Source organism: Equus quagga, chromosome 2 (assembly GCF_021613505.1).
Source record: "Equus quagga isolate Etosha38 chromosome 2, UCLA_HA_Equagga_1.0, whole genome shotgun sequence".
NCBI lineage: Eukaryota > Metazoa > Chordata > Mammalia > Perissodactyla > Equidae > Equus > Equus quagga.
The window spans coordinates 163,250,218-163,322,306 of record NC_060268.1 but is presented as its reverse complement, the minus strand read 5'-3'; positions in this window follow the sequence as shown (position 1 = coordinate 163,322,306).

The window sequence follows — 72,089 nt, the reverse complement described above, 5'->3', positions numbered from 1 at the left end:
ATACAGAGTTAGAGATGAGGCTGCACAGGGCTTTGTGCAGGAGACAAAAATGAATACGATGTGGCATCTGATTTCAAGAAACTTAAACTACAAGTAGGTATTCTATCAGGTATTCGGATAAGTATTCTCACATGAATCACTATTTCGAAAGGTAATGAGCACAGGATGGTAACGCTTCCACATGTTAATCTTTAGATTCATAGTTCAACATGGAGCAATTTGTAAACCCATTCAAGATGATTAACTTTTGTATCCCTGGCTCCGCAGTTTACCAGCCCTGTGATAGTAGGTAATTTCATGTCTTTTAACGTTGATTTCCTCATCTGTAAAATGAAAATAATAGTATACCCTCATAAGGTTATTATGAGGTGAGGAGATTAAGTATGTCAAGTGCTTATCATAGTGTCTAGTCTTATAGGTATTCAATGAATTATAGCTATTATTTTTAGAGGAAATCAACTTATAACCTATGGTAAATATGGCAGGGCTTTTAAAAGGATTCCTTCCAAAATTGTGAGGGAAGAGATTAAAGAGTAAACACAAAAACTCTCCAAAGATTTATGGGCTGAATCTCAGTTTTCAGGTTTGTCTGATGACTCTTAATTTTGCAGGCTGGAGAGTATTTGTTTCTGTTGATCATATGGCCATTTTACCCAGTATCTTTCACTGTGGTGCTTTGAAATTAAAGCTGATCTCATGCATAAAAGCTACTTGCTTTTAAATATGTTCCCTTATAACTTTATTTCTGTAATCCCCAGTGATCTCTTAAAATAAATAGTTATAAATTGTTAAAAATTATGGGAGGTTGAATAGTGGGAGGCCATTAAATTCTCCATGCTTTATGTTACCATTAACTATGTAGTAAAGAAAAACAATAATATAATATAGTTAACTAATAAAGAGGCCAATATCTTTCATGATTATATAAGCCTATGACTATCTGCCTCTCCAAGAACAAGACTGTTTCTTGTTCTTGCTCCTCACTCCAACCGGAAAAAAAAAAAAAAGAAAGTGAGATCCATTAGGAAACTTCTCTTCCTCAATAGAAACTCTGCTTCAGTTGTTAAAGTGATAAACACTGTCACCCCTTTTGAAGGTGACTGCTATGTGATTAGAGCCTAGGCGAACAGCAGGCTAATTATGCTGTTGGTTTTAGTTCAAAAAATGACTTATTCTTGCAACGTATTAGTAAATTTATTGGATTACTAAATCAAGAGTATATTAAAACAAACTTTGATTTTCCTCAGCTTTGCTAATGCATTTCGGTTATAGAATAAGGTGCTTAAGGTCATTAGACGTTAAAAAATTTGTAGGCTTGATGCTTATTAAGCAAAGCTAATTTGGTTTAAAAGCAGCAAAGCATTTGCTTCACACTTGGAACCCTTAGCAAATTAACTCTCACTCTGTGTGAAAAGGAGTCCTGGGTTTAAAAGGAAATTCAGGTCTTGAGTTTGAGTAAGAAGATGGGAAATGTGAAGAAATAATTTTGTGTCTAAATGACATGGAAGGGCATAGGTTCTCACTTCATAGACCCTGGCCCTTAAAGGCAATTATCTTCAGCAACATCTGTCATGGGGGAGCTTTTCCTCCTTGTTTCCTGTGGGTTTACAATGACTTAAATGCTTTCTGAAAGTTATCGTTACTAATGAGAAACAAACATCAGAATCTGAATCAATATGTGTTTTTAAATGTGAACGTGGCTTTTCCCTCACTTTTGAAGACCCATCGCTCCTCTTACCTATGCAAATTCTGTGTCCCTGAAGACCCTGCTCAGGTCTCTTGGCCTCTATACCGTCTTTCATGACTACCCCAAATCTCAGTCATTTCCCAAAGCAATACCCAACTGAGCACTTGATTCTGTGCTGTCCCATGGTGTTTTCTTCTTCTTTCATGAGTGAAAATTTGTCCTCCCAAAGGAATTTCAAACTCTTCAAAGGTAGAGACAGTGGTGCCTCCAGATGGCTTGACTAGGTCTCCGTGAAAAGACCAAGTATCCTTGGAACTGTCCAAGAAATCCTTCTCTTTTCTGGTCTCCCTTTTCACCCCTGGACACATGGTAATACAGTGGCTGGATTAGTGTTATTACCTAGGCCTAGGAGCCATGGCCAGAGTGGGCTGAACCATTTGACAATTGAATTCAAGACTTGAAACTCACTAGTGTCCCATGCTGATTAAGTGTGCTAATTAGCCCCAGATGTAAGATAGGAAAGATAGAATTAATGGGATGAAATAACAGCTAGGAAAATATTTTTTCTTATTTAAAAATTTTTTTTTGGTGACGAAGATTCGTCCTGAGATAACATCTGTTGGCCATCTTCCTCTCTCCTTTTTTTTTGGCTTGAGAAAGTTTAGCCCTGAGCTGACATCTGTGCCAGTGTTCCTCCACAGCATGACTGATGAGTGGAGTAGGTCCGCACCAGGGATCTGAACTGGTGAATCCAGGCCACCAAAGCAGAGTGTGCAGAACTTTAACCACTTAGCCAAGGGGCTGGCCTAAGGAAAATATTTTTAAAATGTTTCATTTTATAGTTGGGAGTGGATGCTGAAAGGGAGTAGAGAGCAGGAGGATGTTACTTGTGAGTGGGACTCATGCATGCCTTGCTCGTGGTGGCATGACCTGCCAAGAATTTATCTGCTTGGGGCCTGAAGCAGCTCCTGAGAGAGAGCCCAGTCTAAGGGAAGAATGGTCTGATGATGAAGAAAGCTTCCATTGTTGGAGGCGAGTGACAATTCTGTATAGAACATGGAGCCCATTACTTAGCTTTGTCTCTTAAGCCAGCCCTCAAAGGAGTTATTTATAAGATCAGTGTAGCACAGAGGTGCAGAACAGAAAGAAACTCTGCGAGGGCTTTGTGCAATGGAACATTCTTTGGGTGTCCCTATAACAGAGCTTGACTGAAGGCGAGACAGGAATCCTTCCATTTATCACAGTAATAGCTTACCACTTAGTACTTTGAGGTTCTAGTGCCTCTGCTGTAGTAGGAAACAGAAGACTTGGTAGTTCCGAGTGGACACTTGACTGGAAACAGAAACATCTGAAGGGCCTAGAGAAAAATAAGGACTGCTTCAGAATTTCTGTTCACAATTATCCTCTGAAATCCATCTGTAATTTCTAGGTTAGGCAAGATCCCTCCCTTTTATGTTTTTGTTGGATCACTCAAGAAGCCTGTAAAATCCAAGCGCGTTATCATTCACTCTTCTTTCCAATTGCCATGAAAACCAAAGGCTTAAGTTTCAGACAAACAGCTGAAGAGTTAGCAAGGGAAATATAAATAGATTATGGATAATAAATATGTTTTTTGTTCCTCTCAATTTCTTCCCTGTTTGTTCACCCTAACGTCTTTTCTTTAAAGATATTTATGAAGTGACAGGCAATTCAGTCCCTTTGCTCAGGAATATACATTTTACAATCAAAATGGAGGATTGAGTTTTCCTGGGGGTGTCCTCAGTTCACTCTAGTGGGGCTTATCAAGCTCTAAGAGAAGTGGGGATCTTAAAATATCGTGAGCTGGTGTATTGAGATGAATCATGCTGTGTCAATGTGATGTTCACGGAGTTGGATTCTTAAGAAGCAAAGTAAGTTGTTCCCTTAGAGGAAGCTGCCTTGGATGGGAGGCAGGGGTTTCTTTTGTTATAAACAAAATGCAAGAAAAATGAGAGTGCAAAGAGAGAGCTGATAATTGAAATGTTTGAATGAGAGCTGAACATTGTTTCTGAATCGTGATTTATCCATCGTGAGGTTGAGAATTAAAAAAAGTCAACTGGGAAAATAATTAAGGGATAAAAATGAAGACCTCACATGTTAGTTAAAAAGCAAGGAGACTAGTGCTTTCTCAAAATATAGTATTTTCTCCTTCTTTAGTAAAAGAAAGCCAGACTTGAGACTCGGTGATATGAAGATAATTTGTGACATGAGGACATTTGATAGATTTAAGTGAAGTGGGAAAATCGCTAGGCAGTAAAGACATGAATATGCTGGTTGGGCTGAATTCTGAGCAGTGTGAGTTGTGTGGGTGTGGGTGGGTGCAAGGAGCTCAGTAAAGAGCAAAAAATGAGATTCCTTAAGCACTCAACAGTTTCTAGTGACCCTGAGGGAAAGCTGTCAAAGAACAAGCAAAGCTGGACAGTAGTTAAAGTGGCAAAAACAGATTTTATTCAGGACAACTGCAGTAAGGGAAATGGGACCTCAATAGACAACTTGGCTCAAGTCCAAAGATAGCCTGGGCGGATGGGGATTTATAGCAAAGAGCAGGGTGAGGGTCAGCGGATGGGAAATTACTAGAAGGAGACGTCAGGTGTGAGGAGAATTATGGCTAAACTGATCTGACAGAATTCTTGCTGGAGACAGACCAGGGTGATCAGATATCATCTGGGGGTTGGTGGAGGATGGGGGATGGAGGTGGGGGATGGTGGGGGATGAGGAACCTGATTAGATATGGGGGATGGGGGATGGGGGATTCTTACCTAACCTAGCAGGTTTCCTTAAAAGTGGATTTTACAAAGAAGTGCACAGAGGGGCCCTGGAAGAGGTTCAGGAGCCTGACTAAAGTTTTGTTAAGCAAAGAATCTTTGTCAAAGCTTTGTCTAAGTGAGCACATGTGTGTGAGTGGCTGGGCAGAGAAAGAAATACTCTGGCACAGGCTGTCACCAACTCCATTGTTGGAATTGAAAGACTGAGTTAAAAGGGCAGCGGAGAACTCAAGTGTTGGTTTATCACGGCCAAAATTTGTCATTGCTGATATTCAACCAGGAGGAGGGTTGAGGGATTTCTTCAGCTGAATACATCTTAGAGAATTTCTACTTCCCTCTACACACACCTCCCCAGGAGCTGCCACCCCCTGAAATATTTCTTATATGTTTTGAGGATCTCTTAGAACACAGGCAGGGCTAGTGTTGGACACTGAGGTCGGAGTTGCCCTGGCGGCAGAGTTTGATTGCTCGCTCTCATAAAAGTTGTGTTTGACAACCATGCCTGCTTCAATATGCTGCTTCCAAACTGGTTCACAAAATCTAGTTCCTAAATATGCCTCATCTGATGCTATGGTTTAAAACTTTCCCACAATCTATCAGTAGGTGTACTCAACACAGCACGTTCGCTGTGTTCCCTGAACGACCATGTGCAAGTTGTATCATATTTTAAAGTTTTCTAATGACTCTATTTAAAGGACTATGATCATTCTACTTGAATAAATCTGGATATTGGGTAACTTTAGATAAAGTAAGAAGTACAATATTATAGGAAATAATCATAATCGTAATTATCATACTGTCAATATAATATATTAAAAAGTTAACATATTAAGCATCTGCAAGTCATGCTAAATAAAGTCACATGCGTTTTCTCATTGTTTGGGGTTCCAGGATTATGCACTTTTGTGAGTCCTGCATCAAACAATGCCTCCTTGTAAAGAGATTTTCTTTATTTGGTCACTGGACTGTCCTCTAAATTAGTTGAAAATTGCAGGTCCTAAGACATAAATAGGCTCATGACAGCTTGTTATGATGCAGAAATTTGAATTCTGGTGCAGGCGATATGTTTGTTTAGCTTCTTGCAATATAATTTGGAAGAATTGCTGAATTAGTTGCGTGTTGGTAAACAGACCTGGAAATTATACATGCTGGCCATAATTTGGAATCAAGATTATGTCAAACTACACCCACAGGAGAGAAAGCGCCTTGGTTCTTTTTACAGGGCAGTCTGAGGCATGAAGACTGACTCTGTGATCTCTTTTGATGCCAGAACCTTATAGTGAAATTGTTGTCCTTCCTTGATCACAAGAGGCTGACCAAGCCTCCTTTGATCCCCAGGATCTTCCAGAAATTCTTTCTTTGCCATCCCTCATGCTCAGTAACTTGTCAATTTATCTTTCTTTGAGAGCCATTGCATTTCCAAGTACATTTCAGAATTAGCTTGCCAATTAAAAAAACAACAACAAAAAACTGCCTAGATTTTGATTGCAAATGCATTCCTTCTATAGATCAATTTTCAATTTGGGAAGACTTGATAAATTAATGATATTGTATCTTGAAATTCATGAACTTGGAATATCACTGTCTTTATTTGGATGTTTTTAAATTTCTCTAAGCAATAATTCAAAGTGTTTTTTCTGTGCTGAGTTCTTTCACATCTTTTGTTAGATTTATTACTAGACATATAACAGTTTTTGATGTTGTTGTAAATCATATTGCTTTTCTAATTTAGTTTTTGATTGTTCATTGCAAAGTGACTTCAGAGACAACACAGTGCTAATAGCTGTTAAACTCTGAGACCAGTAAGAGTGAAGAGACCTTGTTGAACACCCCAAACATTTATTTGAGACCCAAGAAAAAACCCTAAGAGTAAGAAAACTGATTATGGAATATTGATCTTGTATCTAGCACCTTGCTAAATTAACTTATTAATTTTAGATTTTCTATATCCAAGATCCTGTCATTTGTAGTAATGACAGTGTTACTTCTTTCCCTCCAATTGTAATGCTTTTAATTTCTTTATCTTACTTTATTGCACAGGCTAGCAGTTCCAGTAAAATGTTGAACAGCAGTGATTATAGTGAACATCTTTGTCTTATTCTAGAAATTAGGGAAAAATTATACCATAGTTTACCTTTGAGTATGATGTTAATTGTAGATCTATTAAAGATACCCTTTATCTGGTTAAATATGCTTCTTTTTCTAGTGTGCTGAAAGCTTTTATCATAAATGTGAGATGATAGTTATCAAATTCTCTTTCACCAGTAAGAGTTTCTGTTCATCTCTTGTAATATTTCTTACCTTAAAGTTTACTTTGCTGATATTACTGGAGCCACAACGTTTTATGCAGTGTTTATATGATATATCTTATTCTATCATTTTGCTTTCAACCTGTGTCTTTATATTAAGCTGTGTTCCTTATAAATAGTATAGAGTTGGATCTGATTTTTCCTAGTCTGACAACATTTTTCTTTAAATTGGCATGTTTATTCCACTTATGCTTTACATACTTAGGATCAATTACACAATCGCCATTTGTTTTCTATTTGTCTCACTAGTTATTTGATCTTCCTTTCCTACTTTCATTTGTATTGTATTAATCCATTTTTTCTCTTTTATAAGATTTTTTCTCATTTATTTAGCATTATTATCTTATTCTTTACCCTAGAAGTAAAAAAAAAAAAATGCATCCTAAACTTTTACAATGTAACATTAAATAGTACTGTTGAGTTATTAGGCTCTGTGGTACTTAGACCTTTCTTTCTTTCTTTCTTTCTTCATTCCTCACTAAAATAAATTAGGTCTCTTTGGATAGCTTATTCCGGGTTTGGGGCAGGAAGTAGAAAATGAGCCTAGAACATCTTGCTGAAACAGAAAGCAAGGAAGTACTCAAAGATTAATGGGGGGTCATATCAAATGGGTTGAGTTGGTTTGAAGGGGCCCATACTGGTCAAACTTGAAATAATTTGAACCAAAATAATAAAAAGATGATGATATTAGGAGCAGTGAATTGACATGGGAGATATATAGGCTTTCATTGTACTATTCTTCTAAGTTTGTTGTGAGCTTGAGCAATTCCAGTGCTAATTTATCATCTGTATCACTAATCAGGCCATATGGTTCTACACATCTTATCTTCTACATCTCATTTTTTTCCCCTGTATTCTTTAGGGCACCAATACAATTCTTGTTCAATGGCATTTGAATCATAAAGAAAATGTGGCTGCAGACAACAGGAAGAATCTGTGCTATGACAGAAGCTGTTCTTTCAGATTACATCCAATTGTGGAAGCAGAAGTTTCCTAAGAAGTCTGAAATTCAAAATGAGAGAAACCATATGCTTTTAAAGATCTTTCTGATTTCATTGCAAAATGCATAGTATAGGTTTTCCTTGTTGTCTCAGGATAGGAACATTTCCTGCTATATTTACTAGGAGAAAAAATTTTTTTTTAAATGAAAATTGGCCCCTAAATGGGACTAATGCTGGTGAGTTACTACCCTAAAGCAATACCAATAATAATCCCTAAATTTTAACTCTTCAGTTATCCAGGATTTTCAAAGAAAAAATTAATTTTACCAAAAGACAAATGTGTTACTATTTAATAAAGCCAGATTACTGTGACAGTGAAAAAATAAGGAATTTACGTAGAGCTCTTCGCTACTTGAACAGGACCACTGAATTAAATAGTGGTAACTCCCAGACCTCAAAGGCGATGTGGATAAGAGAAAAAATTATTGGCCAAAGACATATTTGGCTACTGAACTATAAAATATACAGTGAATCTGTGTTAGCAGCATAGACCAAACTCTTGTTCTTAGAATGGTTATCTTTGTGGCTGTTAGTGGACTGTGGGTATGTGTTACAGCAAATGGTCCAGGAATTTGGCAGTGCTAGTAATTTATCTACCAAAAGTCACGAATGACCATAGAACACTAAATGCAACCATTGGCTTTTCCTAACTTGGTCTTCTTAGAGAATGGTTCTAGGCTAGGCTCATGATTCAAACCAGTAGTTTTAGGACTGGGCCTTGGATTTGTGCTAAAATAAAAAACAAAGAAATGAGAAGGCAATGTTTTTAGTAACCAGAATAGGCTAGACTCTGCTGCAGGAACAAATAATCCCTGACAGCTTAACTTCTTGCTCACATCAAATCCAATTCAGGTTGGGCAGCCCTCTGTTATGTTGTAGATCCTCCATCTGAAACGTGGGGCCTCTACTAGGTTGCGGGTCTTTTTGTATTTTATGAACACCCTTCAAACAAGATGATTCACTGCAAAGTTTTGCAGGAATTTGTCAGTTACCAACACCCCTGCCAGCTGCAGCATCTTTTTTGACAAGTTCAGGCTCTTCTCCCTCATTGTAGCAAACTCTGAGTCCTGGTATTTTCGTGCACATTAGTCTTGTCATCTCAACGAGATTGCACATTATCTGAAAATAGAGTCCTGTATCCCCATAGTCATAAGTACAGTTTAGGGGATATAATAGTTTCTCAAACAAGGTTTCTTGTTTTTTTATTCATCGGGTCTCAGAGGTATCTGACATTGCAGCTTTTTTCCCTTTCTGTCTTCAGACATTTTATACAAAAACAACAGCAGAACTCCTGAATTGTGTCTATAAATCTTCCTATTCTTTTCTTCTTGGTTACTAGCAGTAAAGGAGCTAGGGACTAAGTTGTAATGTTTTGACTCATGAACCTTCTCTGACCCCACAATCCATCTCTCCCTAAATCTCTCACTATCTTACAGAGTTGAGTATTGATAACTGATGCTTCTTCTCCTGCCTATTTACATTACCGCTGGTAATGCAAGTTGTGCTGAATATTTGATACTCTGCTACATTTCCACTCACTGCATTGCCACCTTTGCTTGTTGAGTGCTCGTGTGCCTAACTGGGTGTCTGAGATTGGTTTATTGTTCTAATGTCATCTCTTGTTCTAGCGCCATCATCTGAGGTCTAAGGCTTTTGGGAGACAGTGTAACTGCCACCTGGGACGTAATCTGCTAATTGAAGAACATCAATAACCAAAGAACTATCATGTAAAAAGCAATTTTGGTCTACTTGGCATGCCTCCTAGAACCATCTTTCAGCAATGAATTTCTAATCTATATTAAGTTTGCTTCTTAAAATAAATGAAAGCAGAGACCTATGGATCAATATAAATAAGAGAAAAATTGACTCAAAATCATTTTTACTCTTTAACCTAGAACATACTCTCAGATTTACTAAAGTTTATTGGTATTTCCCTCATTTTCAAGGAATTTTATTATTAGATATCTTGACAGCAAGAAAAAAGAGTCGAAGAGCAATATGTCTCCTGCTGAGTCATCAAGCTACCCCACTGGAGGCCTTTGTCTTGAATTCTGGTGGAGAAAAACCTAGTTCTGAGAAGCAGTTATGTGGAGCTGGGGTGTTTTTTGCCTGGTGTAAATGAAGTCCCAAAGTGGGCATCAATAAAGTGGTCAAATGGCACCCTTGCCTTTCCAAAGAAAAATAAATGAGAAGCAGACTAGCAGGTAGGGCTGGTGAGAAGCAGGGGTTCTTCATAAGGTCAAGATCCCCTGGTAAGAATAAAGGTTGTCTGCTGAAAGGGCTCAGAGTAACACTTCCCTTCAAACTTGCCCTAGATTTTGTCTCCTTTTCTCACTCAAATGAAAAATGAGTTTACCCAGCGAAGATATGTGGAATCACTTCCTAAAGTTCCTGGGACTTCCCAAGTCCTTTCTCCTTTGCCTGAGCTGAGCAGTCCTGTTCTCTGTCAGTCCATTGCTGTCCTTCCCAAGGCCCTATTGCTGCAGCATGGTTGCTGCCAGGAGTCCTTGTCACCACTGCTTGTTGGCAGGTCTTCCTGGGAGCTAGTAGTGCTCCCATTAATTTCAGATTGCAGAGACCTGACACAATCCATTAGTTTTGGAGTCACACACTTTCCTGGCTTGGCCTGAAACTGTTTGAATTGTCTGCCTCCAAAGTCAAGGTCAGGAAGACAATAGGTATAAAAGTCAGAAAATGAGGAAAGAAGAAAAGGGGAAGGTGAAGAAGAGGAGAAGGACTTCCCCTAACATTGAAAAACAGAGTCGAGAGTTGAGTGCTTTAAGACCACAGGAGTTTGGAATTTAGACGTAAAGAAGTGTCAAGAAATCTAGACTTACCAAAAAACTAATTTAATCCAAAGAACTATTCTGGCCCAGGAAAGAATGATGTGATGATGACAATGATGATGATGATGATAACAATAACATTTATTGAATGGTTCTTATAGTCAAGGCACAGTTTTAAATTGTTTTGTATATATTACCTAATCTGCTCTTTATTTATTTATTTTTTTAGGAAGATTAGCCCTGAGCAAACTACTGCCAATCCTCCTCTTTTTGCCGAGGAAGACCGGCCCTGAGCTAACATCTGTGCCCACCTTCCTCTACTTTATACGTGGGATGCCTACCACAGTGTGGCTTGCCAGGCAGTGCCATGTCTGCACCCAGGATCCAAACCAGTGCACCCTGGGCCACCGAGAAGCAGAACATGCGAACTTAACCACTGCACCACCGGGCTGGCCCCTAATCTGCTCTTTTTAACAAATTTATGAAGTATATGCTATTAACCTATGATGAAACTAAAGCTCAGGAATGAGAAGTTGCTTGCCTAGGGTCACACAGATAATTAGCCCAGAACTGAGATTCAAACTTAATCCTAATTGATCCATGGTAAATGTCTAATTTTTTTCTCAATTGTTTTAAATATTGTGGTGGAAGCTATAGGTACTCTGATCAGATCCCCTCTGATCACCTTTACCAGTTCTGGATGCATAGCTACTAACTTCCGTGTGCTTCTCCTAAGAACTCACAACTGCAACTTTCTTGAGAGGACTACCCTTGGGCTACTGGAGCCTCTTTGACTACAGCAGGAAGTGCTTAGTAATTTACAACTGAGGGGGTTCATCACCACAAGATCCCCCTTACAAGAAATGATCAAGAAAGCTCTCATACCTGAAAAAAAAAAAAAGAAAGTATTTACAAAGCCTTGAGCAAGGAGATAAATAGGTAAACAAAATCAGAAAATTTCAACTCTCTCTCAGACCAGGTTAGCAAACACTTAATCATAACATTAAAGATAAGGAAGGAAAATATCAAGAATAAATATCATCACTTCATTTTAACCAGAAATTCACAATACAAAATGGATTGAATTGGGACAACAATATCTTAGACAAGGAAGAGGAAAGGAATGAAATCTGCTTAGACTAAGGAAATAAGAGGCTATCAGAAAATGGACTCTTATCTATGAGATCTTTTATGCAAAACTCATGGGAATCACTAAACAAAAAATCAGAACAGAGACACAAACAATAAATCAGGAGAAAACTGAGAAACCATCATAGAGAGCCACCAAACTGAATTGGTAGTCTGAAATACATGGGACAAGAAACAAGGAAAATACAGAACAACCAGAAAACAAGTGATAAAATGGCAGCATTAAGCCCTCATATATCAATAATCACTCTAAATGTAAATGGATTGAATTCACCAATAAAAAGACACAGAGTGGCTGAATGGATTAAAAAACTAGACCCAAAATATGCTGCCTCCATGAAACACATCTCACTTCTAATGACAAAAATAGGCTTAGAGTGAAGAGATGGAAGATGATACTCCAAGCTAATGGGAAAAAAAAAGAAGGCGTTGCTATACTTATACCAGACAAAGTAGACTTCAAGATAAAACAGGCAATGAGAGACAATGAGGGGCAGAACATAATGATAAAAGGGGCACTCCACCAAGAGGACACAACACTTATAAATATATATGCACCTAATACAAAGGCAGCAAAGTCCATAAACCAACTATTAACTGACCTAAAAGGAGATATCAATAGCAACACAATAATAGCAGGGGACTTTAACACCCCACTTACATCAATGGATAGATCATCCAGATGGAAAGTCAACAAGGAAATAGTGGAACTAAATGAAAAACTAGACCGGATGGATGTAATAGATATATACAGGACATTCCATTCTAAAACAGCAGAATACACATTCTTCTCAGGTGCACATGGAACATTCTCAAAGATAGATCAAATGTTGGGAAACAAAGCAAGCCTCAATATATTTAAGAAGATTGAAATTATACCAAGCGTCTTTTCCAACCATAATGCTATGAAACTACGAATCAAGTACAAGAAAAAAAAGCTGGGAAAATGACAAAAATGTGGAGGCTAAAAAATACACTACTGGACAACCAATGGATCATTGAAGAAATTAAAGGAGGAATCAAAAAACATCTGGAGACAAATGAAAATGAAAATACACCATACCAACTCACATGGGATGCAGCAAAAGCAGTCTTGAGAAGGAAATTCATAGCAATACATTTCACCTTAACAAACAAGAAAAACCTCAAATAAGCAATCTTAAACTACACTTAACAGAATTAGAAAAAGAAGAACAAACAAAGCCCAAAGTCTGTAGGCGGGAAATAATAAAAATTAGAGCAGAAATAAATGAAATTGAAACAAAAAAAACAGTAGAAAGGATCAGTGAAACTAAGAGCTGGTTCTTTGAGAGGATAAACAAAATTGACAAACCCTTAGCCAGATTCACTAAGAAAAAAGGAGAGAAGCCTCAAATAAATAAAATCAAAAATGAAAGAGTAGAAATTACAAAGGATATCACAGAAATACAAAGGATTATAAGAGAATACCATGAAAAACTATATGCCAACAAATTAGACAATCTAGAGGAAATGGATACATTCTTAGGCTCATACAACCTCCCAAAACTGAATCAAGAAGAAACAAAGAATCTGAATAGACTAATCACAAGTAAAGAGATTGAAGCAGTAATCAAAAACCTCCTCAAAAATAAAAGTCAAGGACCAGATGGCTTCTCTGGAGAATTACACCAAAATTCAAAGAAGATCTAATGCCTATCTTTCTCAAACAATGCCAAAAAATTGAAGAAGACAGAGCACTTCCTAACACATTTTATGAGACCTATATTGCCCTGATCCTAAAGCCAGACCAGGACAACACAAAGAAGAAAAATTATGGGCCAATATCGCTGATGAGCATAGACACAAAAATCCTCAATAAAATATTGATAAACTGAATACAGCAATACATTATAAAGATCATACACCATGATTAAGTGGGATTTAACCAGGGATGCAAGGATGGTTCAACATCTGCAAATCAATCAATGTGATACACCACATTAACAAAATGAGGAATAATACCCACATGATCATCTCTATAGACACAGAGAAAGCATTTGACAAGATCCAACATCCATTTGTGATAAAAACACTCAATAAAATGGGTATAGAAGGAAAGTACCTCAACATGATAAAGGCCATATATGACAAACACAGCCAACATAATACTCAATGGGGAAAACCTGAAAGCCATCCCTCTGAGAACAGGAACAACACAAGGGTGCCTACTCTTGCCATTCTTATTCACCACAGTACTGGAGGTTTTGGCCACAGCAATTAGGCAAGAGAAATAAATAAAAAGTATCCAAATTGGCAAGGAAGAACTGAAACTCTCTCTGTTTGAAGATGACATGATTTTACATAGAGAGAACCCCAAAGAATCCATTGGAAAACTATTAGAAATAATCAACAACTACTCAAAGTTGCAGGGTTACAAAATCAAGTTACAAAAATCAGGTGCATTTCTATGCTCTCATAATGAACAAACAGAAAGAGAACTCAAGGATACAATCCCATTTACAATTGCAGCAAAAAGAATAAAACATCTAGGAATAAATTTAACCAAGGAGGTGAAAGATCTATACAATGAAAACTATAAGATGTTATAGAAAGAAATTCATGATGACATACAGAAATGGAAAGATGTTCCATGCACATGGATTGGAAGAATAAACATAGTTAAAATGCCCATAATACCTAAAGCAATCTGCAGATTCAATGCAATCCAAATCAGAATCCCAATGACATTCTTCACAGAAATAGAACAAAGAATCCTAAAATTCATGTGGGGCAACAGAAGACCCCAAATAGCTAAAGCAATCCTGAGAAAAAAGAACAAAGCTGGAGGCATCTCAATCCGTGACTTCAAAACATAGTACAAAGCTATGGTAATCAAAGCAGCATGGTACTGCTACAAAAACAGACACACAGATCAATGGAACAAAATCGAAAGCCCAGAAATAAAACCACACATCTGCAGACAGCTAATCTTTGACAAAGAAGCTAAGAACGTACAATGGGGAAAGGAAATTCTCTTTAATCAATAGCATTGGGAAAACTGGACAGGCACATGCAAAAGAATGAAAGTAGACCATTATCCTTCACCATACACAAAAATTAACTCAAAATGTATTAAAGACTTGAAGGTAAGACGTGAAACTATAAAACTCCTAGAAGAAAGTTTAGGCAGTACACTCTTTGACATTGGTCTTAGAAGGATCTTTTCAAATACAATGTCTACTTGGTCAAGGGAAACAAAAGAAAAAATAAACAAGTGGGACTTCAAAAGACTAAAGAACTTCTGCAAGGCAAAACAAACCAGGAACAAAATTAAAAGACAACCCACCAAAGGGGAGAAAATATTTGCAAATCATATATCTGGTAAGGGGTTAATCTCCAAAATATATAAAGAACTTATACAACTCAACATCAACAAAAAACAAACAACCTGATCAAAAAATGGGCAGAGCATATGAACAGACTTCTTTCCAAGAAAGACATACAGATGGCCAACAGGCACAGGAAAAGATGTTCAACATTGCTAATCATCAGGGAAATGCAAATCAAAACTACAATGAGATATCACCTTATACCTGTTAGAGTGGCTATAATCACCAAAACAAGAAACAACAAATGTTGGAGAGGATGTGGAGAAAAGGGAACCCTCATACACTGCTGGTGGGAATGCAAACTGGTGCAGCCACTATGGAAAACAGTATAGAGACTTCTCAAAAAATTAACAATAGAAATACCATATGACCCAGCTATCCTACAAATGGGTATTTATCCAAACAACTTGAAGTCAACAATTCAAAGAGACTTATGCACCCCTATGTTCATTGCAGCTTTTTTCACAATAGCCAAGATGTGGAAACAACCCAAGTGCCCATCAACCAATGATTGGATAAAGAGTATGTAGTATATATATATACACACACACAAAGGAATGCTACTCAGCCATAAAAAGGACAAAATCGTCCCATTTGCCACAACAGATACGAACATTGAGGGTATTACGTTAAGTGAAATAAGGCAGATAGAGAAAGACAAACTGCATATTATTTCACTCATGTGTGAAAGATAAACAGATACTTGGACAAAGAACAGATCAGTGATTAGTGGTTACCAGAGGGGAGGGGGGTTGGGGAATGGAAATAAGGGGTAAAGGGACACATATATATGATGATCGACAAACAATAATGTAAAACTGAAGTTTCACAATATTATAAACTATTATAACCTCAATAAAATTTTTTTAAAAAGTGAGCTCTCCAACTGCATTTCAATTTCCTGGTATAGAGATCTCATTGCTGGCTCTCCAGATATGCTCTTCATCAAATTTATTCAGCTTTCTATCTGATCTGCTATTTCAGTTTAGAGGTCTATTTTTTCCCCCTTCCTTCCCAGGTTTGGCTTGGTATTTATTTCCTGTTTTGGCTTTCATCTTCTCTCCTTCTGTAATGGACATTTCTCAGATGTACAACAATCATTTGAGATCTGAGCCTAGCACCCAGTGATCCAGCGTTCCGCCCCCAACGGCAGCTCCGTGGGAGTCATTTTAAAAGAGGGTCAGTGAGGCTGAGAAGGTAGGTGTGTGCGAGTTTGGGAGGAGTGGGGAAAAGAGTACACTGGACTTTTCTGCAAGACTTAAAATACTTGTTTCTTTTGTTTTCAAATTGCATCCTTTAGAGAACTAGGGCTCCTTGGCGGTAAATCAGGGCTCACTACCTGGGAAACGGGGAAGCCGAGTGTGTGCAGTTTTGCTGCCCCCCATCACCTTCTTCTTCCCTTTCTTTCTACATTGTTTTATGCTTTGAGACTTGCATAATATTTCAGTTTTATACATTGAGAGCCTACATAATATTTGATTTAAAAAAATTAAAAAGACCATGCTGGAGAAAGGAAAAGATAAGATTATAACCTTCAGCAACGAAGAACTCTATGTGTTTTTGAGGGAGATATATGACGTCCTTAGTTTGGGTTTTAGAACACAGCACTGGTGCCAGGATGGAGGATAGCCCGGAGGAGGAAGAAGGAACTAGAGGTGGGGGTGTTGCTCAGAGTCCAGGCAAGGAGTGACACAAACCTGGACTGACGCTGTGGAAGGTAGAATGCAGAGCAAGGCAACAGAGTCAAGGGACATTTCAGAGGTAGTACAAACATGATTTAGATTGAGAAATTGATTAGATTTAGAGCCGACAGCAGAAGGCTGCCATTTTTAGCTTTGGCTCTCGTAACTGGGAGTTCCAACAGGTGGATAAGTCTTCAGGCACAGCTGATTTGGATAATGTTTTCTTTTTTCATCTCTTGACTTTTCTTTCCTTCTTGAGAAGCTTCCCCATTAAGCAGTGAGATGAATATGTAGGCTTCAAAATTCATTATTTCAGTGGAAAACTGCAACTCTTTTGCCACCAGCGTCCATGTCAGTTCAACTAAGGGACTCTTATTAGCCCTGCTTGGGTCATGTGCCCACTTGGACCAATTACTGAATCAGAAGGATTTATCTTCTCGGTTAACTTTGGATGTTAAAAGAATCAAATGGTAGGATTATCAGAGTGAAAATTATGCATCTTCCAGAGAAAGAAACTGTGCTTCTTTCAGATGTGAGCTAAGTTCTACTACAGCCCCAGAGCTGTTGCTCATTTTTCAGATGTCAGTGACAATTCAAGTTAGGAAAAAAGAAAGAATTAGATTTATTCTTTATATTGGTAAGGAGCACAAAAGGGAAGCAAGAGAGAAGAGGTTAATAGGGGTTTTAATGCTTGAAGGCCTGTGGGTCTCTTTCCAGGACAAACCTGTCAGACCATGGCCAAGTGCGCAGATACCAAATTCGTGTAACTTTGTTCTTTGGAGAGCTAGCAGACAGATCATAAGGAGTACATAGGACACAGCATGAACTTTTGACTTCATTCCAAGTCGAGGAAGCTGGTGTGACGTGATCTATGTTTTAAAGTTTACTCTGGATGTTGTATAGAGAGCTGGGAGGCCAGAATACTCATTGTTGTGAGAGTTGATTGTGGTCAGGAAGAGAGGATGGAGGACTGTGTGACGTTATCACTCTCCTCAGCACTCACATGCCTTCCTCCTTTCCTCCATCAGCCTCTGATTTAGAAATATGCCTTGTTTACCCATGAGGGCTTCGGATAGCACTGATGACAGTTTCCTTGGGAAGCTTTGACTTCTAAAGATCAGCACAGATACTCATATTCATTTCCTTGTATTTACTGTAGCCAAAATAGCATTTCAGGGGAAATGGGACATGTAGTAACAGAGTTATTTGAGTGACAGATAGCATCAGGGCTTCCTTTAGAGTAATGTAGCCAGAGCTCCAACCTCTTCTCCAACCCATGAAAGAGGAGCCACATTTGAATTTTTGGCCTATTATGTACTAGCTCATCATTGGAGAGATAGCAAGATGTAAAGTAGAAATGTAGGGCTACATCTTTTGGAATGAGGAAACCCTCCAGGGAAAGCACATTATTTAAAAGAGAACCAACATTGAAAAAATCACAAAATCACCCTAGGGCTGGAAATTTATGGATTTAGGAGAAGACAGCAATGAATCTGTGAGTGATTTTATATTTTGAACTCTTCGAGATGCATATATACTAAATTTCCAGACCTCTTTTTGGTGTCATGGAAATCCCAGGGCTTCTTCTTGGACAGACAAAAAAGTGATATAGAGTGTCTTTAGGGAACAAACAGAGAAAAGGAGCGTAAGTGATGCTGGGCACATTTTTATGCATAAGAGGATGAATTTTCATGTGGAATGTTGATTAGCATGGAGAAGACTAGATGTCAGAATCAAGTCACAGAAGCACAGAAATTAATAGCTGTGGAATATCCTGATGCTGGTGATTGAAGTCTGGTAAGTTGTGTTTTCCATTCCCTTTCAAGACACAACTTATCTGAAGCCACATGGACATATTCATAAGGGACATTGTTATTGGAATAGTTCGTGGACTGTCATTTGTGGAGAGAGAGGGCTGGTTCAACACTCATCTCAAAGCCCTTCGCAATGACTTTTGTAATTAGACATTAATATGGTACAATATTTTAAAAATATGGCATTTACTCAATATTATAATTAACATATACGATCCTCTTCAAATGAAATCAGAGGAGTTTTTACGTAGAGACACTGTTTCATAGGTCCTGTAAGGCACACCATCATACAGGTAGTAAATGTTTATGTTTTTACAGAAATATTGATCGATGTGCTGCCATTATTTTTATATTCACAACCCTTTCTCATTTCTTCAGCCCCCAAACACATTTCTTACATCTTTCCCTCAATGTTATGATTTTTTGTCCTTTGGCCATTTGAAAAGACTTTAATTTTTCTTCAGGGTTATCAAACACGTCAATACTCCTAAATCAGTGACTCCAAAGTTTCTTTGTATCGTGCAGTATTATATTTTCTATGTGGTAAGGAATTTTTAAACACTGTTATTTTCTGAATGGACTTTTATCATGGGGATCACAGAGCAACAGAAATAAAGAAAGATGAGTTAGAAAGCAAACACAGTGTCCATTGGATGGAGGTGTGAGATGAAGGGGTCCCAGGAGTGTCCGGAGGCTGATTATGGGCCAGAGGGAGAGTCTCAGTGGATACTGCATCTGTCAAACAGCAGGATTCCTCCTGCCTTTGGTTTGATTCACCTGAGGAGTCAAGTGCGTTTCTTTGCTTACACAGTGACAAGAGGCAGGGGTGAGGAGGAGAATAAGGACAGCTATTCACATGTCTGTAACCACTGTTTACAGAGCACATGGTACATGCCAGGCCCCTGCTAAGCCTTGCACAAGTCCAATGTTATTTAATATTTGCCGCAACCCTATGAGGTGGGCCCTGTTGTCACTTACATCATACAGATGAAGAAAGTAAAGTAAGTGCCCCACATTTCACATATCCAGAATGGCAGGGGTGGGATTTGGTTTTATGTGACTAGGAATATCTTAATTCTTATGGTATATATCTAAGAGATTATAATTATTAAACTAAATTCTTAGAGAGTTGGATCCAACCAGTGACTCTTGCATTTCTAGGCTGAAGTCTTTCTACAGGAAGCAGGGACCAACATTCCAGTCTTTGAGAGCCTCTGCTTGCCCTCAGCTGTGAGTGCCCATACTGTGAACCAAGCATCCTCCAGGTGGACCCTGGCTTTGAAACTTAGAGATGTATGTTGCAAAGCAACAGTGAGAGAGCCAAGGATAAAAAAAATCAGCAGTTTTGAAACAGAGGAAAAAAAAGGTTCATAAAGAGAACTCTATTAAAGTCATCAAATGTCTCTTGCTTAAGGTCGAAAAACTTACAGAATGCCAAAATACTGTAATATTACAAATGAGTACCAATAGTCATCCATTTTCTCTCTTTGTCATGTTTATGCTCGAGGATTTAATATTTGATCACTTTTCTTTTAGTGGTCTTAAATAAAAGGACAAGCTATTGGGAACCACAACACCTGCAGATGTGAAATTTACAAAAAGAGAGAGTGAGATAAAGTTTAGGGTCTGGAGATTTGTTCTCTATTTTCCATGCATATTACATCATCCAAGTCAATTTGGCAGAAAAGGCATTAATTTACAGTTGAGGACAAGGAAATTTGTCAGGAAAGTGAATGCAGCGCATGAACCCATCTTGGAAGAAGAAAGGCACAAAAGAGGAAAGGTTCCAAAGGGGAAGGCTGAGTATTTGTAAATCAGGAAGAGTTTGGGGCCAGGTTTATCCAGCACACACTTAGCTGAGCTGACAGAGATACCTTCTTTAAAGAGAATTGTGTGTAAGTCTTTGGGTGGTGGGGGGAGGATTTATGGATCACAGTTTCTGAGATTCTCATCATCAATCTCCTCCAATAATTAGATCACTGAGTCTCAGATTCCTCCAGGTGATTCTGATGGGGTGGTCTTTGAACCACTTTTTGAGGAAATCAAATCATACGATTTTAATCCCCCTTTGCCTCCATAACCTCAGAGCTGCAGTTAGAATTTAGTTTGCCCGTCTAAGAAAACTCTGGGCTCAACAGAGTGCCTTGTGCTAGGTGACTTGCAGAGGTGAACTTTCCTTCACATAGGGACTCATGAAGAGGAATTTGGGACTGTCAGTAAGTTTGTTATTGGAGTTTGGAAACTGGGAGAATCGTGGGGAATTCTCTGCAATCTCAAGAAATTAGGACTAGGTCTTTTGTTTTTGGCCTGAGAGCTCAACCAAACCAAAGCAGAGACAAGGTCATCTGACCCTGCTGGGGCGCAGGAGAAAGGAGTTGAGAGGCCAGATGGCAGGGGGCTCAGAACTGGAGCTCTGAAAGGCCAGTTGCAACAGAATATCAAATACTATTGGCCTCTCATTAGAGCTGCACGGCTTTGGAGGGGCCCAATTTGAAAATGACGCTATTTTTTAGCTATTTGAAAATGATGGCTCTTTTGTGTGTTTCCAGGTATGTTCCAAATTCAAATGTTCTGCATATATGACCAAATGCATGACTCAGTTGCATTTTCTTACAGTAAACATACATTAATTGAGGCTTCATTCTGTGCCAGGTACTGCGTTAGGCAAGTTTATGTGGATCATTTCACTTATTATTTACAGAAGTGCTAGGAGGTGTGCACAATTATTGTCGCTATTTTACAGATGAGGAAAATGAGAATCAGAGAAGGTAGCTATGTGTCCACGATCACATAGCTGATAACTGAGAGAGCTGAGGGCTGGGATTCAGGCCTTTATGGTGCCTCCATGGTAGGCAGGAGAGTCTGGAGACCCTAGGACCACAGATTCTGTACCACGTGGTCAGCTCTCACCTCCTGGGCCTGGCCTGGTTCTGTAGACACTACAGATGCTTCAGCCAGGCCAAGTGCTGACTCTGATTAACTTAGTAAGCTTGTCTCCACCCACCTGAAACACGTGGAAGCCTCACATAAGGACACCACCCCACATGCCCACAAGTCTGGGAAAGTAAACTAGGAAAACATTTCCAACTTTAATATCCAAAGCATTCAGGTCACTTTCCATTATAGGAATCCTGGCTGCCGCAGGAGATGGAAGAGCATATTTTACCATTTTTGTTCCTTAGAGTTGAGGTGGGGATAGTGGAGGAGAATGGAGAAAAGAGGAGACTTGTAAAATACCTAATTACACACACATACACACATATAAACACATGCATACGTAGTTGTTATTTTAAGTTTATAGGGGCCCCTTTCATTCTCGGGTAAAATAGGTGGAGGCTTATGGGAGCTGAAGGTGTGAACTCATGTAAACTGTGGATGAGTTTCCATCCCCCAGAGCTCTCCCCAAGCTTTTGTAAATTGGAAGTAATAATCCTGTATCCCACTACAAGCATCAGCATCTGCCGCCGGGACACAGCGAGCTTTCCTGGGGCCGCAGTTAACCAGAAATGCCAGCACTGCCCCTCTAACACCTGGCTAACTCATCCTCTCCCCTACTCATTTATTATTTGTGGTGGCCACGCTTCCTCCTGGGCTAACAATGTGATTAGAAGGTGCTGCTGCTGGGTTTCTCAGAGTGCAGTCTGTGGACCACCTGCATGAGCGCCATGAGGGGATTTTATTAAAGTGTAGATTCCTGGGCTTCACCCACAGGGATCTGGGTTCAGCAGGTGAGGGGTGAGACCCAGGAATCTCTTTGAAATAAGTGCCCCAGGGGATTCTGACTCAGGCATTTTGATATTGCATCTTGAGAAACGCTGGTGTTTATAGATAAACTCACCATAAAAGATGGCCTCTGATCTTTTCCTAAAAGTTTGCATTTAAAAAAATTACACAGAGAGAATATTATTGTGTTGTATAAATTATCAGACTGAATGGACCTTTAATCATTCTGTTCTCTCTTTTATCCTTTTTAAAAATCATATCTTACCTTCTAGTTTTAGTCTTGCGCCTCATACGTTTTTCCTCCTTGTAGTCCTACGTGGCTTGTGTGTTGAGACTGTTTGTCTTTTCAAAGCATGTGCATGTCCTTTTCTTGTCACTGGGTCCTCCTGAGAGTCAAACTAGGAGAGCCTGTTTCCAGCTGAGGACCCTGAGGCACAGAGACATTAGGTGACTTGTCTAAGTCAGAGCTGTTCATCTCAGTTCTGGTTCCAGAGGGACTGCCAGCACCTGGTTGGAGACACTGTCTGCCTTAAAGCTTAGTCATATTTTCCACGGGGGATAGAGGCTTTCAGAAGTCACCTGGAACTTTCTCCTATTCCCAGAGCCTCGAAGGAGGTGTCACCTCTTAGGTTCCTTGGGAAAGGGCTTTATGGTCAGGTGGTCTCCAGAGACATTTCTCTGCAGGTGACCACCGACTGTTCTGTGACATCTCCAGCCAAATCCAAGGGCACTCACAGGTCCTTCTAGAGCAGTTAGATTTTTCTCCATGGGTGCAATCAACTGCTTCATCTGCTGTGCAGGCTGGCCTTGATTTTCACCCCTTTGCGAGGTTCAAGGTCAAACTTATGGCCAGTAAGAGCAAGAGCTGGGGTCAGGATGTACATCTCTTGAGGTATCCTGTGGAGTAAAAAGAACCCTGGGAGGAGTCAGAAGACCTGGCTTTGCATTCTGCATCTGGCTTTGTGAGCTTAGATAAGTGACTTAACCTCTCTGAGCTTTGGTTTCTTCCTCTGTGAAATGAGGATAATAATGGATAACTCATGGGACATGAGTATCTGTTGTGAAGCAGCATCTGTCCTTGTTGATTGGGGGGATGTTCAGGGAATGCTCCTCGTTCCCTCACTCTCTCTGTCCCATTTTGGGGCGTGGTTCTTCCCTCCTCAAGTCTAGTCTCACAAGAAAGACCCCTCTCTCCAACCACTGTGATATAATATCTCTTTAGAGATGGTAGCTGCTGTAAAGTAGCACCCTGTTGCTGAATATTTGACATTAGCAGGCAATTCTATTTTAAATTTAAGGTCATCTATAATATCAGTAAGGGGTTTTCCTGGAATACCTTTCTGGGCACTCAAAGGAACACCCACGGCCTTGGGTTCTGACTTTCTCTCCTGCTGCCCCTAGTGGTCCCAGACTCAGCTCTCAGAAGCCTAGGAGATGGAAGGAGATTCTGCACCATCTCTTGATGATGACGCTCACCCAGGGCCAAGTCCAGCGTAGGCCTCAAAGACTGGCTTCCACCTTCAAGGAGGTGCCCTGACACTGGAGGGAACTTCCGGGCCCCACTGACAAAATCCAAGAGGGTTCTCGGACTGCACCAAAGAGAACTTCTCAGTCGGTGAGGGAGATGATGGTGATGATGCCAAATCCACGAGGCTGGCTTGGGCTGCTGAGCCTTTTCTTGAGGGAGTTCCTTTCTGCTAAAATGAAAGAAGAGGGGCAGGTATTTTTAAAGTTATATTTCAGACAGCCTCTTGCTGGCACAAATGTCCTTACAATGGAAATAGAATTGCCTGCTAATATCTGAGATTAAACTCCATCTCTCTTGAATCTCTGAAATATAATCTATTTGGCTCTGCTTTTAAGATCAGCATAGATTGCAGTGTTTCTGCAGGTGTTTCCTTTTTGTGACTTCTTGAGACTGAAAAGGTGATTAGTAGAAGCACTTTACAGTTAAATCATTTGCTTCCTATCACTCAAAAATAGGGCTGGAAGAAATGAAAATAGCATATCATTGTTCTGTGTTTCAAATCAGAACTGAAAGAAGTTCCAAGACGAATAAGGCTTGTGTAAGACTCAGTTGCAGATAAAGAATGGCAGGGGTCGGAGATCGGGTGTGGCTCCTCCCAGCCCTGCAGCTCTGAGGCCTCCATTTCCTGACTGCGCACTGTGTTCAGGAAGGGATAAGGTACAGCTGCAAACACAGCCCGGATACCCATCAAAGGGCAGAAATCCCAAGCAAGAGGCTCGTGCTGCTGCATATTCATGGATGCAAATCAGGCTTCAGGACTACAGCCCTTGACTCTGTCATTTTAGATCTGGGAATTTTCCAAGCTTCCTGCAAGTTCCTGCAGGTTATATTAGGGAAGAGGGAGATGGTGAATAGACAGTCCCATTCTGCTGCCTGTTTGAGAGGTGGATGTTTCTTAGCGAGAAGCCTCCACATTCAGCCTTTGTGGTCTGGGGTAGCACGGGCTACAGCAGTGGAAAGGAGCTGGGCGCCCTATGCCAAGGACCCTTAGTGAGTCCCCAGCACCCTTGGGTGTAAGAGCTAGAGTCTGGCTATTTTATTCATTACTCTGTCTCCAGCTACAAGCAGTGTCTGGCACATACTATATGCTCAGTAAATATGTATTGACTGGGTGTTTCCCTTATTTTAGCACTTCATGGTTCTCTGTCGTCTACTGCAGGCTCATCTTTTAGTATATTAGCTTTGTCCATGCAACTACACTATCAACTTTTCAAAGACAGGGACAGATAAAATATTAATAATAGAAGTTACGATTTATTTAGTTACTCCCACTGCTCCTGGTAAGAGGCCCTGTGGGAGACATACCTCACATACAATCTCGTTTTCTCCTCCCCACAGCTCTATGAAATTGATCATTATTGCCATTTGGCAGAGAAAGAATCAGGCTCAGGGAGGTGAAGCGACTTGCCTGTATTCACACAACTCATCCAAAGTAGCGCTTGGATTTCTATCTATGGATGATTGAGTCCAAGGTGCAGGTTCATAACGTCCAAGCCACACTGATGCATCTTCTCCAGCCTGCGCAGTGGTTTGCAGAAGGTTAAGTGCACTGTAAATAACAGACGTGAACCATGCTTGGCAAGGCCAATTTAGGTGAGGACCTGACATAGAGAAAATTGCTTTTCCCCCCATTTTCATCTCAAGTCTCCATAGTGCTATTCCAGGGCTGCCCCGGTCCCCACTGCCAAACCCCATTCAGGTCTGTCCATCCTAGAAAGTGGCCTGTCCCTGCACTTCCCTAGACCTCATCATGAAAACTTACTTATTTTAGTTTATTTTATTAGTTGGCACTTCTGAATGCTTTGATGAGCCAAATGACATGCTGAGCTCTTTTTACAGGCTGTCTCATAATCCTAAAAATGACTCTATGAGTCAGGTTTTGTTATTATCCTCATTTTAAAGATCTAGAAACTGGGTCTCAGGAAGGTTAAGTAACAAGTAACATGGCCAAGGACATGGAATGTGAGCTACTCCCCTGTGTTCATCCACTTGCTCTTTGCTCCTGATGCAGTAACTAAATGGTCTGCGGTCCCAGCAGACCTTGTAGCCATCAGTTTCAAAGCCATTCCTGCCCCCTCACCACCCTGAGTCTCTCAATTGTTCTTCATATAACTATTTTCAGAAGACAGAACCCTAAGACTCAAAAAGTTGTAGCGACAACTTTCTGCTGCAGGCCTGGATGAAGGGGCTTGGTCCCCCGACTTCCAGCCACGTGCTGTCTCTTCGCTGCACCAGACCAACCTCTCCTGACAACATATTTGCTCTGAACAGGTGCCTTTCACCAACCGGCTGAGTGAAGGTAGAAGCAGACACTCCCATTCTAGGATCGTCAAGGGTTCTTTGGGGCAGAGGGACTATCTTTGTGTTCCCCAGACTCGCTGCCAAGGCTGCCGCTTTCTTTAGCTGGAAACCCACTCCTCTCTAATCCAACTTATTCCTCCAGGGGACGGCAGCTATGTCAGAAGGGGGTTAGTGTGTGCACTGGTGTAGGGACCTGGGGAGTTGGGATATGGGAACTCATCTTTCTTGTAATGAGAAGCATTTATGTGAGGCTCAACATTTCTCTTAGTTTCATTTCAATTTTCTTTTTTTGAGTACCAGTAAAATTAAATTCAACGCCTTTTATTAAAAAGACCTAGTGTAGTATGATTCCTTATCCATAAAATTATTTTGTCTTTCTACCCATCCTTCCATTTACGTGTTTTTTCTTCAAGTATGGGAAGGTGGAAAAAATGATTTTCGCCAAATGATGATACTATTTCCCTCCCCACACTACACACTGGTGATATTTTCCATAATTTTTTTTTGTTCTTTTTTTGTATTTTTCTGTTTCACTTACTTTTACATTAATGGTTTTGATATATTTTATTTTAAAATGTTATCATTTCTTTTTCTTTTTTTTAAAGGGGGAAAACAAGATAGTTTTCAAAGGGAGAAGGCTCACCAGCAAGGAGGCCATTCCCTGTGTCTTGTGAGGGTTCCCAGAGTGTGAAGCCTAACCAGAATCCCTCCCTACTTCAGCAGCGTGTGTGACACTTAGGATGACCCTGTCCTTGCTTGCTTAGGACGGTCCCAGTGTATGCTTATTATCTCAGTGTAATTATTGCCAGTGCTTTCCTTTCAGCAGTGTTTCAAGAATAAGAAATTGCATTGTCACTCTACTTATACCAAAGCATGTGGCCCCAAAGCAGGGGCTCAGCTCCCCTGTTTTATATTTATGGACATGCAAAGCCTGGGGCCTGAGAGTCTCTCTGGGAATAAGGTGCGGTCCTCCGATTCCACCACACTCTGGGCACGAAATAGGGAGAGAAGCTGTCTGCAAATGTAGCTGCCTATTGATGCTGAGGAGGACTCGCACATTGCTTCTCTCAGAGGCTGTGTGTGGGCAGAGTGGGTAATGACGGTCGCTCAGCTACATTAGGCTCCTTTGCTGTAACCTCCCCCTCTGATTAGGATTGTAAATGCAGAGCAAGGACGCAGTGGCAGTGGCTCGGCAGAGATGTTCTTTGCTGGGAGCGCAGCAGAAGACAGACTTAGCATCTCCCTCTCTTTGTGTTCTTCAAACATGCTCACGCTATGCACCCATCACCCCCATCAGAAAGCAAAAGCAGTCACTGCTGCTCAAAGCGCCCCCTGGTCTGGCTCCTAAATGGAGCTTGGTTTAGGGTCAGAGCTCTCCTGCTCTGAAGTTTTCAGTGACAGACAATAAGGACAGACTCTGGGAGGAGAGCCCTGGGCTCTGGGGAGGGCTCCTCCCGCCTCTCCTCTCACAGGCGCCCTGAGTGCAGCTGTGACTCTTCAGGGAGTCCCCTCTCTTTGCCTGCCTCCCTCACTCCCTCCCACCCTGCTTCCCTTTCTTCCTCCCTTACAATCACTTACTACTACTATTAATAAATAATTATACAAATAATCCTGAGAGTACTACTTACTTCCCTATCCACTTTAAAGGCAAGGAAAACTACCCTAAAACATGTTAACTGACCCAGAAACCTCAGATGCTGGTAGAGCTGGGTTGTAACCCAGGTGTGTCTGACCCTGGAGTTCGCTGAAATATATAACTATTACATGCTGCTGTTTCTCCTGTGGAAGAGATCACAGACTACAACTGCATCAGCTTGCTGAGTTTGGGACGATTATGGCATGGCATGGGGGTCGCTGTCCTGGGTCACTGGCACGCTGGAAAAGCTCACTCAGCTTTCGTGGGCTGAATGAAATATGGACACTAGGGGAGGAGACATATTAAGGCACTGGGGTTACTGTGTGGTCCTAGCAATGTTGGGCTGACCAACTCAGAAACTATTGATGTAGGTGTATTAACCATTTCTTTCCTGGATAGATTATTCAGTGTTCAAAGTAAAGTTCAGGGGTAAAAAGGGCTATTTGGCAAAGCAACCTTATAGCTGTAGAGACAAATGATCCCCCTTCGTCATTAATTCCGGTACTTTTCTTCAGGACTTTCCTCTGGACTCAGGGCTTCCCCATTAGCTATATAAATGGGATTAATGACTTGATTCCAGCAGAGAACATAAGGTACTTAAGGAACTGTTTCAGCCAGATGATGCATTATTATTACTAGTAATAGGTGAGAATATTAGCATTTATATGGCCATTTTTTTGCAGAGACTATTCCGATGGTTTATTCACACACATATTATAATCCTAATGGTCATTTGGTGCTCCCCCATTTGTCATGCTTGTATATATTTGCAATATGAAACACTTTGTAGTAGTTAGGATAAGTGATGTCCACAGAAGCCGGCAACTGCCTGTCCTGCGCTGTCCATACAACACTTGCCTCTCCTGCTGAGGATCTTGACTCGGTCTCCCCCACTCCCAAAGGCCTCTGCAGGGATGTGTGGGTTCAGGGATGCTAGAGTCAGTTGTCTTCTGTTGGTGGAGAGTTTAATGATTCCTTTTCTGACTCAGAAGGGGCCTTCTATGTGGGGCAGCTTCCACACTGGGTGGCGGGGAGTGGGGAAGTTTGGGTGGTAGTGACCTCTACTTCTAGTTACAAACTTTTAAATACTAATTTTGCTCTATTTTTATAGCCTTTTAATGCATTAAGATAGGCTTATACTCTTTTTCTTGAGATAGCTGATCTTTAATTGACTACAGTAGTAGAGTTCACCTGCGGTAACATGGGGTAGATGCTGGTGTGCTGTCGATGGTGGTTCCACCACTTCATTGTAATGTCATTTCTAAGACCTCTATTTCCTGCTTAACTAGTTAGAGGGCCAAGCTAATAAAAGACATTTATCAAGTACTTAAATGTCAAATGCTTGGCTAATTATCTGAAATTCATTATCACGTTTACCCCTCGCAACAATGTTGTGAAATAGATCCTATCATTACTATTCCCATTGCACAGAGGGTAGAGCTGCGACTGAGAGTATTAATTGACTTGCCCAGCTAGCCTTCACCCCAATGTTCAAACTGAGTTGTCTAACTCCGCTTGTAGCTACATTATACCTTAAAGCTACTGAGTCTCAATCTAGGAAGAATTCTGTGCTGGACTTTGAAAACAGTTGCCTATAGTTTAACTTGACTTAGGGGTTCTTCAGGGGCCTTCTCTGCACTCAAATTGTCTAGATGCACAGAGCTAAAATCCCGAGAATGTCCTCAGCACCGGGATGCTTCTTTGTCTTAGCTTTTGCTTTTTCTATCTCTAATTTTTTTTCCCCCTTCTTGAATGATGGCGCGAGCCCAATTTTTGTTTTCTTGCTTGGTTTGGAAATTTGGAGTTTTCTTCATTTTGCAAAGTCAATCCCTCACATTACAATAGGCCTTGGGGTATTGCTGCTTTACCACTCCTTTGTCTTAATGAGGTAACATCTGGCAATGGCCTTCTATTTTGCTGATTATGGAGTAGGAACACTTTGAGGTTTGGGAAACGCTGCAAAATTTAACAAAGGGTGTCTTTGGGAATTCCAGCCTCATGTTTATTTGCTGCTTCCTCTGTCCTCTCCCCACTGGCCTCTCCAGCTTCCCAGACCACTTCAGTTATGTAGGAAAGTGACACTGAAGTGTTGATATCTTAACATCAGACCTCTGAAGGAGGCAGTAAAATATTTGTCTGTGTGTGGGAGGAGGACAGGATTAATTTACAGCCATGCAGCTGAGGAGGTTGAATTTCAAATGGAAGCGATAAAGGTGAACACTTGTTATGTATGTTTCCTACATACTTAATCCTCACCTCAGCCTTATGAAACAGACACAAGGATCCTCATTTTGCTGACCAAGAGATGGTAAGTGACCTTCCCCCTGTGACACAGCTGGTGAGTGGGGCAATGGGCTCGAATTCTGCTCTGTTCTTTCTGAATACCACACCTAGCCTCTGTGGCGGATCTGCGTGGGGGGCACAGGTGTGGGAGGAGAGCCTTCCCTGTGATGGTCAGTTAGGGGCTCCATCCACTGCCTGCACACAGAGCTGTCCTCACAGAGAGTTAGCTGGGCCTCCTCTCTCATTTCCAGGGTGATGACACTTCCTTCCCACTTGGGGTGGGAATTTACCTGGGTGCTTGAAGTAGCCAGAGGGTGAGGGAGATTCTGAACTGCAGCTATTGATGGGGGATCAGGTTTCTTTTAATGGGCCAGGGAATCGTCAGAGCTACATCTCCTCTGGACAGAGCCCATTCCCTTCTCCCGTGCTCATTAGGAGAGGAGCAGGGGTCCCACACAAGGAAGGTGGGAGGACATGTTTATTGGCACCTACTAGATGTATACTCTGTGCTAGGATCTTTCAGACTTATTTTACGAAAAACTCCTTTCTCTTTTCCTTGATTCCTAAACAGTGGTATCAAGGAAATCCTGGTACCTAAACACTGTTTTTGGGAGCAGAATCCTGAAAATAAACTTCAGAGAACTGATTTGGCTTGACTTTTGCGTGGCCTGCATCACACAAGATAAAGGGTTAGATTGATGTCTTCATGAGCCCGAGGATTTTCAAACTCTTGAAAGCACATGGATGGGAGCTGCCAACTCTGGGAGCAACAATATGGCCTCTGCCTCTTGGATGTTATTCTTGAATTCTCAGCATCCCCCGAGGCACGCTTTAGGTGTCACTGTCACCTGCCCAGGAGGTGAGAGACCACATGGTTCTGAGTTCTTTTATTCTACTCCCATTGAAAGGTTAAACAGGACATGGTGCAGCTGAACAGTTGCCACAGTGGCCTGGAGTTTTGTGTCACTGTAACTTTGCGTAGCATGGACGCCTTCGAGGGGAGAAGGGACTGCCCACTTTTTCTCCACCCCATTCCTAATGCAGATGTGCTTATACAGCCTTGCTGTCCTTCACAGAAAAATGCCACTTTAGAAGTCTGTGTTACTTCTAATGCTCTACACTTCAGAGCTACTGTTTGTGGCATTGAGTTAGATTTATTAGATTTCTCCCCAAAGGATCCAAAGTCAGTCAATCGCTGTTTGCGTCTGAGGGGCCTGAAGATAACTGATTTTCCTATCCTTAAAGGAAGCGAGTGGAACATTCCAGCAATGGGAACTCCACCAGGTTATAACCCACACATCTGCCAGCAAACTTTACACTCCACACACATAACAGTAGGTGAACTTCTCCCCTTTGGTGTTGTTTTGAATTATGCACTCAATTACATGGGGAGGTCAACTACTTCTTGCCTGGTAGTTGAGCCTTTGGATGACAGAAATGGGTTTTATTTTTACTTCAACCTGCTTCTGACTCAGAGTTTAAGGTGAGCTATAATGAGGCATCACATTAAAAAATGATCCAGGCGAGTGCAGACCATTTTCCATTACGACTGTGGACATGTACTTGGTTCAACTGCCAACACTCTGGGTTACACTGAGTTTCCTAGCAGGCTGAACCCTTGGTGATACTTTTATTTGGCCCCATCTGATCTCCTATTTAGGAAACATTTGCAAGAAAGATGTGTGCATGTATCTATCATAACAATAACGACTTACTGAATGGCTGTGTCGCAGGGCTTCCTGGGTTACCGTTATTCAGGTTGCAAACTCCGCGAAGGCCTCGGCCCAGGGAGAGAGAGTTGGGGCAGAAAGCCAGTCTACACTGCACCTGCGAGGCTGTCCCCTTGGAGGAAGCATATTTTATCTCATTCACATAAGGAACCATGTGGACTTGTGGCAGGCCTGTTACAGTGCAGGACTGTGCAAGGAAATTTATAAATACCATTACATTTAACCTGCGCAAAAGCTGAGCAAGGGGTTTATTACTATCCTTACTTTACGGAGCGAGCTGTTGGCTCAGAGAGGTAAAATGACTGGCTCAAAATTTTATGGTGTTGGAGAAGGAGGTAGAGGATTGAAAAGGGGGAAGACTGGAATGTATCAGATGGTGTTGAATTGGAATTGGGGACATTAGTTTGGTCTTGTGGTGTTTTATAAATAGATATAGAAATAAATGTAGGCTAACAGCGGTGTCATGCCACTAGCAATAAATATATTTAGCATCCAGATCTTTGTTTCTAAATATTATTCTCCACTCATAGAAATTGGATCTTGGGAAAATGGCTACTCTTGGGCTAGGGCAAAGAAAGCATAAGAAAAGCCTGAAATATAAAGTTTTACCAGAAAGTAAAGAAGTACTTAAGGAATGATGGAGATGGACCAAAAGAACACAGAAGCTGGCTTGAAGGGCCCCACTGACCAAATTGGGGGCACATAGAGCATTGAAGTAATGATATAATGGGTTATTACCCACTGGATAAAATAAGAATCCATGAGACCATAATAATAAAAGCAAGCAAACAAATAAATAAATAGGAGCATAATATAATAAATATCTTCCTTACTGGAACAAAATAATAATTGGCCCAAGGCCACAAGTTGGGTTTCAAACCACTCTCTGTGCAATTGCAGACCTTATATTTATTCTCCCTGAGTCGTGGGACCTCTCTACTGCCACAAAAAGATGCCTTGCGGGGCGAAAGTGAGATGTCTTCACTTAGTGGGACTGGATTCAGCCTGGGCTTCTCGATGACTATCTCAGCCAGTTGTTGACATTTGCATATGATTTTTTGGAGTCATTTTCAAAGCATCAGCCAGTGTGCAGAGATCCTTTAGGAAAAGAAACCTGCTATTCAGTTGGCTCTTCTCTGCCTTTGCTTTAGAATCAGCACAGGGCTTCTGTTCTCCTTGGTACTATGATTGTGGCAAGAAAAAAAAAAGCTCAAATAAAATCACTGAAGGAGGTGTTGGATAAAGCCAAAGCAAACTTTCAAGAAAAAGCTGAACACCAGACCCCAGAAAGGTGAAGAAGCAAATCTCCCAAAAGATGATTCTGCAGTGTGGTGCCTCTGTCGTCTTCCTTCTCGTGGCTTCTCTGAGTCTCTCTGCTCCTCTGCTCCATTCTATTTCACCTCATCTGCTTCTTCTGGTTCTCCACCTTTCCTGAAAGTGTTTGCACATGAGCCAATAATGCACTTTCAGGACTTTTAACTGTATCATCTGGAATTTCCTTGTGTCCTTCTTGTTTGAAATCCCCAAATGCAGAGTCTTGTTAACTTTATTCCTTATTTAGAACCAAGAAGCACTCAGTCCATTGACGGCCCACTCCCACACAGGTGACCACTCACGATTCATTCAGTTGAGACCTATCGCATGTTAAATCAAATACTCTGTAGGGATTGTGGGTAGGGGGTTTCCATAATGGAAACAGATGGGCTCCAATAGACTCAAAAAGCAGCAAGAGTGGCTGTAACCACTACCCTATTCCAGTGATGAAGGTGGACAAGACAAAAGAAAAATCTTACAATGAGGAGGAAGAGACTAGAGTGACTGCTGTGGTTTTGAAAAATAAAAGAGAACATCTGTTTGACTATTTGCATCCTCTGGTTTCCATTTGACTTCTGCTTCTTTAAGAATTTCAGGCCCACCTTCGGGAGTGGCCAAGGGATCTAGACAGAAAAGCGCCTCTACACTGTGGATCAGCTCTGAAATTACTCCAGGACCTAGTCCACACTTGCTGCTTCAGACTTGCTCTCTCATCTGTTTCCTTTGGTCGAAGGTTCCTTGGACATCACTCTTCCCCCACACTGGCCCTGTTCGGGTTGCAATCAAGTCTCTAATTTCTGTACGCATTCTTGAGTCCTCCCGCATCATACCCAGTCTTGATTTTTTTTATTTTTTTAACTGTTAATAGCTAACATTTATTGAGGATATATTACATGTCAGGCATTATGCTAAGCTCCCTTTGTGCATTAACTTTTACATTAACTCTCACTCACGTGGCATTATTTTTATTGTACACATGATGAAATAGAGTTTAAGAAAGTTAAATAACTTGCCAAAGGTAACACAACTGTTAAGTGCTCAAGATAGAATTCAAGCCTTTTTTGTCTGAATATGTGAGCCTATAAATTCCCACCTTGCAGTATACTTGTCAGCAGCAAGGACCCAGCACTTTCTCCGCGTGGCTGCTATTGGTGCAGTCGTGATGTCTGTCTAAGGTTGGCCTCCTCACCTGGGCTGCCCCAAGATATTCATTTCAGACTCAAGAGTCATTGGGAGCACAGGAGCCGCTCTCGATTACTGTTCTCTGCCTGGACCTTCATCGTATTCCAGTCCTCAGCCGCATTAACGACACGCTGAAATTGTGTGATTTTTTTTTCCCGCTCAGCTCCAGATCGGCTTCCAAGGAAAAGAAAGTTTAAGGTTATTCTTCTGAACTCTAGACTCCTAAATTTTTACTGACAGTGATGGGCAACCTTGTATGCTTAATATAAACTCTGAAGCAATTGGTTTTGTTAGAAGAGGAAACTATAACTATGTGGCCCATTGGTCTTTTCTGGCAATCACCTTGCTTGAGGAAATTTGGAAAAAATGAAAAATATAATTGGCTTGGCTGACATCTCTGTGTTCCTGTATTCATACCTCCTGTCCTCCTGGCAAAGCAACACTAGATAGTGAGAAAAAAGATGGCATCTTCCGTTTGTCAGTTACAAAGCCTATCCTATTAAAGTTTCACTATGGAAAAAACCCTCAAAAACATATTTTTAAAATTTTGGCTGGTTGAATCAAATGAAGCCCCTTTCTTCATTTTTGACTACTTCTCTGCCCTTCCCCCTCTCCCCCTCAAGTCAGACCACTCTGTTCCATGGCTGCCAAGATAGACGACATGGGGAAAATAAAGATGGCTGAGCCCTAGTCTAAATGCCTGAAGCTTCTCTGTCTCCAGACCCATGTACCTGAGTCTGCACAGGGGGCATGAGGATCAATTACATGTCCCACCTCCCACACTCCCACAGCTGTGTGCATGCATGCACAGATGTCGCACTCCTGCAAATTCCAAATATTTCCTTCTCCACTTCGGAGTACAAGAAGGAAATGGCTCAGACAGAAAGAGATCAATGTTCTCAGTTTTCTCCAACATATTGTCTTCAACATGTGTCCTCTTTATCTGCCAAGTTCCCTAAGGTATAGTGGAAAAAGCATTTGGAGCAAAAGGTACAGATGCTGGATCTGGCTCTGCGAATTACCAGCTAATGCCCTAGGTAAATTATTTTTCTTCTTTCTTTTTTTCAGATTGGCACCTGAGCTAACATCTGTTGTCAATTTTCTTCTTTTCCCCTTCTTCTTCTCCCCAAAGCCCCCCAGTATATAGTTGTATATTCTAGTTGTAGGTCCTTTTGGTTGTGCTATGTAGGACCTCTCCTCAGCATGGCCTGATGAGCAGTGCCAAGTCCACGCCCAGGATCTGAACTGGTGAAACCCAGGGCCACTGAAGTGGAATGTGCTAACTTAGCCACTTGGCCATGGGACTGGCCCCTATTTTTCTTGTTAACTTCAATTTCTTTGTCTTAAAATGGACATGATAATACCAACCTTACTTTTCAATGTTACTCAAAAGAATCTTAGGTCCATGTTAATATATGGGAATGCTTTTGGATCAGTGAAATCTTAGTACTTCTGTATACATGATGGGGTGGTCATTCAACAAAGAACCCTGGTCGTCTGGCACAAGTTTCCTGTACCCCATTAAACTTGCTCTGGTAGATTGATGTAATGAAGAATGTGGACTTTGAATTCAGACAATCCCCGTTCCTAACACAGTTGCCATATGGCTTCAAACAAATAATTTTACCACTGCAAGCCTCAGTTTTCTCACCTATAAAAGGGTAATGGTAGAATAATAATATCCACCTCCTAAAGCTGTTATGAGAATTAGATAAGATATAGTGCTTAACACTATGGTTGGCTCACAGCATGTACCCAAAACTGTAGTTATTATAATATCATTACTGCTATCATTAGCAAAACTTTTGAACTAAAATCGTTACAAAAAACTCTTTGTGCAGGACAGCCAGATAATGCCCATCTTTCAGGCAGTGCCTCACGATCCCTAGGCTCTGGGATTAAACGCAGTCATCAAAATCCAGACAAGATTTCCCCAGGGGGCGCTTCCTCCTCAATGAGTCAGGCTGAGCATAGGGGATTGCGGTTGCATTCGAATGAAACCTGGATGAGCAGAGTTGAACCTGATCATAGAATGACTCAGAAAGCTTGACCTAGCAGAGGCACAGCCTTGCTGAGCTCTGCCAAGAGATAGCCCATTTCTTTTTCTTCGAACAATAGCTTATGATAAATGATAAGTTTAAAGAACACCTCCATAATTTACCATAGTTACCATAACTTACTTAATTTAAAAGTAACATGTGGTGCCTGAACTGGCTAATGATGTCAAGGCCTTTCATTGGGGGCAAGCTAATTTCCTCTAAGCGTGAAACGCCCCTCTTAAAATGAGATGAACTTCCTTGCCTACCTGGTTCATCCAAAACACGGTACCACAATTAATCAGAGCAGTTAGATGTCATTTTAAGCACTAAGCTGCCAAGAAAAGGTTCCCATTGAAGCCTCTGCAAATATGGGCAGCTAGCAAACCTTGTGGCTCCTCGTTGGGAACCACATCCTCCCACCCCCTTCACATTGAATGCCTGGTGAAGTAGGAACAGGAAAGGTGAAGTTTGTCTACCTGAAGCTGACAGATCTGGGGAGAGGCAAAATGTTATTTATTTAAGAAACCTGGGATATGACTCAAGATTGTAAGGCCTTATATGTCATCTCTGATGAGATGAGGATTTCTTGTTGGACAGTTTTCCCGGCAAGTACAATTTTGGGAATCACTTAAAGAAATGTTTTTTATTTATTCATTTATTTTATTTTATTTTTTTAAAGATATTTTTACTTTTTTCATTTTTCTCCCGAAAGCCCCCCGGTAGGTAGTTGTACATTCTTGTTGTGGGTCCTTCTAGTTGTGGAATGTGGGACGCTGCCTCAGCGTGGTTTGATGAGCAGTGTCGTGTCCGCGCCCAGGATTCAAACCAATGAAACACTGGGCCACCTGCAGCGGAGCGCGCAAACTTAACCACTCTGCCACAGGGCCAGCCCCTGTTTTTAGATGACTGAGAAACACTTAGAAGTTAAGTACCTGGTATATTCAATATCTTCCTTAGATTTTTCTTTGCATCAATCAAATCAAAAGAAGAAAATTTCTTCTATAAATATACAATTACTCTTGGAATTAGTATGCAACTAGAATGTTAATTTAGTGATTGATAGTAATAACACTGATAACAATAAATAATTAATAAGGTGTTATATTTATCGACATTCATTATCTTGTTAGTTTGCCACACTTGCACCTCTAAATTGGTATAGTGTTTTAGTGTGTTCTACAGACTTATTGCAATAGGTTCTGCACATTGGGGTAGGGCGGTGGGCGTGAGGGTGCATACATGTTTTAAATGCAGATCATGAGCCTCTCTCAGAATTGCCAAGGTACAATATCCAAGTGTTTGGACTGAGAATCCACACTTTTAACAAGCTTTAAGGATGCTTCTTATGCATCACTGGTAATGATGAAGAATTGCTGAAGATCCCTTCCCTGGAAAGAGCTCATTGGGTATAGCTCCTGGCTTTTCTCCACCCGTTTCCTGACTCCAGCCCAAGACACGGGGAATAATGTGTCTGATTGGTAAATTTGCAAAGAACAATCTGGGCATGCCTGGCTTAGCTCCATTATCTTTTCTCTAGAGATGTCACTGCCTTCAGAAAAGAGCCTGTTTCTCTGCATCCTCCTGCAATGTGGGGAGGTAACTACCCAATCACTCTGGTTAGAGAAACAACTATTTTTTGAAACAGACTATTCTGTTTTTATTTTTGTTTTCTTTTTCAATGATAGATTACAAACTGACATATTTTTGATTTCCCCATAGGACGGAAAATTCTCTTTCCTCTGTCTACTCTCCCTCTTTCTGCCAGCTCTCTATAAAATCTTCCTGTCTCCTCAAGGTTAGTTACTTTTTTTGTAGCAGATATAAATATATGCATTAAACATGAAGAATGTTTACTTTTGCTACTAAACCTTTCTTTCAAACAAATGTTAATTTGTTTATTCCAACTAAGCATGTGGGCAAGTGTATCACTCTCCAGGTGACTCATTAAAATTCCTGCCGCTCTTTCCTCTGCCCCTTCCCTTTGGCCAATCACTAATTGTTTCTTTTATTCAGTTACCAACACCTGTTACTTGCAACTTGATTTAAAGATAATTTCATTCTTCCATAAATAAATACTTATTTACATTTTTTAATACTCACTCAATTGTAAGTTCCTAAGGAAGGGATAACATGCTATCTTTTTATTTTGCTCAACTTAGATTCTGTCACAATGTTGAGCACAAAATGTGTACTAGATAAATGTGTATGTTAAAGTGAATTGCATTGGAATCATTTTTTAGTTATGTAAGTAATACATGCCATTGTAAAAAATAGGGAAATTTTGAAAAATATGAGAAATAAATGAAAAAAACTTGTAATACATCCACCAAAGCCACTAGTTTTAATTTGTTTTTAAAAAAAAACAGCAATAAAAAGAGTATGTGTAGACCTCAGTGAATTTTATTAAACTTATAAAGTTTTGCAACAATCACCACAATTCAGTTTTAGGATACATGCATCATCCAAAATAAGTTTCCTTGTACTCATTCAAATCATATTGCAATAAATACACTTAATTTAATAAAAATTATTTAAATCATATTATAATAAATACACTTGAGATCCATAGCTATATTCAAAGTTTATGTAGAATTTTATGCTTTGAAAAAGAACCAGTTTTGTTTAAATAATGACTGCATTTTGGCTGGTAAAACAAATGTTTTTCTGATATAAATATTTTCCCTATGGAATTAGAAATGTAAGACATAAACATTTGAATCTCTGCTGTGTAATCTACTAATGGTGTGTCCAAAATTACCTTATTGATTCTACTTTTATTCCAGTATTAGTTATAATGAAGTAAATATATCTGTACGTAATTTTCTGAAGTAAAAAAAAAAAATCTTTAATGTCGCTTACCATCATAGGTGGAATCACTGGATTTTGACGTATTACATATCATGTGATTGTTTCTCAAACATTCACAACTTTCTTTTCCCAAAACAGCAGATAAGAGTGATTATTGCCACCTTTGAGTATAAACAATCTTTGTAGTTATATAAAATCACATAATTGTAGATTTGAAGGATGATTCCAGAGAATGGGTTGTGTATTGGATAGGGGCTGCTGTGTACAGTTTTGGGTAGTTCGCCTGCTCCTGCGCGTGAGAGTGCTTGGGACTGAGATGAGCCTCTGCTGAACCAGCCAAGCTCTACACATGGGGCAGTAATGGTCCAAGGCTCTCCTTCTCTAAACCATTCAAAGGCACGCTCTACCCACCAGGCTGCATGCTCATCCAGTGAGGGCACTTCTGTCTAATAGTTAAAAGCCTTCCTCTAGGCCATCTGGGACCTTGATTGGGGTCTTTAGACCACAGTGGCGGCAATCTGAGTCTTTGCTTGCTCTTCAAATGCTGCTTTCTGGAAGCAGCAAAGCTCAACTGTGGAGACGCCTGTAGAGGGCCAGGCCAACAGAGCCATCTGTTTGGGGAACTGGGAGGGTTTTTAACTTGGTAGTCAAAGTTCTCCACAATTGACCTGTTCAGACGTATCTCCTACTGCAGTTCATATGGGTTCTTCCCTCCTGCCACCTTATACCTCCTGCCACCTTCGCTCTTCTGCCATCATCTACTCCTCTGTCCATCCAAATACTCCTCATCCTTTAAGATGGGGCTCTTCTTATGACGTGGAACCTTCTCCTGTCACTCCAATTCTTAACTATTCTTGGTGTGTAATTATCTCAATTAATTATCCTATCTTTCCTCCTTTGAACACATGGGATTTTTTGTCGTTATATCATATGGTAGCTAAGTGGACATACTCTGAAGCTGATGGCTTGAAAACTTGCTGTTACTTAACCAAGAGAGAAGTCTTGTAATACTTCCAAATTGTACTGTGCCTCAGTTTTCTTGTGTGTAAAATGAAAATAATAATAATGCCTACCTCTTTGAGTTGTTATGAAGATCAACAAGTTGATATGTTTTGCAAGCAGTACTTAGTAAATGGTTATTTTTATCTTTTACATGAATCACTTTGTTTTGCCAATTGTATTATAAATTATTTGAGAGCAGCGATTGTATCTTACATTTTTTGTATTTTCAGAGGCAGGAACTAAGTAAGTATTGTTTCCACTTTCCAGACAAAGCAAAGTAAATTCAGAGAGGTCCTGACTCACCAGCAGAGCTGACATTAGGATGTGGGCCTACTGCGTCGCAGTTCTGTGTTCCTTCAACTTGTACCGTTTTATCTGACATCAATAATATTATTTTCATAATCTAACAGTAATAATATTTACCGTCATATTAAAGATGTCTTCAAAATGTATGTGCAATATTTTTTATTTATGCAAATAAGCCTTCTCTTTATGCTTATACATGCATGCATTTCATCATGACCTAGATAGTTTTCTTCCCTTTCCCCTCAGGCATCCTCTCCCACCCCATGAAACACGTTTCAGTGCTATGTTTTCTTAACTTTAACTAGGATACAAGGGAGAGTGTTCAATCAAAACAATTCTAATTGACTACAAACATAACCATAACCTCATTTCACCCATATTGTTAGAGGAGTTAATTGGACCGGCAGAGCCACCAGCTAAATACATTGGTTTATGCAAACAGCGAATCTAATTTCCTCCCCAAACATCCTTCTGCAGGAGCAGTTGAAGGAGATAGGAAGGAGAGAAGTTTCTGGGTAGAACTTCAAAAGGTCAGTTTGGTGTTAATTATTTGCTCTTGCTAGATAGACTTGGAAAACATGTCATTATTCTACTTAAGTGAAAAAATTATAATATATATGCATATACACATAATTCCTTTCAAATTGGAAGAGCAAAACAACAAAGGACATAATAAATTTTACATTGCAGTTAAGCTCAGCCCAAATCAACAGGGATGGGCTTCCCCTCCTTCCTGCCCTCTTCCCCCGTCCCTTCAAAAATATTGTCTTTCAGAGTTTAAGAAGTTAACCCAGAAGTGAGGAGGCGTTATTTTCTCCCTTTTCCTCCTTTTTTCTCCTTTGCAATCTTTGCTGTATGGGCATACATGTTTTTCAGGAAAAAAACAAAAACAAAGTAAAATCATATTTATTTAGACTTCACTGACTTAGAATTTGTGTAATTCAGGTTAGTTACCTGATTCACCTTTGGCAAGTCAGGAAACCTTTCTAAGCTTCATTTTTTTCACCTGTGAAAGGGTGAAAGGTCATGTAAAGCTTATATGAGAATATACTACACAAATGTCAGAAAAGAATGTGGGGAATTAAACTCAAGAAATGATAAGTTGCACAAATATCAAAAGGCAAATTTGTCTTATTTTTTTAAAAAGGCTGTTTTCAGCCCATCTGGGAGCATGGTTTACAGTCTGACAATAAGTATGCTAATATAAAATCTACCTAATGAGTTCACGAAGCAAGGTGCTCTTTGTGGAATATTTTCCTTTAACAGATAGTTAATCAGATTTTAGTTGTTGTGCCTTTTAAGTATGTCTCATAATTTTTACTTTTCCCCAAATCAAAATGATGGTCATTCAGTTAATGCAAATTCTTGAGCCCTGCATATGACTTTCTATACCTTAGTTGACAAGTCAGATTTGCAAATCTGGGTTGAATTAAACTTCCATTGCCTTATAGAAAGAATGTTCCTTTTTGCAAGTATTCTGAACTTCCTTTTTCTTCGGGATTTCTTTAAGCAGAGAAAAACAAAGATGGGATAATTGTGTTCTTATTTCTAGCTCATTATTAGTGCAACATTTTATGGGGCACCAAGTGCTATCGCTTATTTCACAAACAATTGAAATATTTCCTTCACATACTATTTGGTGGCTTGAGATTTTTTCCTAGCATATCATTCAGAGCATGTTTCGGGAAAGAATCAGTCACCTGTTACTCATCTTATCTGTTTGCTCTGGCGCTGTTGGTGTGCTTTGTGTATAATGCTAAATACCATTTTTGCAAACTCTGTACCCAAATGTGATTACTAAGACTACACTCAGCATTGTGCCACAAGTTGCATGGGATGGAACAAAGGTAGTATTTATTAGCATTGTGACCCATACTTGCTATAAAAATATTTAAGGGCTTAAAATCTAGAAGAGGAGATGAGCTGTATTCATACAATAATTAGTAAATAAAAATAGGATCTAATTAAGGGCTATGACATAGGAATCAAGTTGTCAGTGGAGGCCAGAAATAGGTCACTGAAGTATACGATGCTTGGGGAAGGCTTCCTGGAGGAAAAGGGACCTACAGTAAGCCTTATGATGCGAGTAGGAATTAAAGTGAGGTTAAATCTAAGAGGAGAGCTATTTGGATTGGGTTTGAGATTTGGGACTACAGGAACAAAATTGTTAATATTTTTGTCTGAGTGTTTATAGAATGACACTTTTTTTTGACTTTGCTTTTCTAAGGGGTACAGTCAATTCACTGTAAGTGATGTGGGGCCTTCCCTCTTTAGGCAATTTTAATAGACACTTATTGTTGTATCTGACTGTCAGTTTGCCTTCTTTTGGGAAAAAACCTTCCTTTTCTTCTGGAAGGCTCTCTTTCTCCGTACACCCCAGCTAGCCACTTCATATGTATGCCTTGTAAATAGTCATCTTTTTTTATTATGACCCTGCCCTCCTGGCCCCATTTGATTGGTCCAAGGGTAAGTACCACGGCTATCTGACCCAGGCTGGACTAGTAACTCTCTTGCTCAGGAAATTGGATGTGGAAGCAGGAAGAAGTTTAAGCCAGACTTCCTCTGGTACTGAAGCTGTAAGGTATAAACTGGGGAGTTCTTGACAGTCCGGCTTGGTCCTGTGGAGCAAGCTGCTCTCCAGTAAGAGGGATGAATGGGGCTAACACATAGAAATAAGCACAAGAAAGACTGAGAGGAGCATCTTGGTGGATCTGATGTTTCTAAGATCTAACCATTATCCTGCACATGTTTTTCATGAGATAGTCCTCTATTAACAAGTTTCCCTTTCTGCTTAGGGAATTTAAAGTGTTTTATTTTGTCTCTCTTAATCAAAAACCTGTTCTTTTACTTTAACAAATTCACAATAGAGTTAGGAGTTGGATCCTGATGCCCATGACCTCTGCTGGCCCATATGCTGCTTTTTTGCAAATTAGGAAAAGATTCTCCCTCCAGCCTCGCTCAGCCCCAAGGGTTCAGGAATTGTTAAGGGGAGTGAAGTTAGGTTTCAGGCCCCATTGCCCCCCCTCAGCTATGAGCTCTTATCTAATAACTCTGCACAGGCCTATATGGGACTTCTACAGAGGCCCTGGATCCTTAGCCTTAGATATAAACCTATTTTGGTTTAGAGCTCTCCTTTTATTTACCAAACTCCTTGCTATGGCTTTGTAATCATCCAAGGCACCCTGGAATGCTCACTGAGATAACCTATCTTTGAATCAAGCTTTCCGATCTTCAGGAAATGGTTTTTGGTTACTTCCATTCAAGATGGCCTCTTAGCTTGGGGGGGGGTCAATGGATAGGGGTGGAAATTGTTTATAAAGATACAATAACACGAGGCAAGAAGGGCAAGTGTCTGGTTTATCTTCTGCCTTGTGATTTGAGCAGAAAAGAAAAGTTGATGAATCAATCATAAATACTTTTTACAATTACACTAAACTTGGACATCAAATAATATTCCCCGGGGCTATTGCAAATTGGTATCTACACACTATATTGTAGAATAAAATTAATTCATAATGCAAACAGAATGTAACAACAAAGAAAGTTATGCCTGGGTTTATCTGGCTATCTTCATGCCCTTGTACATGGACTGCTTTTCAAATAGGTGATGCCTGCCCTTCCTCAAGGACAGCTAGAATCTTTGCAGACAGCAGACACAGACAGAAAATCCTGAAAAAGCAAGGCTATGTTCTTCTCTGAGGCTTGGGAAGAGGTCACACAGTTTTCCTAAGAAGATGGCAATGGGGAAGATGTCTAGTCTAACTAATTTCCCTTATAAACTATCCCATGAAGAAAAATATAATGTAGGTTCTTGGTGTAAGAAAATATTTTCTCTGTGGAGCAGATACCTGGTTGGCAAATCTCATATGAAGCTTAGTTGGGGAAAGTGGGCTTACTTAGAGTCCAGACATTCTTGAGCCACAGATTTTTCTAAAGTTCTACTTCTCAAGTTTAAAGGTACAGGAAAAGAGTCTAAAAGGGAGGTAGGTGGCTTGCGATTTATGAAATCGGTAAGTCACCTCTCCTGCCCTCAGTTTGTCTATAACCTCTCTCTATCCCCGCCACCATTGTAAATTATCGTTGTCTCTTATCTTGTGTGTTACACACTGTTTGAACTCTCTCTCAGATGTTCTTCTCATTTCTTGAGAAGCTGCAGTTATTTTTCTAAATCATTCAATGTAAGAGGCATAATGCAGGATGGTGATTAAAAGTTTGGATCTGCAATCCAAAAAGCAAGCCACAAAACTATCAAAATCATTCTCAAGTAATTTAGGTGCATGCTGGAACAAAGTCCAACATATTTTAAAGGAATAAAAAAATCCAACATGCAATAATATAAAATTCACAATGTCTGCTATTCAAGAAAATGTTACCACATAAGCAAAGAAGTGGGAAAGTATGATCCATAACCAGGAAAACAGTAAATCAATAGAAACACGTCCAGAGGTGACTATATAATGGAATTAACAGATAAGGAACTTAAAGCACCTATTCTAAGATAACAAATAAGTTCAAGGATGTAAAATAAAAACATACGCATAATGAACTGAGACATGAGAATTAGAAAAAAGGCCAAATAGAGCCTCTAAGGATGAAAAACAGTATGTCTGAAATACCACAAAAATGAAAAGGAAAAATGAGTAGCTGGATAGAGTTATTTTAAAAAATCAGAAAAAGAGACCCAACACATTGCAAAATATAACCATGAAGTAGAAGAAAACTCTAATCCCAAACCACAAACTGAATTAAATATACTCAAATAAACATTTGGAGATATGAGAACTCACCTTGAATCAGAAATTCAAAAATTAAAACAGAAATGAACTAAAACTGGGAAAAATTAAAAGAGTTGATTGAACTCAGGAAATCAAAAGAAAGGCAAAATCATCTGAGAAATAAATATTAAATTACAAGGTGTTGAAGGAAGTGTAGACTCAGAGCGTGGGGCATTGAAAAAAGTTAGAAATCCAGCAAGAGAATAAAGAAGAGATAAAGAAAAAAGTAAAATAAATCAAAGAAAAAGTGGTAGAAACGTGAGAGAAGCAAAGAAGACATAACATTCATAATCTTAGAACCACTGAAGAAGAAAAACCAACCATTCAGAAAGAAACAATATTAAAATTATTATCCAATAAAACTTTTCAGAAATAAAAGAAGACTCGTGTCTAAATATTGAAAAGGCCCACAGAGTACTAGAAAAGGTTCACTCAGAAGCTTCATTATTGAGACATGTCCTCATGAAACAAGTAGACCTCGAAGAGGAAGAAAAATCCTGCAATGCCTCCTGGCAAGTAGATCGAATAACTACAAAAGCAAAATACTTCGACTGGCATCAGACTTTTAAAAAAAAACGTCTAAATCAAGGCAATAGCGAAGCTGTGTTTTTAAATAAACTCAGTGAAAGAAAAGGTAAACCACAGGGTTTGTATCCAGTCTAGTCGTTTTTTAAGAACCAAGGTGATAGGAAGAGATTTTAAATAAACAGAAACTTAAGGAATCATGTACCTATGAGTTCTACATGAAGAATTTACGAGTGAATAATCTCCATTCACCCAAGAGATTACTGACAAACATGAGGAAAAGGTTGATGGCTAGCATTTTAGAATATATGCTAAAATATAAATATTATATAAACAATTATAGATATAAGACTAAACCATTGTAGGAACAAAGGTTGAAGACAAATGTACAAAGTTTATATATTGTGAGAAGAGTAGAAATAAACAACTAGAACATAAGAAGAGGAGGAAGAGGAAAAGAGAAAGAATAGAATAAGCTCATTGACCCCAACAGATATGAAAGGATTTCTCTACACATATGCTTGTATGCACCTGCTCATAACATTATTCATTATAGCTCAGTATTAGAAATGGCTTTCCATCAACTGGTAGATGGATAAACAAATTTTAGTGTATCCGTACAGTGTGATACTATATGCAGCAACATGGATGAATTCCCAAAGCGTGTTAAGGGTAAGAAGTCAGACACAAAAGAATACAGATGTATGGCTCTTTTCATATCAAACAAATAGAAAGTAGATTTGTAATTGTTTGAGAGTGGCATCAGGGAAAGACTGCAGGAGAGAACTTTTTGGGGTAAAGAAATGTTCTGTTATTACTGTGGTGGAGGTTACATGCCTGTGTGCATTTGCCCAAACTCATCAACTGTAAATATAAAAGGGGTGATTTTTATTGGATATAAAGTATATGTCAAAAGCTGGTTAATAAAAATTTTCTTCTAGAGACAAAGTAAGATGCAGCAAAAAATAATAATAATAATAATGTGCACCAGATAGAAATCCATTTTATGGCCAAATAAAATGACAGTCACTCTTCAAGTAAGAGATCTTATCAATCATTTTAAGAAGGTGGGAATTATGTGTGATATTAGCAAGAGGGGATGAGAATTTTTAGATACGTGAAGCCTACTCCAGCAGCCCATCTGTCCCCTGCTTATTCTGACTCAGAGAAGGAAATTGCCCCTGAGGAAGGTGCACCTTGACTTTCAGCAAATTCTCTATTTCTCATCATGATATTGTTACGCTAACAAAAACCCAAAAGATTTGCTGAGGAACCAGAGAGTTTTGCCCTGCAAGATCTGGAAGTGAAGACAGATGAGTGAGAAAGTGATGCTGTAACCAGTGTTTGAGTAACGGGAAGTACTGCATTGTCACCAGCATCTTTACCATCACCAAAATGCACTGAGGGAGAGAAACATTAGCATGTGTACCTTAGGGCACCCAACACAGGTCTGTTGAATTGAAATGGGTAGCTCCAATGTTTTGGGCACTTTATTCTTACAATAAATCTATGAGATGGCTGTTATTATCCCCTTTACATAAATACAAGAGACTCAGAGAAGTTTGACAAGTACACTATCAACTGGACAGCCACATGCAAAAGAATGAAAGTAGACCGGTATCTTACACCATACGCAAAAATTAACTCAAAATCGATTAAAGACTTGAATGTAAGACCTGAAACCATAAAACTCCTGGAAGAAAACATAGGCAGTATGCTCTTGGACATTGGTCTTAGCAACATCTTTTTGAATACCATGTCTCAGCAGGCAAGTGAAACAAAAGAAAAAATAAACAAATGAGACCACATCAAACTGAAAAGCTTGTGTACAGCAAAGGAAACCACCAACAAAATGAAAAGACAACCTAGCAATTGGGAGAAGGTATTTGAAAATCATGTATCTAATAAGGGATTAATATCCAAAATTTGTAAAGAACTCATACAACTCAACAACAACAAAAAAAACAGCCCAATTAAAAAATGAGCAAAGGATTTAAACAGACATTTTTTCCAAAGAAGATATACAGATGGCCAACAGGCACATCAAAAGATGTTCAACATCACTAATTATTATGCAAATGCAAATCAAAACTACAATGAGATAACACACATGTCCATCTGAATGGCTATTATTAAAAAGACAAGAAATAATAAGTGTTGAAGAAAGTGTGGAGAAAAGGGAACACTCATACACTGCTGGTGAGACTGCAAACTTGTGCAGCCACTATGGAAAACAGTATGGGGATTACTCAAAAAATTAAGAATAGAACTACCATATGATCCAGCTATTCCACTTCTGGGTATTTATCCAAAGAACACAAAACACTAATTTGAAAAGATATTTGCACCCTTGTGTTCATTGCAGCATTATTCACAATAGCCAAGACTTGGAAACAACCTAAGTGCCCATCAATGCATGAATGGATAAAGAAGATATAGTATATATATCTTGGAATACTACTACAATGGAATACTACTCAGCCATAAAAAAGATGAAATCTTGCCATTTGCAACAACATGGATAGAGCTTGAGGGTATTATGCTAAGCGAAATAAGTCAGACAGAGAAAGTCAAATACTGTATGATTTCATTCATAAGTGGAAGATAAAAACGACAACAACAAAAACAACAAGCAAACACACAGATACAGAGATTAGATTGGTGGTTACCGGAGGGTAAGGGAGGAGGGCAAAGGGGCTAATAGGGCACATGTGTGTGGTGACAGATGGTAATTAGTCTTTGGGTGGTGAACATGATGTAATCTACACAGAATTCGAAATATAATGATGTACACCTGAAATATGTATAATGTTATAACCCAATGTTACCTCAATAAAAAAAATAAATGATAAGTAGATAATCTCCAACTAGATTTGACCAAGAAGTTATTTAAACTTAATTTCCTAAGGTTCTCACCATCTCCACTGCACCAAGCTAAAAATAGAAGAAAATATAAAAATTGGAGGGGAAATGTATCATTATCTGTGAATATCTATGTCTGTCTAACCTCATGCCTCTTAATCTGTTTCTGTCTCTCGCTCTGTGCCTGTCTTGGCATCTATTTTTATATGGAAATCTCTCCTTCTACCTGTTTTCCTGTAAATAGACATGCTGACTGCAACCAAGCACAAAAAATCTTTTGGGCTATTCAACATTATTAGAAGAAAATTAAGAACGGTTTGTTTTGGGAAAAAAAATCCTATCCTTCGAAGGGAATTTATGCATCTTTAACTTGATTGAATGATACTTTTCTGAATCTGTATTTTTCTTTTCAGGAAGATTAGCCCTGAGCTAACATCTGCTGCCAATCCTCCTCGTTGTGCTGAGGAGGACTGGCCCTGAGCTAACATGCTAAGATCCATGCCCATCTTCCTCTACTTTATATAGGGGACGCCTACTATAGCATGGCTTGCCAAGTGGTGCCATGTCCGCACCCGGGATCCGAACAGGTGAACCTCGGGCCACCGAATCGGAACGCGTGCACTTAACCACTGCGCCACCAGGCCAGAACCTGATTCTGTATTTCTTAAAGTCATTATCAACGTAGAGGCCTATATGATGTATGATTAGGAAAAAAAGTCACTTGGAACAACACTGTCTGTCCCATTGCCCTTCCTCTTTGGTGTCACCATTGCGGTATAAGCTCTCTGGACTTCCAACCACCGGCACCTTCATTTCTGCCTGGTGCCGTCTGTGGAGGCTGGGCATGGCACATTGGCAGTTCCAGGGAATTAAGGCCCCAGTTACACGCAGCAACCAATAAAAATGTTAGTGTAAGTAACCTCTTAGCCCCCTCATCGCTTTGTGGGCGATAACTGTTGAGAAATATTTTTTACTTTGGCTCCAGACTTTTCCTCTGGAGTTAACCACCAGTTACGCAAAGTGGGAACTTGCTTGATGAGTCACCCTTTATCTGCCTGCTTCCTTTACCTGCTTCATTTTCCTATCCGTCACTTTGTGTTTTCTGGAATTACCTCCCAGACACTAGCATTCTTTTCTCAGGGTCTGTTTCTGGGGGAACCCACACAAAGACAGCACCTGAGACAAGCCTGTGGCTACTAAGATAGAAGAGAATGCAAGCAGAGAGGAGCTGTCTCTCCCTGGGAAGCTAAATTCCCCAGAAAGGTGTGTGTGATGAGGGTTAAAATTGCTTTTGTAAACATCCTTAGGAAGACACCACAGTGGAGACGAACATGCCTTCTCTCATTACATCAATACAGCATCATTTTCTTCTTAGGTTAGGACAGATGGCTTTATTTGTCAATTTGTTTGAGAACTCAATAAAATAGTTGGCTTAATTTTAGGGGCCATTTTCTATGAGAAATTAAAACTTTGAACGTGGAATGACACCCGGGGCTGCATGCCTGGTGCCCCTACTGTGGGGAAGGGAACAGCAGCACCGGTTCCTGTCTCTGGCACCTTCCAGGACACGCGGCCACTGAGCAGAATAGCAGGAGGAGTCCGCTCACTGTCTGAATAGTTATCTTCCCTTTCTCTCTCACCCCACGCAAATTTCTCAAATGAGTATGGTTTGAACATAAGGATCAGGTTAACTCATACTCTATGGATAATGGTTAGAGTCATACTGGTTGCATTTGAATTTAGACTCTATGACTTTTTGTCTCCTAATCAAGCTACTTAACCTCTCTAAGCCTCAGTTTGCTCATATGTCAAAGAGAGCTGTTAGTGAATTCCTCATTTGCCTGTTGTAAGAATGAAGCAACAAATATAAACTATGTAACAAGCGCCCAGTGTTTATTAAGCCCTGTTAAGGCTAACCATGATATTTTCCCACCATTGGTGCCCCCCCCCCCACCCCTCCCGAGGCTTTTTCTCCAGGAGTCTCTCCCCTTTCTTGCATCATCACAGACGTTAGTTTCAATTATCCACTCTGGCTATGAAGGCCTGAGAGCTGGCAGGCTATCTAATGAATAATTTTCTTTCATTGAGCTTAGATTAATTTATGCTCCAGTGTCTGCAGATGGAGATTTCAGGTAAATTGTTTGTGGTCTGTGCTAGGATTTAATTTTTAGTTAGACACATTTCTTTATAAACTGGAAACTTTAAATATAAAGTTTAAGTATACTTTTAAATATAAAAACTTGGAGTACAAAGTGGTAAAAATAAAACAGTTGTGAGGAGACACGAAAGTCACAAAGGAAGCCTGGAGGACTTTTATTTTGCCAAGAGCCTCTCTCTCTCTCTCTATGTATTTTGACTCAAGTAAGATTTACTTTTCTTTTGTCACTAAACAGAAGCACATCTCCAGAAAGAGCGGCGGTGACAGTAACTATGTAAATGGTGAATGTAGTGACTACCCTTAGAAAGAGATCCACCTGCCACCACGACAGGAGACGCAGCTTTTGAAGATAAACAAAGAGAGGCCCCTGCTGTATCTGGGTGTGTAGATTGTCTGAAGCACAAAAATGCTACTTAATAAAGATATAGAATAGATTTTAGCTTCTCCAGGAGGCTACTTTTTAAAAATATATCCTAGTTGCTGGACAATTCTAGTTACTTTCAGCAGTTTGATTCAAGAGCAAATTACCCCGCTCAATGTTAGTCTAGTGCTTACAAATTATTGTAACTAAAGACGAAACTCTGTCTGTAGGAGGGAACAGGATTCAGTAAATTAATGAGTTGAAGGAGATAAAAATTTATTAATGAGTTAGATTCTGCTTTGACTCATGTTGTGAAAGGTAATGAATCCATCTCTGTTTGGATTAATTATAGAAACATAATCTAAGCGGACTCTGTTGTGAAAAGATAAAATGGATGAAGTTATAGGACAAATAGGGAAAATGGACAGTTTTAATTTAATGTTGTATGCTTAAGATTTAATTAATGCAGACCATGTCACTCATATCAAATGACCAGCTTCACTTACAACTAGGATGTATAACTATGTCCTGGGGCTTTGGGGACAAAAAAAAATGACCAGCTTTGACTGATCGTACTGTGAATAATGCATTTGCTCATAGTTTTCTCAACTCCAGACTTGAGAGAGTCATGGGATTCTTGATGTGACACATATTTGTGATGCATTTGTCACCAGTCTTTGTGTTTGAGGATGAAGCTCCTGAGGGTGTGTGTAGGTGTGTGAGTATATAGGTGAGTGTTCACACAGTCTTTCCTATTGTCGTCATGTGACTATCCTTTTCTGTGGTCCGAGATGCTATTTTAAGGTCCATGGTTATAGCTGACGTTGATACTTGGATTCTTTATTGGCACATATGGTTGTTCAGAATCAAAGGCTTCACGCATCTTATTTTCATATAACTATGGTCAGTTCATTTCTGTGCAATCCTGCACCTGTCTTCTCTCAGGCTACTATCTTGGCATGTTACATCAAGATGTCTTTAAGGTATTCCTTCTTATTTGGCTGCTGTCTACAACATAGCTGTTTGGATTTAAAAGCAACGAGAGAAGAAAGAATGGTCCATACCACTGTCACATGTCACTCAACGTGTCTCCCTTTCACTGCCTGGAAGAAGGCTAAAATCAAACTGCAGCTCACCTTTCAAGAGTGCGTGTTATAAAGACGACAATTCTTTATGGAATAAAGTTAAGTACTATGAAGAAATAAATAGATAGGTTTCATGGTCCTGTGAGCTACATCTTCATATCCTTTGTATATATATTTTTAAGATTTTATTTATTTTCTTGTTCTCCCCAAAGCCCCCTGGTACATAGTTGTATATTCTTAGTTGTGGGTTCTTCTGGTTATGGCATGTGGGATGCTGCCTCAGCGTGGGCTGACGAATGGTGCCATGTCTGTGGCCAGGATCCGAGCCAGCGAAACCCTGGGCCACCACAGCAGAGCGGGCAAACTTAACCACTCAGCCATGGGCCGGCCCCTCCTTTATCCTTTTTGGTCATTGCATAGCTCGTTGGCAAGACAACAATAGCCACATCACCCCTGACACACTACAAGTCAACAAGACACATGTGGGTCTAAAAAGTGGGACTTGTCTACTTTGGAGAAATCTTCTATCTTGAGGATGAGATTTTATCACACCTCCCTAAGTGCTATGGATGCCCTACAGGCTTTTTGGGAAATCCAGAAGGTTGTTGATAGCACCCAGATATGGCTAAGCACTAGGAAATCTGACTCCCATTTTCTTTCCTCCCCCAAAATCTATATTATGAGCCTTGTTCCATCATTCTCTTTGGCCTTAAGAGAAGCTGATCTCTCCTGAGGAAGTGTTTGTTCTAGATAAGATCTCTGTGTTCTGGCATGTCTCCTGGCCTCCCTGCTAACACTTTAGTTCGGGAAAGGTTCAACGCAGGCAGAAGACCAGGATGAGACATCTGATTGAGGCAACTGAATTTTCATATTGGGTGTGGACATACATCAGATTGGGCCACAGATCCTCTGCGCAGCTTTCTTGATATCTGTTGTGCCCATTGTCTTAGGCTGTTGGAGTTGCCATAATGAAATACCTCAAACTGGGTAACTTAAACAACAGAAATTTACTTCTCACAGTTCTGGAGGCTGAGGAGGCCATGATCAAGGTGCCAAGCAGGGTATGTTTCATTCTGAGTTCTCTTCTCTTGGCCTGTAGGTGGCTGCCATGTCGCTGTGTGCTCAAATGACCTCTTTGTGGACACACGAGGAGAGAGAGGGCAAGCTCTTATATCTCTTCTTATAAGGACACTAATCCCATCACAAGGGCTGCAGCTTTATGATCTCATCTAAAGCCAATTAACTCCCAAAGGCTCCATCTCCAAACACGATCACATTTTGGTCAGGGCGTCCACACGTGAATTTTGGGGAGACCTAACCTCGAGACCACAGCACCATTGTTTGCTTAGGAAGCCGTTTTGGGCAACTGCAGGGGCCTAAAAGCTAGACTCCCCTGGGTCTATGTGGCTTAGGTAGGGTGGAGATGGAAGAGAGGCGGGAGTGGGGCTCAGATTATTCAAGAAGTGACTCATGTGGCATTAAAACAGTCATTCCAAACTTATTACATTCTCTGTAAAACCCTGTTAGTCTGAAATACAGAATTCTAGAGAAAATCAGATTCCAATTAGAGAAGGTTAATAACTCATTCTGCCTCCAAAGAACAGAGCGCTCGCAAATAACTCTGAAAACTTCACAACCTGATGGTTCGGAGAGAGGCTACTGAAAAGTTTAATTGGTTCGTTTGTCACTCATGCCTCCCCTGCTTCCCTCCACTCTGTCCTCATCCTTCTCCGCCTCCTAATTTGTCTGTCCGTGACCCTTCCTCATCTCACTTTACTTGGCAGTCTCCTCTTAGTACTCGTTCTTGATTTGAATTACATGTCATTGCTTTCTGGGAAGAAATGGCTGGTTTGGGTTCCAAAAGGAAACTATTTGGCTTTTCTAGCTGCTGCTGCTCCTTCAGGTGAAGCTCTGGCAGTGTCCTCTGACTCAACACGTCCCACTGAACTCCTCCTCTCCTCTCTCAAAATTGCTTCTTTTGTGTCTCTCATCTCAGTGGATGACATCACTTTTTCCCTGGTCATCTACGCCAGAGACTTTCTTTCCAGTCTCGATTTCTTTCTCAACTCCTGCATCTAATTGCTCTCAAATCATATCAGTTTTAGATTTTAATGACCCTCTCTTCCCTTGTCAGATAATCCCATCCTCTTTTCACTGCTTAAGGTCCTCCTTCTATTTTTCCTGTCAGCATTAATCTAACAGCTTGCTAGCCAGTCTGCCTGCCTCCAGCCTTGCCAATTTTCAATCTATCTTCCACAATTTTAGTGTGATTTTTCCTAAAATGCACACTTAATCATTCTTCTCCTTTAAAAAAGTCCTTTAGTAGCTGTTTGACTCTCACAAGATAAAGCTCAAACCCCTGAGTTGGCATACACAGGTCTCAAAGGTCCAGCCACTGTGCTTTCTGGCTTCATATCATATCACGTCACTTGTATAATCTTTGCTTTCACCATCTTGAGACACTTATATTTTCCTAAAGTATCAGGTTTCAGCAAACTCTTTGCCTTTGCATGTGTTGTTCCCTTTGCCTGGATCACTTCTTTCTCGTTTCTTTATCCAGCAAACTTGCATTGAGAATTTAAGATTAGGGTCAAACATCACCTCCTTTTGGAAATGTTTCTCCCTGACTATTCTCTCCTCCTTTCCTTCCTCACTCTCTCCACTCAAGATGAGTTAACTACTCCTCCTTCGTGTTTGACTTTTTACTCCATGTCATGGTATTTTGTAATCTGGAATTTTCTTGATATTTCTGCAGGACCCTGAGATCACCATTTTTTGCCCTTTTTTTCTTGGGGACAAGCTCAGTGCTTGGTACATAGTTGGTAATCAAGTATTTTTATTGAGTGAATGAAGAAATGAATTAATAAGTACAAATGAAGAAAAACACTGTTTGAATAAACTGTTTATTTCAAGAGTTACTGATTCAATTCCCTGTTTATTCAAACAGTTAGCGAATTGTCAAAGATTTCTTGTTTTTATTTTTTATATTTACGTGTTTATTCAGCAACTGATTTCTCCATGAACTTGATGAACTTTGTTATTTAAGGTTTTGGAGGAGTCTGCAATTATCTTTCCCTTTGAGGCACAATGTACGTTCAAAAACTAAGTGCTTCTTTATAGGCAAAAAAGAATAGAATCGGAGGGTCTAACACAGGTTTTAGTATTTTTCCATTGTAAGTCGTAGCCGCATGTGTCATTGTCCTAGCAGAAAAAATGTGCTCTGTTTCTAGATTTGAGAAAATGGAAGCATAACTGTGCAGCTAAGAATCAACCCCCTCCGAAATTCATTCTACTCTGCTAGTGCATTTTTTCCCTCACTGTCAAAACAGCTTTATTTTTGTTTCTGTTTATATAATTAGCATATGTTCTTTGGAATAATTTGAATAACGCACAGAAGTATAAAATAGATCCAAAAGACTCCCTTAAGATACTGTCATCCTGAGATGATCCTAATAGCAACTTGCTGACATTTTTGTCTCCTTTTTAGGCACATATCCACGTATTTGCTATATATCCGTACACATCCATATTGTTTGACATAGGTGAGATTATTTCAGGCATGCTATATTTCTTTTGGGATATCCTTTAAAAAATCCATTGTTTTGTTATCTCACTTCCCTAGTTCTCTTCTGCATGTCCTTTCACCTGCACCAATCCTTCTTTCCATTCCAGAACACCCATGGTAACCATCTTGTGTACTGCATCCTGGTAGAGGATAGGTGGACAGCAATGAATGAATGAATGAAGTTGTATTTTTTCACAAAAAATATTCTAGACATGTCTTCTAGTTTCCTGATATAGATCTAATTTCTCCGTTAATTAGCTTATTCATTAGTGCTTTGTTGTGTTTTTATTTATTTATTTGGATTTTGATTGTGATTTTGGCTGGCCACTTGGACCAAGTCTGCCATGAATATCATTGGATATCTGACCATTATATTCCCACAAACTGTTGCTTCAATTTCTGTCAGATGGATTCCAAGGAGAGGTACTGATGGATGAAAGAGTGTGTGGATTTTTAATTTTAAAAGATAGAGCGAAGCTGATGTGTAAAAGCATTACTATTCACATTCTACTTGTAATGAAAGAGGGCATTTTGGAGGAGCCTCGCTTCAACATTTTTACAATTGGAAGCTGTTTTCACTCCATAACTTTTTGCCAGTCTGATGGATCTAAAATGATACCTCATAATTTTTAAAACTTGCATTTCTTTTATTATGAGGGGTGCTGGGCATATTTTCACATTTAATTGACAAAATTGTTCTGTAAATTGCCTCTTCATAGCTTTTGCCTTCTCCCATCCCTCTGTTTTTTAAAACATTATTTTGAGATAACAAAAGGTATCTGCAAGTCTTCATTGGTGATGTTCACCTTGATGACGTGGTTAAGATGGTGTCTGCTAGGTTTCTTTACTGCACAGTTACTATTTTTCCCTTTGAAATTAATAAATATTTGGAGAGACATATTTTGAGGCTGTGCGAATATCCTATTTCTTCTTAAACTTCTGCTCACTAATTTTAGCACTCATCAATGAATCTTGCCTACAGTAATTAATCCTTTGGTATTCTAGTGGTGATTTTCTATTTCCCTCATTCCTTCTACATTTATTAGTTAGAATTCTTCTGTAAGGAGGAGATGTCATTTCTCTTCTATTTATTAATTTGTTTCATAATTTATTTATGTCAGTATATTGTCATGGACATTAATTTTCTTCTTTAGGTTATAATCCTATAGTAATACAAATTTTGTGTTTTTGTGTTTTGTGGCACAAATTTTTCTAGATTTGGCCATTGGGAGCTCCATCCAATCACATTCCTCTGTCATAATAACTTTTCAAGATAATTCTTAAAGAGTAGTTCTGCTGGCAATAAATTCTCACAGTCTTCCCTTGTCTGAGAAAATCTATATTTTTCCTTAATTTTTGACAGGCATTTTTAACACTCACTTCTCTCACACCCCCATCCTCTTCTTATTCCCTGGCAACTACTAATCTGTTATCCATTTCTAGAAAATTGTCATTTCAAGAACATTCTATACATGGAAAGCTATAGTAAGTAATCTTTTAGGATTGTTTTATTCACTAAATAATATTCCCTGGAAATTTATCCAGGTCATTCTGTATGTCCAAAGTTATTCCTTTCTATAAAGAAGATGTGGTATACATACACAATGGAGTACTACTCAGTCATAAGAAACATGAAATCTGGCCACTTGTGAAAACATGGGTGGACCTTGAGGGCATTATGCTAAGTGAAATAAGTCAGAGGGAGAAAGTCAAGCACTGTGTGATCTCACTCATAAGTAGAAGATAAAAACAGCAAGAAACAAACACATAGAAACAGAGATCGAATTGGTGGTTACCCGAGGGGAAGGGGAGAGGGAGGAGGGTGTGAAGGGGTGATTAGGCACGTGTGTGCTGACGGATTGTAACTAGCCTTTGGGTGGTGAAGGAGATGTAATCTACACAGAAATCGAAATACATAGTGATGCACACCTGAAATTTATATAACGTTATAAACCACTCTTACCACAATAAGAAACAAATAAAAGAAAAAATTTGTTCCTTTCTATTGCTGAGTGGTGTTCCATGGTGTGGATGTGTCACAGATTGACTAACCTTTCACCTGTTGAAGGACATCTGAATTTTAAAATTTTGGCTCTTATGAATAAAGCTACTATGAGCATTTATGTACAGGTTTTTGTGGGAACATAAGTTCTTCATTTCTCTGGATAAATGCCCAGGAATTGCAGCTGCTGTGATGTAAGAAACTGACAATCTGTTTTCCGAGTGGCTGTATCATTTTACATTTCCACCAGCAATGTGTGAGTGATCCAGGTCCTCTGCATCCTTGCCAGCATTTGTTGGTGCCACTATTTTTCATCTGAGCCATTCTTATGGATGTGTAGTAACATATCATTGTGGTTCGAGTTTTCATTTCCCTAATGGGTCATATGTTAAACATCTTTCTATGTGCTCATTCTCCAACTGTATATTTTCTCCAGTCAAATGTCTCCTCGTGTCTTTTGTTCATTTTCTGATGGGTTGTTTGTTCTATTACTCTTGAGTTTTGGGAGATTTTAATGTGTACTAGATACTAGTCCTGTGTTGAATATGTGGTTTGCAAATATTTTCTCCTAATCTGTAGCTTGTCTTTTCATCCTCCTAGGAGACAGGATATTTCACCTTGCAAAAGTTTTTAATTGTGAAGTACAATTTGTCAATTTTTCCTTTTATGGATTGTGTTTTTGGTGTAATCTGTAATTTTATTGATTTTCTTTGTGTCCTATTTTTTCTCCCTTTCTTCCCCATCCCTTTCTGCTTTCTTTTGGATTACTTGGATATTTTTTAGAATTCCATCTTAATTTAGCTATTGGTTTTTTAACTATCCTTTCTGCATTTCTAGGGGTTCTCTAGGGATAAAATTTCTGCCATGTCCTTTATTTTAACAGTCCACTTAGAATTAACATTTTAATACTTCCCATAAACTGTAAAAATCTTTCCACATCCACTTAACACACTCCTTGTCATCCTTCTTTCTATCGTTGTCAAAGGTCTTACATCTAAATAGAGTATAAAACCACAAGAAAATGTTATAATTTTTTGCTTCAGTCATATGAATTTTAAAGAAATTGAGAAGAAAAATAAACTTACATTAACATAGATATTTATGATTTTAAATGTTCTTCATTCCTTCCTAAAGACCTGAGTGTCACTTAGTATCATTTTTATTCAGCTTAAATTCCTTTAACATTTCTTGTAGTGTAGGTCTACTGGCAACAACTTTGCTTAGTTTCACTTACCTGAAATGATATTTATTTTGCCTTCATTCTTCGAAGGCTATTTTTAGTGAATACAGAATTCTAAACGGACCTTTTTTTTTTCTCTTTCAGTACATTAAAGATGCACTTCCAGTGTCCTCCGCTTTCCATGATTTCTGATTTGCTCTTCTCCTTATATAAAGTCTTTTATTTCTGACTATCTTCAAGAATTTCTCTCTTTTTTTGATTATCAAAAGTTTGAATTGATTTTCCAAATGTAGTTTTCTTTGTATTTATCATATTTGAAATTTGCTGAGCTTGTTGAATCTGTAAATTTACCTATTTCATCTTGTGAATAGTTCTCAGCCATTATTTCTTTAAGTATTCTTTCTACCCATTTCTGCTCTCCTCTCCTTCATCAATTCTGGTCACAGGGGTGTTAAGAACTTTTGATATTGTCTAACACCTCTCTGTGTCTCTGTTAATTTTTTAAGTATTTTTTGTTTGCTTCAGATTGGATATTTTCCAACAATGTATTTTCAAGTTCACTGACCCTTTCCCAAGCCCTTCAATTTAATTTTTCTTATAGATATTGTACTTTTCAGTTCTAATAACACTTTTATTTCCTTTAAATATTATCTATTTCCATGCTGAGGCTTCCTAGTTTTTCACTCATGTGAAAATATTTTGCTTTACCCCATTGACCATGGTTGAATAGCTGTTCTAAAAGTACTTGCTGCTTATTCCAACTATAGGCATATCTTGGGATTGGACTCTTAATTATCAATTTCCTTGAGAATGTGTGACATTTTTCTTTCTCTTTGTATGTTGAGTAATTGTAATTTGAATCCTGAATATGGTAAATAATACCTTTTGCAGACTCTGGATTCGGTTAAGTTTCTATGAAGACTGCCACTGTTTTTATTTAAGACAAATAGTAGGCTAGCCCTGATGGTCTAGTGGTTAAATCTCTAGCTCTCACCACTTTGGCAGCCTGAATTCACTTCCTGGTTGCAGAACTGCACTGCCCATCTGTCAGTTGCCATGCAACAGCAGCGGCTTTCATAGAAGAACTAGAAGGACTTAAAACTAGGATATAAAACCATGTACTGGGGCTTTGGGGAGAAAAAAAACAGGAATATTGGCAATAGATTTTAGCTCAAGGTGAATCTTTCAAGACAGAGTGACATCATCATCATGGTGGAGTGAGATCTTCTTTTAGACTTCCCCCCAAAGATACAATGAAAAGGATATTCATATACCAATGGAGAACATTCACACAACACAAAAGACATCTGAGAGACCCATGTAGCCATACGTCTGAAAGTGGAGGGGCTGGACCCTCTGGAGGGAGTGGAAGGGTGTAAAGAGATCTCCTCTCCCTCCCCTAACAGCAGTGACCCAGTGTGCAGGACTGCCCATGGCTCTGAGAGGAGACAGGGTAAGGGCAGCACTCTGCAGGAACATCTTCACTCTCCAAGTTCCCCCACAGCTCGTGGGAAAGCCCCACACAGAGGTGGGTAAGCTATTGTGGGGGTGTCTTCATCAAGCCAGCACCCCAGAAGAACAGATAGCGAGGGCAGAGTGAGAATACCCTGGGGATCATGCAGGTGAAAGAAAGCACCCCACTTGCTAGCCAGGTGCTCCAGCTCAACCAGCGAGCCAGAGCACTTGCACATATGAAAAAAAAGCAGCCAGGGAGCCATGGATTGTGGTGGATTCAGAATATGCAGCTCTTGACCCCCACCCAGTGGTGGCAGGCGAAGCTGGCGACCGCACGCTACCACTATGTGGAGGCACAAATACAAGCCATCGAACAGTATGAAGAAATATATTGATATTCCAGACCAGAAGGAAAATGACAAGCACCCAGTAATCAATCCTGAAAGCACAGAATTTTATAAGGTAAGTGACAGAGAATTGAAAACAATGATCACAAAAAAACTCAATGAGTTACAAGAAAATACAGGTCGACAGTTCAATGAACTCAGGAACAAAATTAATGAACAGAGGGAATTCTTCATAAAAGAGATTGAAACTATAAAGAAAAACCAATCAGAAATCTTGGAGATAAAAACCACAATGGATGACATAAAGAAAAATCTGGACTGCCTGAATAACAAAGCTGATATTATGGAGGAGAGAATTAACAGTCTGGAGGGCACAAGTGTAGAAATACTTCAGAAGGAGGAGGAGCGAGAACTAAGACTAAAAAGAAATGAAGAAATTCTCCAAGAAATATCTGACTCAATTAGGAAGTGCAATGTAAGATTTATAGGTATTCCAGAGGGAGAAGAGAAGGAGAATGGAGCAGAAAGGTTGTTCAAAGAAATAATAGCTGAGAACTTCACAAACCTGGGGAAGGAGCTGGAAATACAAGTGAAAGAAACCAATAGAACTCCAAATCATCTCAACGTAAAAAAGACCTTGTCCAAGGCATATAGTAGTAAAGCTGGTAAAAGTCAATAACAAAGAAAAAATCCTAAGTACAGCAAGGCAGAAGAAAGTAACTTACAAAGGAACCCCTATCAGGCTTTCAGCAGATTTCTCAGCAGAAACCTTACAGGCTAGGAGAGAGTGGAATGACATATTCAAAATTCTGAAAGACAAAAACTTTCAGCCAAGAATATTCTATCCATGAAAACATCCTTCAGATACGATTGAGAAAGAAAAACTTTCCCAGATAAACAAAAACTAAGGGAATTCATTGCCACAAGACACCCCCTATAAGAAATACTCAAGAAGGCCCTCATACCTGAAAAAAAAAAAAAAGAAAGAAAGAAAGGGTTTACAAAGCCTTGAGCAAGGAGATAAATAGCAGACAAAATCAGAAAATTGCAGCTCTCTATCAGAAAAGCTTAGCAAACAATTATAACATTAAAGAGAAAGGGAAGGAAAATGTAAAAAGTAAATATAATCTCATCATTTTAACTATGAACTCACAACACAAGGTGGAATAAATTGTGACAATAACTTAGAAGGAGTAGAGGAAAGGGATGGAATCATCTTAGTCTAAGGAAATAAGATGCTATCAGAAAATGCACTATCTCATCTGTGAGATCTTTTATACAAACCTCACAGTAATCACTAAACAAAAAATCAGAACAAAGACACAAATGATAAATAGAGAACGAAGAAAATGATCACAGAGAACTACCACACTGAATTGGTAGTCTGAAATTCATGGGATGAGAAACAAGGGAAATGCAGAAGAACTGGAAAATGAGTGATAAAATGGAAGCATTAAGCCCTCATGTATTAGTAATCACTCTAAATGTAAATGGATTAAATTTTCCAATCAAAAGACACAGAGTGGCTGGATGGATTAAAAAACAAGACCCAACAAACAGTATGCTGCCTCCAGGAAACACATCCCAGCTCTAAAGACAAACACAGGCTCAGAGTAAGGGGATGGAAGATGATACTCTAAGCTAATGGTAAACTAAAGAAAGCAGGTGTTGCTATACCTATATCAGACAAAGTAGACTTCAAGATAAAACAGTTAATGAGAGACAAAGAAAGACAAAGAATGCAATTAGCTTAATTAGACTGAAACTGAAAACTATTTTGGATTGTGGGTAACAGCCTAGATTCTAGTTCAGACTGATTTTAGTCTACATTGTGCATGAGAAATTCTATAGACAGCCAAAGATTTTAGCAGTGTTTATATATTGTATATGGATTTTGCATTCTCTGGTTTTCCCCTCTCTCAGATTCATCCCTCTTTCTCATGACCCTTGTTGCTTCAGGCAGCCTACGCTGTTTTCTCTGGTTAGAAAGATGGCAGAACTTCCCAGGGAAGTTTAGTCCCTCTATACCATGCCACAACTATAGGTGTCCTCACAGAAAAGTCCCATCAATGAGAAGTTCATCCCGTAGCTGCCATTTCTTTCAAGTTTGACTCCTCTCCAAAATTTGTCTGACTTTATTCACTCTCCAGAGCTCTAACATAATTTCCTGCTGTATTTTCCCCAGAGTTTATAGCTATAATCAGTGGGGGTGTCAATTTGCTAGGGTCTTACTTCTCCATACCATTAGTGTGTTTAAATTAGGACCACATTTAGTTTCTTTTCAGGAATGGTGTTGGTTTGCCAACTTGTGATGGTAATAACTCAGATTGGTTTAGGTGTCCCAGGCTTTTGAGCTCAAGGGTAGGGAGCCATACCCTATGTTTATTTCTTTAAAACTCTCCAGGTGATTCAAAGTCACCTGGGATAAAGATATGCTAGCCTGGTGGCACTCAGGCTTTGGACTCTAGAAACCTGGGTTAAAATCCTTACTCCACTAATTTCTTAACTATTGACCTTGGGGAAGCTGTTTCATCCCTGCCTGCCTCAGTTTTTGTCATCTATAAAATGGGGATAAAATCAATATCTGCCTCATAGAATTGTTGAGTGAATTATGAAGCTCTAGAATTATATATGACACCTATGATATACTCAATGAACATTTCTTTAATTTTTATTAATATATCTTTGTACCACCCCAAATCACCCCCTGTTTCAGAGTGTGAGGCAACACTTTCTTGATTGAGAGTCCAAAGGAATAGGACACATGATAGTTGGATAATGACTGGAAGAGGAAAAGGAGTGCTTGTTGTTGTAGGGATGCAGAGGGAGCAGGCCCAAGTGGCGCTCTCTAGCACTGGATCCCAGGCATCATGAAGGTACTAGATTCAGGAATCCCAGGAAGAACAAAGATGGTGATGGGAGGAGTGAGGCTGACAGTGAAAGAAAAACATTCCACTTCAGTTTTTCTATGGTCTGAAACTGGAAAGAAGAAGGTGGTTGATGCAACAGCTTTGTTCAGCTGAGAGAGTGAACTTCTTTCTTTATTATGGCATAGCTGCAATGTGGTCCGAAGGGAAGATGGAAAGAAAAGATACAGAAACTTGAAGGACTGAGTTGTGGCTCTCAATGCTCTTTAGCCTGCCTTTCACAAACCTGACACTCATAGAGATGCCCTAAGGTGATCTGTTTAGGTAAGTCCAAAGTCCAAGTTTTTTGGAGAGGCCAAGAGGATTATTGGCACCATCTGTGACAAAGCACTCTTTTGAGCAGAGCTGTCTCAAGACACACCAGCCAGGAAGTAGTGAAATCCTCATCAAACTCACATTCCTTTTTACCGTACACAGTGTCATCTGATTCTTCAAAAATTGGTATGGATCCCATGAGATTGTACACGATACTCTTCCCTGCAAATTTGCTGTTGAAGGTAAGGTCTCTCCTAAAGAATTTGCATCCCCACCCACTCTATGTAGCAGGGTTTACGATGCTTCACAGGTGAGAGGAATGGAACTGCTCTCAATAATACCCAGCATTGATTGAGTATTCTCCAGATGCCAGGCCCTATGTATAGTACTTCATGTCGCATCACATTTAATTCTCATATCCATCTCTCAAAGCATTCTGAGAATTTATTACTCAAAACTCAGCTTTTATGAATAATTTCCAAAATCTCAGGTCTCCAAATTCAACTGGTTTCTCCAACATTTTTGTTCAATTTTCCCAAGATAGCCTCTTAATTCTTCCAAAATTCAAAAGGAATAGGGTTTTTTTTTCTGAAAAAAAAAAAAAAAACATTGGCACACTAATGATACAGTGAAAAGTGGTTAAGACCCACATACCCCAGTGAGTAAGGCAAAGCAGGAAGCAAGAGGTTTCAAGAACATTCACCCCAACTTTCATCTCATAATTTTTCTCTACATTACATTTTGTAATACATTTCTAAAAACTGAGGGGTATGTGAGAGGGAGAAAGGAGAGAGAATGGTAAGGTAGCTTGTAGACGATGCCACTCAAGGTGAAAGAAAGGAGTGTGAGGTTAATAGGATCAGGAACTTGGCTGGCTCCCTTGATAAAGCCCTATTATTTCTACTTCTGAACGTTACACACAAGAGAAGAATCATCCCAGGAATGTTTTTACTCACTGTGATTTTTCTTTTTCTTGTAAATGCTTAACAACTCTACATGTACCAAATCCATTTAGCAAAATGCTGCCTTGGGTTTCAGAATTTGTAATACTGAAAAGCAGCAATGAAGACCTCCTGTGACTCATAAAATATACAATAGGGGGTTTTGAGTAAGATGGAAAAATAGGAGGAAAAATTAGTGCTCTTCATAGGGAAAATATTGCTGACATATTAAATAATAATGAAACATAATACCTCCTTGGGGCAAAACTAAAATCCATTGTGTAGTGAAAGAATAGATTCATTTAATTTGTTTAGGCTTCTTTGTTCGTTTTGCATTTCTCATTAAATCAGTTCAAGGTCATGACCAGTATTACTGATGTTGAAACTGTTGAGGGGAGGCATGGCATAGAGAACTAAGTTTTTCAACTAGATTTTTAGAAGGTGAGATGTTTATGCAAAAAGTGACTTCTCTCCCTTTGCTGTAAAGATTTGCTTTTCTTTAATGATCAAATAGTGAATAGGAAAACAGCTTCCTTTTATATCATCTATGTTTTCCTAGATATGCATAAATTTAAGGGTATATCTCTGTTTCTGGCCTTAACGGTTTAGGTTTATAAAATTGTCACATTTCTGGCCTTTTCACAGGAAAGAGGTCAAGACATGGATCCCCTAATGTTGAACACTTCATAGTGTCCTCCCACGTTATTGGTATGGTTGCTGGATAAAATACAGAATCCCAATTAAATTTGAATTTCAGATTAACTATATGTAATTCTTTTTGTATAATTATGTACCATGCAATAGGTGAGTCATACTGAAAAATTATTTGTTGTTTATTTGAAATTCAAATTTAACTGGGCATCATGTCTTCTCGTTAGCTAAATCTGGCTATCCTAATTGTTGATCATCCCTGTGCAGAGAGAGATGGCGTGACAGGGCTGGGGTTTCTAGTGAAGTCAAGCTCCACGGGACAGGCTTTAGACTTGAAGAAACACACCATTACTTAAACTTCAATTGGCCTTCAAATAATACAATTTTAGTGGTGCTTTTAAAAACCCTTAGAGTAAAATTTAAAATTTGTGCTAAGTGAGTGGACACATAGTGGAACTGGAAATGAATGACAGTGACTCAGGGTACTCAGTGCTTGCTGGATTCCAGAAGAATTATTTTAAATTATTTTTTTAGGCAGAATTGTTTATTTTTTTAAAAGCACATTATTCAAATTTCTCTTCCTAGATAAAAAAAATAGTAATGGTATTAGAAGACATCCTCTCAGCAGTCACCCAGGACTGCATTTTTCTGCAGAAGAGCTGCTCTGGTTTAAGATAACACCTATTGGGGTATTTTAATCTGCTTGGAAGTTACTGTTTGTCATTTGTCATTTGAGAATTTGCCTGTTCACTTTAAATTCCATCCACATGTTCATGGGCTAAAGTACAGTGTTTATTATTTACACTTATTCTCAATTTAAAACTTTTATTGGCTTTTGGGAGCAAACATATAATAGTTTTCAGCAAATAGTAAGTACAGAATACTAAAATATCTACAGAGACGGGTATATGGAAAATACTGAAACAGAGCCTCTAAAAGCCAGAGCCAGTGGACAACACCCAAAGGACCCTCACAAGCTGCAGGCCAACGTTCACAAGCTCCACAGAGGGAAAGGGGGGCCGAAAAGTAATAACAGCTCTTGATTATATACCTTTATTTAATTTTCAAACTTTTGAAAGAATGTCAGGCAGGAGTTATGTTATTTAAGTTTGATATTTGGGAAAACTCATGTACAGAGTGGTCAAGCGAAACTTCCAAAAATGTTAGTAACTTAGAGACTGAGTCAAGAGCTGGGCTTCCTAAGCTCTTTTAGGACATAGAACCTTTAAAAATCATTGGAAGGGCCTGCCCAATGGCGTAGTGGTTAAGTTTGCATGCTCCGCTTTGGCAGCGTGGGTTTCATGTGTTTGGATCCTGGATGTGGGCCTACACATGGCTCATCAAGACAGGCTGCAGCAGTGTCCCACATACAAAATAGGGGAAGATTGGCACAGATATTAGCTCAGGGACAATCTTCCTCAAGCAAAAAGAGGAAGATTGACAACAGATGTTAGCTCAGGGCCAATCTTCCTCACCAAAACAAACAAACAAAAATTTGAAAGCTATATTCTTCCTGGAGGGTCAGGAGGGGGACGTTGCACAAACCGGGGAAGTGGTGAGAGGGACAGGAGCAGGTAATTTTAGTTGCATTGGACTTCAGATTTACTTTCCTCATGTTCACTTTTTGTCTCCCTTCCTGGATGGCAGCTTTATGAGAACAACAATGTAGTCTGTTTTGCTTGCAGCTTCATCCCCAACGTTTGGAGCCATGCGTGGAACAGAGTTGATATCCAAATCTGATGAATGAATGAATGCAAAGTTAATGAATCAAATTAAGTGCCAAATTCCTTCAGCATGAATTTGTGTTAATTGTATTGGCTCTCTGTACTCTCTTGGCACTAAGTGTCCCCAAGGGATCTGTTAGGTTAGGGCATAGTCTCTGCTCAAGCCGGGCCAAAAGCCATCACTGGGTGGGCACAGTTAGAACCCTCCCTTGAGCCTGGCTGCAGCACAGCACAAAGAATGGTTCCAGTCAGTCTCTCTCCCTCCCCATTCCTCTCTCAGTGGAAAGTGAGCTTCAAGGATGACCTAACCCAATAATTCACCAGCCACAGGTAACTGGTTACAATTGGTTTTTAATGTCAGGTACCTGCCAACTAAATATTAAAAGATATTTGTCTTTATTCAAGTGGAGAGGAGAGCTTTACCTTGGTTGAGTATATGATGTGAGATGAGAGGCACAGCTATTGCCTGTGGTTTAAAATAGTTGTGTTTGTGAAAAAGAATAATGTTCTGCCCACTTCAAGGACTAAACTGCTTTTTAATGAGAGGTGTGCTGGGTATATGGAAGTTATATTTCTTTTATTCTCATGGAGGAGAATACATCTATGTCTTAAGACATTCTCTAAGGCAGCAGGCAATATCCAAAAACTATAAAGCAAACAAGTGTGGTGAGTAACAGTTGTCATCAGAATTGAAGAGCAATACATGTAAGCTGAGTGCATCACGCAGGACCCACATCCATGAGTTCTTCACATGGATGGGGTTTGTGCCTCTTGCCTGTTCTTAACTGATTCAAAATGACTTTAAAGAGCTAAAGCCGATCTTCACACGTGCAAACAACTACCCAAAACAACAGGGAGAAGATATTACCTAGATTAACGCCAAACCAACAAAGTGCTGAGCTTTTCAACCATTAAAGCTACTAATGAGAGCCCACAGCTAACTGACTCGTATCCCTACTACTCGCATATAGGGATGGGTGTATAGGAGATAGAAATATGAGAGGAAATAGAATACATATATTTTATCTATTTAATATGCTGACAGAGGGCATACATTGGAGAGACGTATTTGGTAAACACTATTGTTTTTTCCTACAAAGGTGACAGATTTCAAAATATCATTGAAATTTGAAAAATTCCTTATTAGTAAGTCCTTCCCTGCGAGCTTTCAGAAATAAGACCTTTAGGTCGGTAGGTTAGAGAGAAGGAATTTTTCAAAAGCAAAACTCGTATTTGATTACTACAGGAAAAGTATATATAAACAGGTTAAGAGAGAGAGTCTAACTCTTTTTAGGGCTTCCATTCAACACGCATTTTATAGACCATAGAGCTCCTTCACTGTGGAGAGAAGAAGAGAAGCCTGCATCCTTAGGGAGTGGGACAGAAAAACCAAGCAACTTCCTCTTTTCCTTCAGCATGTGGCTTCTTCCATTTAAATCAAGTCATTTACCAGGTACAGAGGTCTTTTGTTATATCTGAAGCTTTTAATCTGCATTATTCACCCAGATCAGGATTTCTAAAATATTTTCTACTATATATAAATTATTTACATATTAATGAATGTTATTCAAAAAAATACTCTCAGCTTTACATAAGCTATATCCTCCTAAATTTAAGTAGATGTGGCTCATAGCAGGAGTTTTTGGAATCTTTATTAAAGTGCATTGTTACTTTCTAAGGTGCAAGAGCGTTAGTATATTCATACTTTCTCAGGGTTATTTGAATACAGCCTCCTCACCTCTTTTTTTGAGGTTCTTTTCATGGGATGTGATTTTCACAGTATACTCTGTGGGACATGCTGGGACAGATAGACTTGGGACATTCTCCTTTGGAACTCACTGTCTTGTTTGCAAGACTCAGCTTATCTCATCCAAGAGTCACCAACCAACAACACAGAATTCCTCAAAACCCTCCTTGGGCGTCCAGGCATCTTCCCATTGCTAAGGAAAGGTGTCCAGCCCTGCAAGGGAGGTTTTATTTGTGTTGATGGAGATGCCCAACTGTCTCTCAACTCATCTACTTGGTGAATTAGGTTGTAAAAACCAAACTTCTCAGTAATAGGTACACCAACTATTTACAGGGAAGAGAGAGACACTAAGAAGCACTAATGTTGCTAATAAACTGCAAAATGATTTAAGCAGGGTTTTAAATCTCATAAAGAAGATGGAGAATGGTGAAAAGCTTCAGTACGATGTGACAAACAGGCATTTCTTTGTTCTCTGATTCAGGCTAGTATTTACTGAACACCTACTCTGTTCTGAATGCTGGGCACATTCATGGGTGGTGTCTTCGTCTCTATGACAATCCTGTGAGGTAGGACTTACAACCTCCTCCCTCATTTTTTTCATGAGTCGTCTGAGAAGGTAGGTAAATACCTTACTCATGCAGTTAATAAATGGCAGAGATGGGAATGACACATAGAGCTTCTGATTCCAAACCAGCATCCTCCAGCCTTCCCACCACACCCCGAACAAATTCAACTGGCCTTTCTTGGTAGTTAGGAGAAGGGATGTCAGAGTGGCACACAGAAAAATAGCTGCTTAAAAAAAAATGTAAATAAATTGATTCACTAAACCACTATTTGCCCTCTGCAGGAGTCAGGAGGCCTGACTTCTAGAATTCCATTGTATAAATGGACCATTATTTATTCATCCACTCACTTCTTGATGGAAATTTTTGTTTGTTTTTGATTGTTATGAATAAGGCTGCTGTAAACACCCATGTCCAGGTCTTTTTAAGAAACTGCCAAATTATTTTTCAAAGTGATGGTAACTTTTACATTCCCACCAGCAGTATATGGAATTTGCAGTTATAGTTAAGGGTATGGCCAGGGTGAGAGTTCCTGTACGTGTGTAGGGGCTTGTGTGGTTTGAGTCTCCTATGGATGCCAAAGGAGGTAGCCCCCAGGCTTTCATATCAACTTGCCTAGATGTGCAACAAAAGGTAAAGAGGGAGTAGTGAGGGTTAAAAGTTGTCAGCAGTCAAACATCAAGAAAATAGATTGGAACTCATGACCATTCACCCCTGATGTTTGACTGATGGCTGAAACAACTGTGTTTCATTTAATTGAATTTGAACTTAAGTAAACCAGTATGGTGCTCTATGAGGCCTTACGTCTGAAGCCTGTAAGGAAGATGAACGTTTCACTGAAATGCCTTGTTCAAGAGCCCAGCTTTGTGTATCCTGAGATGTGAAATGACTGCCTTAGTCATTAGAAGTGATGTCTGAAACTCACTTATTAAATGATGTCTTAATAAATGTAGAAAGATCTGTGACCTTGATGTACATTTGGTATCTATGAGGCAAGAGATTTCCAGAGTTCTTTATCCCAAATCAGGAAAACTTGGTCATTGGCAAGAACACACAACCAGACTAGTAGCAATGGCTCAAGAGTTTGTAAAAAATTGTAAAGATGGAGTCAATTGTTGACCAGTGCATCCAGTGCTGAGACGACTGTGTAAAGTTTGGCCTATCGTGCTTATGCTTGGGCCCGTCCTTTATCAGGGATATCATGCTTAAGGGGTGAAGATCAGCAACATTCCACTGAGCTCCATGATGTTGACGGTGATGATGCTGTCCGTAAAGTGTGTGAACTTCAATTGCTGTTCACTCAGTTTATCCTAAGCAACTTCCCAGATAGTCAAGGGATCTGGGAGAGGGGGGATCTCATCCAGCACCATGTCATCTAGCAAGGGATCTAAGACAGAGGAGGCCACATGCTCCTACAGGTGGGACAGAGGGCCCAGGTTGGCTCTATCCTGGAGCAAGGAAGCCTTGATAGCTGTACCAATTTTGCAGGATTCTGATTCCATGATCCAAGGAATAATAGGCAGTTGGGTACAGAACAGCACAGAGTTAGGGCCTTTGTTTCCAAGAGAGCCCAGCAATAGCCACTCTAATGACATAGAGCACGAGGCTGAGGCTGTCATTTTCTTGCATCAGAAGCCCATGGCCAATTTATGGCCATCATGGGAGGTCCAGAGAAGCATAAGAAGAGACTGCTAAAGAGACTCTACAGTGAAGGCGTCTTTGGAGGGCACTGAAGGGATGCCTGTTGTATTGCAATATGGACAGATTTTAGAGCCTTTTTTTGTAGGAGTCTTATTCAAGGTGGGTCAGTTTGCAAGTAACAGCATAAATCAGCTTGAGTAAAAGTTGTAAAGAAGGAATATGTTGACTCTAGAACCCAAAAAGACCTAAAAGACTTCGGTATTATTTTAACATTATGAGTACTGAAAGGGTCAATGGCTGTTTCTTGACAATGTCAAGGATGGAGCAGCCTTTGGTTCACCAAGTAATTTTCAGGAATTTTACCAAGGTAGCGGGGCCTTGTACTATGTGTAGGGCAATGGCCCCTCCCCTTTCTGTGTTCTTTTTTATGAATATTTTTCCTGAATGAGTGTGCCACATGAATTTCCTCAGGGGAGGTTGTCATCAATATAACATCATACCTGTGCTCCTGGAGAAAGATGGATGTGATTAAGCCCTTCTCTGCAAAAATTGTGAGTGATGGCAAGGCTACTGAGATACCCTATGGATAGCCAGGAAAAGATGTGTCATTTTCCTTCAGAAGTGAAGGTAAACTGTGGCTGGAAGACTGCTGAAATAGGCACTGACAGGCGTATTAGTGACATCTATAATAGCAAAAGATTACTGATTGGTTGGAGTCAGTAATTCCAATAATAGTGAGTATGGAGGCATAAATGGGTGGGACTGCAGCATTACAGTTGTGGGAACCCACTAGGTGGTGCCATTTGTTCTTTCCAGATTTAACAACAGATCAAACTGGGCTGTTAAATGGAGAAACAGTGGGAGTAATCATCTCTTTTCTAAATAGGTCTTGCATTCCAATCCTTGAAGGCC